This window comes from Enhydra lutris, unplaced genomic scaffold, assembly GCF_002288905.1.
Source record: "Enhydra lutris kenyoni isolate GAN:26980312 unplaced genomic scaffold, ASM228890v2 scaffoldscaffold69, whole genome shotgun sequence".
NCBI classification, from domain to species: domain Eukaryota; kingdom Metazoa; phylum Chordata; class Mammalia; order Carnivora; family Mustelidae; genus Enhydra; species Enhydra lutris.
The window spans coordinates 1,846,101-1,918,189 of NW_019154153.1; the positions used below are offsets into that span (position 1 = coordinate 1,846,101).

At 41.9% G+C, this 72,089-nt stretch overlaps 1 protein-coding gene across 1 annotated transcript; it reads left to right on the top strand.

Annotated features, from left to right (window-relative positions):
* The first annotated feature begins 1,154 nt into the window (after positions 1-1,154).
* On the top strand, positions 1,155-54,851 carry LOC111159677 (decapping mRNA 1B). The gene is made up of 9 exons (XM_022522249.1): positions 1,155-1,318; positions 7,687-7,727; positions 11,674-11,801; positions 36,450-36,516; positions 39,241-39,376; positions 47,027-47,155; positions 48,661-49,521; positions 51,843-52,091; positions 54,668-54,851. The coding sequence occupies exons 1-9, from the start codon at positions 1,169-1,171 to the stop codon at positions 54,746-54,748; spliced, it is 1,842 nt and encodes a 613-aa protein (XP_022377957.1). The 5' UTR covers positions 1,155-1,168; the 3' UTR covers positions 54,749-54,851.
* Positions 54,852-72,089: the final 17,238 nt, after the last annotated feature.

A 72,089-nucleotide genomic window follows, 5' to 3' on the forward strand; every position in this document is an offset into this window, starting at 1 on the left:
CAGAGGCACAAGATTTATTTTCGAAAAAATGCCTATCGAATACCTGTCTGAATAACCATAGTTAGTCTATCTTTCTTTCAAGTAAAAATAGTGTCCCGTGAAAATAAAAATATTAGTTCAGCTTGCAACTCAAGCACAGAAGTGGTTTCCTAGGGACGAGTATGTGGTACTCTTGTGTTCAGCACAGGTGCTTTGCACATACTTCTTATTTTTTGACACAGAATTTTAAAAGTGTGGAGCGCCTGGGTAGCTCAGTTGGTTGAGCCGGGGGCTCTTGGTTTTTTTAGCTGAGGTCCTGATCTCACGGTGGGGAGACGAAGGGGATGTTTCTTTCGGGGATCAGGGCTCAGCGGGGAATCATGCTTCAGATTCTCACCCTCTGCCCCTCCTCCACTCGCACACCCGTTCGCTCTCTCGCTCTCAAAAAATAAATCTTTAAAAAGTGAAGCAAAAAGCTGAACTCTAATAAAATTAATAATTTTTACTGCTTTATGAGGAACACCCTCAAGCGACACTGACTTTTGCCGCGGTGCCCCGCCTTGAATCACTCTAAGACGCCTGACTTTTTACTCCCCATTGTTTTTGCACCACTGGTGCAAATGTCAACACAGTGAAAGAGGCAAAGAAATCTTAGTATTGTCATGAAAATAGTTTTCACATGGCAGACCCCTGGAAGGGTCTGTGGAATTCCCGGGGGGAATTCCGTACTTTGAGAACCACTGGGTGTTTGTACATACAGAAATCACAGTTCCCTTTCTCTTTAGTTACTAGCTTTTGACGTTTATTTATTATTACAGGTTTGATCACTGCACGCCAAAGACACTCCAAGGCGTCGAACACAACCAAGCGATACACCCAACCGCGCGTGCAGCTCCAAGGCTCATGTAAGAAGAAAACAGCGCTTGGGGAAGGGGACCCCTGGTTCAGACCTCTAGCCGGGGCTTGCGGTTGCCCCTGGCAACGATCGTCGGGGGCGGGAGCGCGGCCATCGATTAGTAATGTCTTGCGTCCGTCACCGGAGGTGGGGGCGGGGGCACGGCTGGAGAAGGAAGGCCTCCCCGGCCTTGCGGTCGCCGCGTGTTTTCGGTTGCGAGGCGGCTCGCTCGTTCTGCGATCTATTGAGAGTGGCTTCCGACAACCCTGGGTTGATGTCTGGGAGGGAGGGAAGATGGCGGCGGTGGCGGCGGGCGGCCTGGTGGGAAAGGGGCGCGACATCAGCTTGGCGGCCCTGCAGCGCCACGACCCCTATATCAACCGCATCGTGGACGTGGCCAGCCAGGTGGCTCTGTACACTTTCGGCCATCGGGCCAACGAGTGGGTGCGTGCGACGCGACGGGGCCGTGCAGGCAGGGCGAGGGTGGGGACGGGGTCGTCAGACTCGGGGCTCCAGAACCCAGTGAGGGGGAGGAGACGCTGACGTTCTGGAGGTGGATGGAGGTGGATGGTGGTGATCGCGGCCTGAGGCCTAAGTTGTGGCAGCTAGACCCCTAGGCCGGGGGTTTTGGGGGAGAGGGAGGCCGCTCTGAGAAGCCACCTGAAGTTGGGGAAAACACTTAAATATCTACGACACCCCACGTGGGGAGACCAGACGGATCAGGGACGGGACCCGGAGCTGAAGGAAGGAGGGGGACCTAATGCCTTGAGGGCGGAAGACTGCTGTAGTCTGAGAAAGTGAAGCAGGATTCTGTCACAGTGAAACGTGGCTGTAGGGGAGGCAGGGGTAGGGGACGAAGGAAAAAGCCGAGTTCTGGTTCTGGAACATCAGTCTTAGATGGGACGAAGAGGAGTCAGATCTTGGCAGAGGGGAGAAATTGAACTTGTGAACTCAGGAAATACACCGAGAAAAGAGCAAACATCGGCAAATAGAGGACAAAATGGGGGCTGGGTCTAACACTTCGAAGGAGGCTGCCCCTCTTGGAGATACCGTTACACCACAGCCTACCAAGACCAGAATGAGTTTGAAATTTGAGTCCTTTTGGGAGCCGAATTATTTAGTGCACTTCTCAAAGCAGAAACCCAATAAATAGCAATGGGATGAAATTTAATTTTCTTCACAATTACAATGGGGTAGGAGCATAAGACACTTGACTCCTTTGCAGGAATTACTGCTTGTGATTTTGGAACAACCCACTTGAATAGAGGGAAATGTAATTTTTCTTTTCCTCATAATTTTGTCCCAAATAATAATCCATCCATTACATAACCATCCATCATTTTAAAATAAGTTGGAAAACAGTATAAAAAACTGGACCAGGATGAATGAGTTTCAGGTGATTTTTAAATGTATTCTCTAAGACATCAAAATTCAATCAAGGAAAACATGCATATTGAACAAATTAATATTTTTTTTAACATTTGCATTCATTTACATAGCCCACTTCTCTCTAGTGTGGACCTTGACCACTCTGTAATTAAAAAACTCATCTGAAAATAATTAAGAGAAGTAAAAAGATTTTAACAAGAGGCCCTAGAATGGGAGAGATGAAAACAGTTTTACCCTAAGTTCTTTTTTTTTTTTTTAAGATGTTATTTATTTATTTGACAGAGACACAGCTAGCGAGGGAACACAAGTAGGGGGAGTAGGAGAGGGAGAAGCAGGCTCCCTGCTGAGCAGGGAACCTGGTGCAGGCCTGGATTCCAGGACCCTGGGATCATGACCTGAGCCAAAGGTAGACGCTTAAGGGCTGAGCCACCCAGGCGACCTATTACCCCAAGTTCTTAAGTTAGGAATTTTGCTGGAACAGAGCAAGGAATTTAGGTCTGTACTCCTAGTTGTCAAGCAGAAAAGGAAAATGGGGAGACGTCTTTAATATTCACCAGTCTGTAACACTTGGTCAGCAGAGAGCTTACTTATTTCCTCCTCATTTTCGGGGGAACTTGTCACCTGGGTCTTTATGTAAGGAACATAGAGCAATGTACTGGGTGATTTCATCAATGGCAATTTAGAAAAAATACAAAGATATTTTACATACTGCATTGCTATTACACTACTGTATAAGAAGATGCCAAAGGCATACTGTGTTAATTCTGTCAAGGTAATTTTGTGGGAGATAAAGAGTCGGATGTACAGTAATGTGAGCCTACCTGACAGTGGGATTAGAGTCTGAGGAATCTTGAGAAATTGTTAACATGTAGGGGACAGCATTCCTCTTGGAAAACAATTGTCTCCTATAGGCTTTTGACAGGATCTCTGTGATAGATACCTGTTCAGATAGTTAGAGGTTTATTAGATAGCCAGTAAAGTCCTTCTAAAGCCTCATCAAAAGGTAGAAGTGTCACAATGCATTATTTACAGGAGTTATGTTTTCCTGCTTCCTGGACTTGTTGCCTTCAGACAGGGCATAATTCATTCAGTAAAAGGTCATTCTTTCAAAGTACTAATCTTCAAGGCTGTGGTAGCCAGAAAAAAGAGACCTCGTTCAGATGCAGAGCAGTTGCTGAGGGTGAACAGTTTGTCACCCCTGACTCCATACGCCATCACTCAGGGCCTCTGGATGAGAGCCTTTTGAACATAAACCTACTGAAAGCAGAAAGAACATTCTTGAGGTTGGAAGTGAAAGTATATGCAAGAAAGCAGATGGGAGGTAAAGAAGGGGAGTTCTTACTACACTGAAATAGATGAAGAATGACTTCAGGCGTTCAGAGCAGGAGGTATTAGGAATGAAGGGTAGACAGAAAATGAGGTGTTTGAAGGAAGGATTAAGAAAGATTATGTCATGCCTGGAATAGGAATTTAACAGAACTACTTCCCATTCATAATCTGGAAAGATTGCTCCCCGCAAGTACCTACATGTCATTTGAAGAATGGATTTTCACCTCTCAGTCCTTAGAGCAGTGGTTTGTAGCTAGTTTTGCTTTCGTCTCCAGGGAACATTTGGCACAGTGACCAGAATTTTTGGTTGTCACACTAAGAGGGAACATACTACTGGCATCCAAAGGATGGAGGTCGGGGATGCTGCTAAATATCCTTTACACAGGCCGAGCCGCCATGACAAAGGTTTATCTGGCCCCAAATGTCAGAAGTGCTGAGCTTGAGCAACTGCCTTAGTGTGACTGTTGTCCTGTTTCTAGCTAGTGTTTTTAAGTTTCCCTGTGTATCAAAATCACTTGGGGGTTTAAAAAGTGTAACTTGCCAGATGAGTATCTCAGGATGTGAAGTCCAGGCATTGCTCTGTTAAAGACTTCATAGGTGACTTACATGCTATGTGCATGATTGAGAGAGGTTTATGGGGATAAATGGAGGCCTACTTTTTGATTGTGTTAACATAGATAATTAGTAATATAGAGATTGCTTTGGGTGGTTTCAAAAGTGTCAAATGCTGTACCGAGTCCCAATAATTTGCCACCTAACACAATTTTATATTCCATCTTACTATTTTAAATTTTGATCTGCTTAATTTTTTAATACATGTTAGATTTTATAATAGAGCGTAATATTAAATCATTAAATTGTACTTTTAAAATTCTAGCTAAAATTCCCCAGGACTATAAACTAGTAATTTAACATAGAAGTCCTCCTTGCCTGGAGGATCTAATAAAATCTTGTTCTAACTATACTCCAAATCCCCAAACCTAAGCTTTGCCCTGAAAGGGGAAAAAAAAAAAATCTGGTTACCTTGGATAACACTGGAGTGGCCAGGAAAATGCATCAGTTTGAGCTGTTTCAACCTTGATAGATCATAATTTATATTTCCAAAGCCCCTTTTATCCAGGTATAATAGAGCACTTAAAATACGTTTTTTAATCAAAAGATCTGAGTGGTACAGGCTAGTTATCTCTTTTCAATGAAGAAACAGAGACATGGAATAATAAACTGGTTAGCCCCATGTGACCTGGCAAGAATCCCACTCCAGGTATTCATAATCAAGTTTTAAGAAATCCCCTGTACACGTTAGTGCTGCCGACAGTGCTCCTGGTGGGCAAAGTACACAGTGGATTTTGTTTGGTGCAGACTTTCCTAGTTATGCGTCTGGATCCCAAGGAAAACTCTGGAAAGCTGTTGCTTGATGTTTATTCTACAGGGAGACCAGGCCTGTGGTATTGGGCTGTGGGAGTCTGCCCTGAGGCAGTCGGGGAATTTCAAACTTTTTAAGAACCTGTTGCAGTTGAAGGAGGCCACAAATTCGTTAACACTTTCAATCAAGAGGTGGGGTCCATTACCTTGAGGGCACTATGCTAAGTGAAATAAGTCAGAGAAAGGTACTGATATTGTTTGATTTCACTAATATGTGGAATCAAAATAAATTGCATGTTGCAAGTTGGGAAGACAATTTTAGGACATGCCTTTTACATTTCTGATTCTGATTTTTCAAAACTGAAACTGGGCATTAAGTCTTTTTTTCTTTTTTAAGAAAAGGTAGTTTCCGTTGCTACTTCAGGAGGAAGGGAAGCAAGTCAAAAGCTATTAGCTTTATGTGTTTGGATCGCTAAGATGAAAAAGTCTGAGGTCAAATACTGGAAGAACAGAAGTGTTTGGCCTTGCAGCGAGTGGTCCTCGCAATTCGTGTTCCTTAACCTGTATCTCTGTTTCAACTTCTTATCAATGTAGCAAATAATACTGGATATTTAACTTTTACACATTTATTCTTGAAGGTTCTGTGGACTGTAAATACTTGCCAACTGTAGTGGTTGAACTTCAGGAATGCCTACAAATTTTAGACTGTTTGGGTAGTATTTATTGTTCTATAGAGGCCATTTTCTCAGTGATTAATATTGTGGCAGTTTAGGTAATTCTTACCACTTAAAGTGCACCCAGCATATAGATTTCTCAACAGATAAGAATTAACCATGTTTGTGTACACGAGGAAAGGTAAGTCAAAATGTTTCTGTATCTTTTTTTTTTTTTTTTTCATTTCGACTCTGTATTTTTCAAAGCATAGTGGAAAAGGGCCACACTTGAGAAGTAAGGATATTTTTCACAGGACGCTGAAGTGATTTATACAAACTTTATAATAAATCCATTTTAAGGATGAACTGTAATTTTCTTACCAATGTGTATGTATTAGAGAAAAGATTGACTAAAATTGTTCTGTTATAAATTCTTTATTTCTAATTACATATTCTATTATGAGGAGTAAAATTCTTGTTGCTGAGTAATTTAATATCCATTTGCTCTTAAACAACAGTGTTTGGTGGGGCTCCTGGGTGGCTCAGTGGGTTAAGCCTCTGCCTTTGGCTCAGGTCATGATCTCAGGGTCCTGGGATGGAGGCCCCCATTGGGCTCTCTGCTCAGCAGGATGCCTGCTTCCCCCTCTCTCTTTGCCTGCCTCTCTGCTGCTTGTGATCTCTCTCTGTCAAATAAATAAATAAAATCTTTAAAAAAATTGATTAAAAAAAAAACAGTGTTTGGTGATGTTTGACATAATTTGGGACATCATGGATTTTGATTTCAGGACTCCTAGTACAGTTCTTTGGGCAGAGAATGTTACTTAACTGAGGCAGCCGTTTTCACATAGCGTACATCACAATCACCTGACAGCTTAATGAACATGAGGTTGCTGGGCATCACCCCTGTAGTCTGAGTCTGTAGGTCTGGGGAGTAGCCCAATAATTTGCATTTCCATCAAGTTCCCAAGTGATGCTGATACTGCTGATGTGGGGTCTATACCTTAAGATCCACTGGAGTAAGGTGACCAAGAGAATTGCCGAAATTACTTGAGCATGTGAGGGGATCATGCTTCCAATGTTTTATGTGCCTTTAAAAAGTTATCATTTAATATTATATATACCCTTGTTCTTAAAGAGTGCATTTTCCCCCAAAACTACAGAGTACTTAAATTTTGAATAATTTTCATAATAGAGATTAATATTTAAATATTAGGAGGTTAGCTAGAATGGGGAAACTAAACCATGTAAGTAGCAAATGTACCTTTTAAATTCTGCATTATAATAATCTAATGACTAGCTAAAACAAAACTTTTTTTTAAGTACATATTGTACTAATGAACATTTTCACCAGGGCCTGGGCTCCTGTCTTCGGAGAGATGGAAGAGAGCCTTTCCAAATGAACTGAAATGATAGTTCATCACTTTCGCTTTACCACTTAACCAGTTTCTCTCAGGCAGATTTCTTGAGTCCGAGCTTAGCAATGTTTCTAACTTGATTTCAAAGATCCGGTAGAGACTCTAAATATTCCACACCACGTTGGTGATTAATTTGTCTGAAAACTACAGCATCGTTGCTCTCTTCTGTGCTGTAGTCGAAGTCGGGTCATTGACAGAAGATCTGCTCTCCTTGGTGACAGGATATGGCAATAGAAGATGAACCGAGAAAATAAAGAGGGGGATAATGAAATGCAGACACTAGTGACTTCTGTAGCCACGTACCCAGGTCACAGGGTAGAGGACAAGGCAGCACACTTATCTCCTCTTTCAAAGGAAATCCGTGGAGTGTATTTATTTTTGTATTGCTTTAGCCAGAGGTGTATTGCTGTCCCTGTCTTTGGTAAAGAGAGAGAATGATGGTTTATTTCGTGAATGACAAAAGTAGAAGGACTGCTTCCTGCTGCCTAATGAGCAGAGCCACAACCTGGCTGAAAACCTGCCTTTCTCCTTTCCCTAAGAATAAACCCTCCTGTTCAATGGATTTGGCCTTACTTAAAACTGACTATTCTCTAACTTCTGTGAAAGTGCCTATTAATGAAGAGAATATACACATTTTGCTGTTTTGTTTTGTTTTGTTTTTTAGGAAAAGACTGATGTGGAAGGAACCTTATTTGTTTACACAAGGTAAGAGCATTTTACTTTTATGAAGAAACTGACAGTCTTTGGAAGAATATTTTAATTCAGTTGTGTTGCTCTTCAAATGTAGTTTTATTTCACAGAGAAGTGAAAAAACCTGAATCTTGGTTTGAAGTTATTAGTGATACAAGGAAGGGAATCCTGAGTAATGTCACCTGGTATAGTATGAGGAATACTAATTTCAGAACGTAATTTAAACTCCAGTATTGAAGAACTTAAATCTGTGTTCTTTTTAAAACAGTATTAAATATTTATCCTTTAATTCAAATGAGTAGTACAGAGTCCTTGAATGTAATGCATTGGCAAGAAGCTAGAAGTACACTATTAAGAATATTAGATATTTTAATTACTATTTGGAAAAAGGTTTTATTGGTCACTCCCCCCACCCCCTGTCATTGATTCTTTAAAGAAGTGTGCTCCAAAATTAAAGATGTCTTTGAGTCCTCTATTATATAGTTAATAGAGTATATTTCAGGATAAATTTGATAAATTCATGTTTTTTGTCATTTGTATCAGAAATTGTTAATATCACATAGTATGCATATTGTCTTAATAGTTCAATGTTTTATTCATAAAACATTCACGTAAACTGTCCATCATTTTCAGTGGGAGGACGAAGATAAACTACAAAGGGCTAATACAAACCCTTCTAGAGCTAACAGCTTCATTGGGGAGACAGAAAATGCATGTGTGTGCATGTACACACACACATTTTTTTTTACACTTTCACATTTAAAGGTAAACCACCCCCCCAAGAATAAATAAAAATAACCAAAAAATAAAGATAAGTCCCAACAGATAGCCTATTCTTAGCTCCAGTTGATAGGTTATATGGAATGAATGGGCTGCTGTGATTATGGAAGGCTTTATCGAATTGGTGCGTCTCAAGTAGGCATCAGGGATAAGGTAGCACTTGCACAGAAGAGAGGGAAGGGCTGTCTCAGCAGGAAGGATGGAGAAAGCTGAGGCATAGGACCTAGTGTGGTGAAGGGACAGTAAGGAAAATGACTTTTGGCTGCAGAGAATTTATCCTGGTTTATATCAGTTAGAAGACAGTAAAGGTAAAGAGATTTTGCTGGCTTGGAATGTCAGACCAGGGATTTTACAATTTATTTTCTTAGCAGTAGGGAGTCACTGAAGGTTTATGAACAGGGAAGTAACAGAGTTATGGCAAAGTGTATGGGAACAGTCAGTGTATTAGCATTATGAGGATGCACTGGTTCTAGAAGAAGTTGGACTTAGAACAATGAGAAGATTGTTGCAGTGGAGTAGATATGAGATGATGAGAGTATGAACTAGAATGGTAGAAGCTGAGACTGAACAAATTTCTTGAAAGATTGCACATATAGAAGGAATGATGAAATTAAAAAAACCAACTAAGATTTTGAAATAGAAGACAAAGAATGACAGAACCATAAGCAGAATAGAAAGATAGGAGGTGGAGAATCTGGTTTGAAGATAATTTTATTTTGAAATAATGATTTTGGTGTAATAGCAGGCATTTGAATGAGCTGCCAGGTTCCATAGGCCGGGTTAGGGATGGGGATACAGAGCTTCAAGTCATCTGCCTTAAACAGGTCATTGAAGCCATGAGAGTACAAGTATTCTCTGAAGGAGAAGAAAGTGATGAGGGCTAGTGGTTGAGTTTTCAGGACCAGAGATACAGAGAAGAGTCAGCCTTATGGACACAAGCAAAATGAGAATGTTGCAGAGAGGCAGGTTGCAGGCCCAGCGCAAGGATGGCAGAAGAGTGTGTCAGTGGAGGCGGAAGCCACAGCGGGAGTGGAAAGAAAGGAACGGATGGGCAAGACCATTGGAGTAGGTAGAGGAGGTTGGTTTATTAGAAAAGTGGTGGGAGTGCCTAAGAGCCATTGGCTGCTTTGGTTTACATTATGTTCTGAAATATTCTGAAACACCAGAGCATAACACTGAGTATAGACTACTCTTGAGAATTCTCAAGTGTGAAAAGAAAACCAAATGGATAAACTCTGATTTATACCAAGCACACACACACACACAGTGCATTTCTCATTCATTTCATACAAGTATTACTCTTTTGAGAAGTGAAAGAAAAGGTGTATTAATATATGCTAATGATTGGTTTTAGGGATTTTTAGTAGGTGCTCTCTCTCTCTTTCTCTCTCTCTCTCTCTGTTTTTGACTGCAAAAGATTAACAGATTATACAAGTATTTTCTCTTTTGTACCCAAACCAAATGAAGGTTTGCATTTTCAAGTATTTCTTAATATACTCTGAGTTCCAAATGGAACTGTCAGTTCAACCATTAGGTAGAGAAACAACTCTTTCCCTATTCCTTAAACTCTTCCCCAAATCTAACTCCTCAAGAATAGGAGCTTTCCCCATCTCCCCTCTTGCCCGGGGGTGGGCCATCAGATAGATGCCAGATTCTAACATGTTGAGGTCTTTCCTCAGTAGAGAATGACAGAAAGCTCATAAAAGTCAGAGGGGAGTTTTTAGTACAGGTAATGGAGTTGCTGGTGATAATATTTTGACTTCTGTTATGGATATTGCTTTGGAGGAACTGGCACATTCATCCCCCGAGTCTATTTTATAAATTATGAGATGGTATAGTAACCATACCATTAGAGAGGTGAGGTCCTGTTGTGATAATGAACTACCCGAAGAATCAAATTCTGATTCGTATAGAAGTACCTAATCCCATTAAAATTTTTTTTTCTTTATTTCCTCCCATGGCTTGCTTTCTGTAATAGAGAGTTCATAGAGACACCCACTGGTGATTTTTGAACTTGACACTTCCAGAGGACCCTCTCTGTGAGAGATCTTGGGAACTCTTTCCTTCTTCCTTGGAATTTAGGTTGAAATGATTATTGTGATTCTTTCTAATATTGATCATATGCCCACCACTGCTTTACCTTTTTGTAAAATAAGTTAGGCAAGGATTGGCTTCCATCAAGTTTAAATTTGGAGGTCTCAAAATTCTGTAGTACTGTAGCTGTATTTTACTTCGTTAGTAGCATCAAATGGCTAATTTGAAATAAAACTGAAACATAAACACCTTTTCTTCCTATCGCTCAGAACATTTCTGTGGGTTGGTTACCCTGCTGCCCTAGTTTAAAGTAAATAAATGAATTCTGCTCGCTTCAGTTTCAGCGTAGAAGCATTTGGTGTTTCATTTGTCACCAGAAGTTGCACAGTTGGATTACTATATGGCTGTCACCCAAGAGTAGACAAATGCACATGTAGTTGTTAGAGTTACACTCTGTGTAATTTGGGTTCTGCCTGACAGAGAGTAGGCACTGAAGGTTTATTCACTGAAACGAAAAATAAGTCACTAAATGACACACTGTTAAGGAGGAAAAACTTTTATAGTAGTTTATCTATGAAGTTGTTTCCTTTATGAGGAAGACAAAATGGCTGCTTCTTGAATTAAATTCTATGATCTTTTAATTGTACTGTATCTCATCACGGGTTCGTTGACCCAGAGGGGCATCATTTCTTTAAGAGATTTTACAGCTTCAATTTCAAACCAACACTAACATTTTCTATGAAAAATTTTTTCGTATGATTGTGATGTGCACTCAAGATTCTTTAAAAGTATCTGTTCGTAATTTTTTTTAAGTGGTTAATATTTCTGCCTAGGAATTTACAACCTAGAGAGGGAGGCAAGATACCTATACACACATGGCTAAATAAGTAGGACTTGCTTTTGCCAAAGGGACAGACAGCAAGGGCAGTCACACTGGTTATATTACATATGAAGTAGTACATGAATTAGTACATTAGTACTGTTAACCAATAGTAAAGAATCATTGGTTTTTATGTGTACAGTCTGCACAAAGCTGTATATACATACAAAAAGATTGAGAGGCATATTCAAATAGTAGTTCTACTGAAGTGTACTTCTGTGGAATAATTTGTCTTTTGATATCATCCCCACCCCTTGCGATTTTTAGGTCTGCTTCTCCAAAGCATGGGTTCACCATTATGAATAGGTTGAGCATGGAAAACAGGACAGAACCCATTACTAAAGACCTGGATTTCCAGCTCCAGGATCCCTTCCTTCTCTACAGAAATGCCAGATGTGAGTCTTTCTTAATGCATTGGGTGGTTTTATTTCTGCAGTTTGGCCAAGTGTTTAAAATTGTACAGTAGATGTCTTTGTGTTTGTGTCAGCATCAGTTAACTTAGGAAATACGCAAGTCCAGTTAAGGGGATTGCTCCTACCTCACGAAAGTTTCAGTGAAAACAATGTGAATAGGAAGATGTAAGTATTTGAACCCTGTCTTCTGCAGCTAGACTTGTTTGTAGTGTGAACCCATCAGAGATCTTAAACCTGAGTATGGCTGAATGAGACAAATTCTTGGTCAGGATACCGCAGAGGGACAGACACATAGGCAGTGCTGCAGGCACAGAATTGATGATTTAGCTAGTGGCACTATTTCCTTGTGTATCACTTCTGACTTAGCATCCTGCTAGGTTATTGGAGAAAGAGGGCCATATTCTAGATTGCCATCTTTTGAACACCTAGTAGACGAAAAACCAAAGTCCAAAGAGTTTTGGTCATTACGAATTTTGTAAACTTTGAAATGTTGAAGTTATACTAGGTAACTAAATGGTCCTTGTCTGATTTGATACAAGGTGTAGCAATCGCCTGTTCAGTAGTCTCTCTCCATTTTACTCTTGTGATTGTCTGACCACTTGTGTTGGACTATTGGGCAACCCAGAGAAAATTTGATGAAAAATACATGAACTGCAGGAGCATCTCCATACACAGAAAATGAGAGCATACTTAAAAATAAATCATATGTGCCTGCGCGTGATCTGTGCTTTGTGCATAACTTACAGAAAGACCTGGCAGTTAAGAAGTGTTTTCCATACATTTTCCACCGTGCTTGTGAGATCAAGATACAAGAATTTGGCAACTGTATACTATTCAGTATAATTTTAATAATCAATGTAATCCAAATAATATTTAATGCTTTAATTCCAGTGAATTGTTTTGTTTTGAAATAAATATAGCATTTTAACTTATGATTATATTCATATATAATCAAGTTGTCATGATAAGTGGTCATCTGTTATTTAGAGAATTACAGTTAAGTTTTTATGAGAAAAAAAGCCATTAAAACCGTAACATGACTTAACCAATGGTAAGTCCTGTGAAATGAAAAATTTAGTAATATAGGAAAATATTTTGTTGTTTACTCCTATTTCTTTGCTAGGAGTGAAGTTAAATCAATTGTAGTTTATAGTTATTTGAATTATTTGTATGTTTATAGTTATGTCAGGTTTATTTATTTTTTTAGATTATTAGAACGTGTCAAATAATCACAAAAGTAAATATAAAATAAATGAATATCAGTGACTTATAATAATCATTTTTGGTTGTTCTTATTTTGGATAAATACATGGTCTAGTCAGTATAGATAGTATTTTATTTTAAATTCTTATCACCATATTACAGATAATATATCATATTACATACTGTATCAAAAATATAAAAATACAAACTTTCTTTAATGTGATTGATTTTTAAAAATACCTTTCCTAAGTCCCACATGGTTTATCTGGTAGGAAATAGAGTTTGGGTGTAATAAACATATAAAGCCTCACCTTGGCTCCAGGCCTCTGCTATCTAATATGGTAGCCCCCAGGTGCGAGTGGCTACGGAGCGCTGGACGTGTGGCCAGTCTGAATTGAGCTGTGCTATGAGTGTACAATACACACTGATTTGCAAAGACTTAGTACCAAAAAAGAATGTTAAAAAAAGTCTCATTAATAATTTTATATTGATTTATCTGTTGAAATGATAATATTTTGAATCTATTGAGTTAAATAAAATATATTATTAAAATTAATTTCACCTGCTTCTTTTAATTTTTTTATTTAAAATTACTTGTGTGGCTCACATTTGTGGTTCACCTTATATTTCTGTTGAACAGCACTGTTCTAGGCATTTTCATTTATTGTACCATATTTCATAATCACAACTTTGTAGGGCAGACATTTTCACTGTCATTTTGCATATGACAAAAGTGAGGCTCAATGAGATGACAGACCTGACAGAAACCTGTAAATTCTGTGCTTTTTTTTCTACATCATCTGTATTGTTCTCTGCACTATTAAACATGAATGCAAATTGAAAGCAGCCTTCTGGATGCATAACAAAATATTTCTAATGAATTTCCATAAGAAAGGAATGAAATCAGTTGAAGAGCAAAGAATGGAAGGGAATGGATCTATTTGCCTTTCTGGGTTTATTTGCTTTTTATTTTCTCCTTAATATCTGGTACTAATTGCCTTTGCAGCCATAGTCTTTAGTTTTAGTTACTTGTAAAAGCCTTTTCAGTCTCTGCCATCAAAGGTTCACAGGAGTGTTTACCCCAGGTTGCTTTCAAAGTCTCAGGTACCTCTCAAATGTTTCTAAAGAATTCAAATACTTAATGTTAAAATCCTATATTCTTTAATAACATATAGATCATCCTTTGAACAATGAAGCCAGCTTCACTCAAGAATGGTTTTTAAGGGGTACCTGTGTGACTCAGTTGTTAAGCATCTGCCTTTGGCTCAGGTCATGATCCCAGGGTCCTAGGATCTAGCCCCACATCGGGCTCCCTGCTCTGCAGGAAGCCTTATTCTCCCTCTCCCTCCACCCCTGCTTGTGTTCCGTCTCTTGCTGTCTCTCTCTCTCTGCGTCAAATAAATAAATAAAATCTAAAAAAAAAAAAAAAAAAAATGGTTTTTAACACTCTGTACCCCTCAAGACCTATATAATCAAGAACTTCTCTGTCTAGTGTTGGCATTTCACCTTGGCCTAGGTATGTCATAGGCCATATGTTAACAGGTAGAGTTGATTTAGGTTTGTGGTGAGTTTTCTCATAGACTGTTTTAGATTCACTAAGTTAAAAAAAAAAAATTAATACCTAGGGAGACAATTATCCCTGTCTTGGATTAGATGAACTTAGAAGATCAAAATCAAGGAGTAAAAATCTTAAAATTTCTTCATTTAATTAAAAAAAAGGATGTTTAATAAATAACTAACTTTGAATTTGACCAAACACAAAATACATGGTTTTATTACATTAAAGGATTTATGGTTTTTAAGCTTGGTTGTAATTGGGTTTGATTTATATAAACTTATATGTAAGGTAGATGTTAATTAAGGACAGAAATTCATTTATTCAACAAATATTTATTAAGCATTTACAGTCCACCAGCCACTACGTCAAGGCTTTATATGGGTTATTTAACTCTTGTAACTTTTTCTTGGAAATGCTGTTATTCTTGTTTTATAAAGGAGGAAACTGAGATTAAAGAGATTTAAGTCATTTATTAGGGTCCATGACAATTTTGAGATGAAAATAGCATTTGAACTGGGAAAGCCTACTTTATTTTTTATTTTATTTTCTTTAAGATTTTATTTATTTATTTGAGAGAGAGAGACAGAGAACATGCATGACGGGGTGGGGGGGAGGGTCAAGGAGAGAGGAAGAAGGTGACTCCCCACTGAGCAGCGCAGGGGGAGAGGGGGCATGCTGGGCTCCATCCCGGGACCCTGAGATCAATGACCTGAGCCGAAGGCAGATGCTTAATTTACTGAGCCACGCAGGCACCCCAAGAAAGTCTTACTTTAAAAGCCCAGGCCCAGGGGCTCCTGGGTGGCTCAGTGGGTTGAAGCCTCTGCCTTCGGCTCAGGTCATGATCCCAGGGTCCTGGGATCGAGCCCCGCATCGGGCTCTCTGCTCAGCAGGAAGCCTGCTTCTCCCTCTCTCTCTCTCTGCCTGCCTCTCTGCCTACTTGTGATCTCTGTCTGTCAAATAAATAAATAAAATCTTTAAAAAAAAAAAAAAAAAAGCCCAGGCCCAACCAGTGAAAGTACTAATACATATGAATGACACATTTGAGCAAGATTTAACTTTTAAGAAATACTTAATCTTTTTATTGCACACTCCAAAGTTTAAAAAACAAGTTTGTTTTTCTTTAAGTTGAGAATCTCTTATATTTTAGTTATTAGAGAGGAGAATATCAAATAAAAACTAATGTAATGAAAAGCTGAATTTGACCATTTCTTTTCTGTTATAGCCCTTTAGCAACCATTTCCTGTATTTTCCATTTCATAGCTAAATAAGCTTGTATTTTCCCAAATATATCATAAGATTTAAGATAGTACAGACAGCAGAGGCAGGTAGATTTCAGAGTTAGACCAACATGTTGAATATACCATTGTCTGTGGCTACAGGAGTCGAATGAAATTCTTTTAAGCTGCTTGATTTCATTGCAGACATAAACCTGCAGCTTGGAGAAAATGATAAAAGGCAAAATCAAGATATTTAAGATCAAACTTGTTTTAGAAACTCTGCCTCAGTTTTAAAGTGAATTTACCATATTGGGTACTTTTGTATTCAGAAAGAAATACAATTTAAATCCTTTACTGACATTTGTAGACTCTGGGAAAAACTGTTATAAACAATGGAATATGGTATGCTAAATGAAAATGGTAATTATCTTCAGTCCTCTTTCAAACAGGCCATGTCCTAGCAGTTCCCTTTTAAAGTAATTGCTGGACTTTGGTAAAACATGGCATATTGAATACATTCCTGTGGTTCTCCTAAAACTGTTGAAATGACAATAAAGGAATAAAAAGAGACATAAACCTACAAGGGTGGAGGATGCATTTCATGAAAAAGATGGAAGAAACAAGAAAGAGGAAGGCATGCTGTGATAGTTTTATTATTCATAATGTATTAACTTTGCCTCCCTGCAGAAGATTATAAATCTCTGTTCTGTTGTGTCAGACTTGAATACAAGATTTTCCCCCCAGCCCCCGCCACTGATCCACCCTCCAGGAGGGTTGAACTCAAGTATGGCTATGTGAATTGCTTTGGCCAGTAAAATGTGGGTAGAAGTAGTTTGTATCATTCTGATTAGTTACTTGAACTAGTTCATGATTCACCATGTCTCTTTTCTTTCTGCTATGAAGACCAGCAATGTTCTAGGCAGAGGCTGCTCTGTCAGCCTGGGTCCTAGAATGAAGATAACATGGCACAGAGGTAAAGTGAGCCATGATGGACATGTAATGTGTACAAAAAATAAATCTTTATCACTGAAAGTCATTGAGATTTTGGGGGTCATCTGTTACTGAAGCATAATTGGGCCTGTTATGATGGATACATAAGCCATCCAGGAAACAGGGGATCCAAACACTGAATAGAGGTAAAAGAATTCTGAGAACAATGATCAAGAGGAATCCCATAATGACCCCTGTGCAACAGAAGATCAGTCAGTCTAAATTAAAGTATAAGGATAAAGGGCTTCAGGAAGGGTGTCCAAGAAAAACTTTACAACTAATACTTTGAGTCTGTTGGGACATTTATAGTTTCTTGTTAAGAAAGTTTGGTGATGCTATAGAAACATTAGAAACATTGGAGAGAGGGAGGGAAAAATACAACAAAAGGAGTCAATTCTTAATTCCTAGGAACACAAAATATTGTAGAAGAAAGAAAAAATTATAGTATACTATATGGCTCTGCAGATTAAAATAATTATATAAATATTATATGACTTTAAATTATGTACATGTATTATTTTGATAATTATCAATTTTTAAAAATTGGATAGCAGAATAACATTCATAGAAACAATATTTTAATTGGTGGTTAGATTTCTAAGTCAACTAACAAGTGTTTTCTTAGCCCATTGTGCACATACTGAAGAGTTGCACAGTAACATTATAATGATGCACATATGAAATATAGCACTAGTATGTATAGCATTATTTCTGTAGAAAAATTAACTCAAGAGTAAAACTTAGGCATATCCCCAAAAGTGTAACTTCCTTAGCTGCAGGGCTGAAGTCCTGTAGTGCTCATTTGTAGTAACAGATTATTTGTAAGGCTAAATATTCATATGAATTATATTTTAGCATGTTTGGTAATAGTAAAGTTAACTGAAGCTTTCTCAGACAATTGTAGTGGTTCTGCTGCTTTCTCCTCCTTTCCCTTCCCACATTCATTCCAGTTCAGGCTTTTCATTACCTGTTACTTGGAGGTATTTCATAACACCTTATAACAAAAAGGGATTAAGCTTCCAGCACCAGCCAAAATATAGTAAGTTCACTATCAGACATCTCTCTCACTGTTTAGAACTAAGAGTTCTAAATACAAAAAGCAACTAAGTGAAGATTCTGAAAGTAAACAACAGTCCTGTTGGGAAGGGAAATCAAAATCTGAAGAACAATCAGTATGGTGATAAATTTCTGCATTTTATTCTTTTCTTATCTCAAGATGGTGACTCAAGAGTGTGCCAAGTTGCAGAACTATGGACAAGAACAACAAAAACTAAGAGAAACCCCTCTTTTTATTTTGGGAATTGGAGAAATGGACTCCTGTAAGCTACAAAGTATGAAAAGAGTCTCCTTCTTTCCTCCTTTTTTCTCTCCTAGCCCTACCCTGAAGCCAGTTGCAGTGCAAAGCTGAACTGCCACTGTGGCAATGATGGTTGTGGCAAAGTCACCTAAAGATCCCAAGAAATGTCCTGTCTCTGCCACAGTAATTGGAAACCACTGCCCCTGTGGTCTAAAGACTTGTAGGGGTAGCGGGGGGTGGGGGGGTTCCCATTATATATTTTTATCTTTCTTTTGCTTCACCCTGTGAGCATCCCAAACTATGCAGACTGCCTGACTCTGATAAGCCAAAACTCAGAGACGTCTTAACTTTATAGCCAGAAGTCTGGGGAAAGGGGCCCCTAAGAGCTGGAGAGTTGGGCAGATTCTAGAGGAGAAAGCTGAATAAGATTTCCTAATTCTGATTATGAACTGACACAAGTCCTGATCTCACCTGTGAGGTTCACATACATGTAACAAAGACAGACATAGCAAAGTCTTTGAGAACGCACCTAAATATATATATGGCAGACACAGCTTTGAAATGGAACTGACATGGGAACCATTTCCCATAAAGGGCAAGAGAGAACTTCCTATCTAAACCTAAATGAATTGGACACCTTCTCAAACAAAACAAACAATTTTTGGAGAGTTTTAAGAGTACCTGGAATCTCAAAATGTAACCAAAATGTTGGACATTTGGAACAGTCCAAAATTGCTAATCTTGCAAAGAACCAGGAAAATCTGATCAACTCTCAAGGAAAACCCAGCCAGTATTTACTACCCTGAGATGATCTAGGTATTGGAACTATAAGACAGTGGCTTCAAGACAGTTATTATAACTATGCTCCATAAGGTAAAACTGAATACTCTTAAAATGAATGTAAAGAGAAATTCTCAGCAGAGAAATAGGTATGAAAAGAACCAAATGGATAATTTGGAACTGAATAGTACAGTATTCACTGGACCCTTAATAGCAGAATAGAGATGATAGAGGAATGAAAAGTCAGCAAATTCAAAGACAGATCAGTAGAAATTATCCAGCCTGCAGAATATAGAGGAAACCGATCAAAACAAAACAGAACAAACAAAAACAGGGCCTCAGAAACCTGTAGGACAATATCAAAAGGTCTGAGTTTGTGTCACTGGAGTACAACAAAAGGAGAAAAAGTTTTGGTTAGAAAATTTTTGAAGAAATAATAACTGAAAACTTTCCAATCTTGGTGAGACACAAATATATGGAATTAAGAAACTCTATGAACCCCAAACAGGATAAATGCAAAGAAAACCATGCCTCTTAAACATCATAAACTGCCAAAAAATAAATAAAAAAAAAAAAATCAGAAAGCAATCAGAGAAAAATGATACATATGGAGGAAGAACGTTTTGAATGACCACAGATTTCTCTTCAGAAACCATAAAGCCTGGAAGACAGTGGGACAACATTTCAAAGTGCTGAAATAAAAGAACTGCCAACTAGAATTCTATTTCCAGTGAAAATATTCCTCAAGAATGAAGGTGAGGGGCGCCTGGGTGGCTCAGTGGGTTAAAGCCTCTACCTTTGGCCCAGGTCATGATCCCAGAGTCCTGGGATCGAGCCCCACATCGGGTTCTCTGCTCTGTGGGGAGCCTGCTTCCTCCTCTCTCTCTGCCTGCCTCTCTGCCTACTTGTGATCTCTGTCTGTCAAATAAATAAATAAAATCTTAAAAAAAAAAAGAATGAAGGTGAAATTAAATACATCCTCAGAGAAGGAAAAGTTCAAAGAATTCTTAATCAGCTAAACTGCTCTAAAGTAAATGCTAAAAGAAGTTCTTCAGACTGAAGGGAAGTGATACCAAAGGGGGACGCTGGAACTGCAGGATGCCTTAGGAAGAGCCACATAAACAGTAAAAATATAGGTAAATAAAATAGTTGTTATCCCTCCTTTCAATATGTTTAAAATGCACAGTATTACTGAAAGCAAAAGTTGTAATGTTGTCAAGGTGAGTTAATGTATATAGATGTGATATCTGTGACAACTGTAATAAAAGAGGGAAGGTAAGGGGACCTGTATAGGTGTAAAGCCTTTATATTTACTTGAAGTAGTAAAATGAAAACTGTAGTAGATTGTGAAAAGTTAGGTATTGTGATTCCTAGAGCAACTACTAAAGAACGAAAATACAAAGAGATTACAGAAACCAATAGATAAATTAGAATATTAAAAACATTTCAAAAATACATAAGTAGGCAAGAAATGAGAGAACAGCAGAGCCAAACATAGGAAAGACAAACAAAACAGTAGATCTAAATCTAACAATATTAGATACATTAAATGTAAATGGTCTAAACATACCAATTAAAAGACAGAGATTGTCAGATTGGATTAAAAAAAATCATGACCCACTTTAAATGTAATGATATAGATAGGTTAAAGGTAAAAGGATGGAGAAATATATACCATGAAAATACTAATTAACCAACTGAGCCATCCAGGCATCCCTGAAAATACTAATTAAAAGAAAGCTGAAGTGACTTTATTAATATCAGACAAAGTAAACATTAGAGCAAAGAAAACTGCCAGCAATAAAGAGGGACATGACATAATGATAAAAAGGTTAGTTTATCCAAAATACATAACAATCATTAGTATGCACTTAATAACAGAGATTCCAAAAATGTGAAACAAAAAGTAATAGAAATAAAAGAAGTAAAACCTGAAATTATACTTGGAAACTTCAGTACTCTACTTTCTATACTTGATAAAACAAATGGACAGAAAACAGCAAGAATATAGAAACCCAAACAACACTGTCAACTCACTTGATGTAATTGACATTTATATAACATTCCATCCAACAAGAGCAGAATGTACATTCTTCTCAAGTGCACATGGAACATACCCCAAGATAAACTTCATCATGTGTCATAAAGCAAACTTTAAAATTTTTGAAGAAATTGAAATCATACAAAGTATACTCTCTGACAACAAAGCATTTGAACTCAGAAATCAGTAATAGAAAGATACGTGAACATCCCCAAATGATTGGAAACTAAACAACACACTTCTAAACAACTCATGTGTCAAGGAGGGAGACAAATTAGAAAATAAATGAGCTGAATAAAAATGAAAATATATCAGATGTATCTGAGGTTGGGCTTAGAGGGAAATTTATGGCATCAAATACCTAGGTTAAAAAAGAAGAAAGCTCTCAGATGAATACTTCATGCTTTCACTTTAAGAAATTTGAAGAGAGAAGCAAACTAAACCCAAAGGAAGCAGAAGAAAGGAACAAATAAAAACCCAGGAATCAATGAAACAAAAGAACAAAAACAATAGAAAAAAATCAGTGAAATAAAAAACTGGTTCTTTGGGGCGCCTGGGTGGCTCAGTGGGTTAAAGCCTCTGCCTTCGGCTCGGGTCGTGATCCCAGGGTCCTGGGATAGAGCCCCGCATCGGGCTCTCTGCTCCATGGAGAGCCTGCTTCCTCCTTTCTCTCTGCCTGCCTCTCTGCCTACTTGTGATCTCTCTCTGTCAAATAAATAAATAAAATGTTAAAAAAAAAAACTGGTTCTTTGAAAAGAGTCAGTAAAACTGGTAAAACCACAGCCAGACTCAACAGGGGGGTGGAAAAAAGAAAGGAGATACAAATGAGCAGTATCAAGAATGGAAGAGTGGGGGTCTCCACAGATATTGAAGAAATAGTAAGGGAAATACTGTGATCTACTCCATGTCTATCGATTTGACAAGTTAATGAATGGACTAATTCCTAGAAAAACACAAAGCACCAAAATGTACTAAAGAAGAAAATAACAAAAATAATCCCATATCTATTAAATAAATTAACTTTGCAGTTTAAAACCTTCTAACAAAGAAGACTGCAGGTGCAGATGGTTTCACTGGTAAATACTACCAAAAATTCAAAAAAGAAATAATACTAATTTTAAACAATCTCTTCCAGAACATAGAAGAAATACTTCCCAGCTTGTTTTATGAGCAACATTATCCTGATACCAAAACAAGACAAAAACATTACAAGAAAAGAAAATTATAGACTGATATCTCACATTAACATAAATAAAAGAAATCATCAACAAAATAATGTTTATAGCAACATTTTTCACAATAACCAAAATGTGGAAACAACCCAAATATTCAGTGGTGTGTGAATGGATAAACAGTATGTGGTATATACGTACACTGGAATATTACTCAACCAGAATGAAGTTCTGATAGATGCTCTAACATGGATGAACTTTGAAGACTTTATGCTAAGTGAAATGAACCAGACACAAAAGGACAAATATTGTATTTTTCTTCTCACATGAAGGACCTAGAATTGTTGAATTCATAGTGACAGAAAGTAGAATAGTGGCTACCAGCGGCTGGAGAGAGGAGGGAATGGAGAGTTAGTTTTTAATGGGTATAGAGGTTTAGTTCGGGATGATGAAAAAGTTCTGGAGATGGATGGTACTGATAGGTGCACATCATGAATGTACTTAATACACTGAACTGTACACTTAAATGTGGTTAAAATAGTAACTTCCATGTTATTTGTGTTTTACCACACACAGAATACTAACAAATTGAGCTCAGAACCCTATAAAAAAGATGATATAGCATTAGCTTTACAATTTGTAATGGGCTTGTCCCCTCCATCCAAAACCACTATTAGATTTATCTTGTTAGAGTGTTAAATCTGATCAGGTTACTTTCCTGCTCAAAATCTTAAATGCCTACCAGGTAACCATTTTTACCATGTGTTTCAGCTTGCTATAGTTAGGTCCCAATTTACCTGTCTGGCCACGTCCACTATTACTTTTACACACTTGTCTTCTAACCAAACACAACTAAATGCTTTCCCAGAATACTCTTTTCTTATCTCCATGCTTTTAAACATGCTCACCCTCACTAGTCTCTCACCCTGACTAGTCTCTGCCATATAAATTTTCATATTTCAAAACCCAACTGAAACTGGACCTCTCCCTAATGTTTTTATAATTCCTCTATCTAGCTGTGATTTCTTGCTGCAACGTATACTCTTACGTTGACTTTTGTGAGTGTTTATTGAACATTTGTCTCTTGATACTGATTCATACTCTAATGGGTTTTTGAGAATTCAAAAATGGATAAGACACATTCTTTCCCTCCTAGAGTAAACTACACTAACAAACAAGACAGATATATAAACATAAATGTTCAAAATAATCTAAATGCTGAGCTGGAAATATACAACAGGCACTTACTAGTTCTTATATTTTACCTTATATTTATATGTCTTGGTTTCTCTATTAAAGTGCAAACTCCTACAAGCCAAGTGTTCTACTCCCCGGCAACACTTAATTCCTTGCATTAAGTGTGTACCATTAAATATTTGCAAGGAGACCAAACTGATTTTATTAGATTGCTTTATTCAAGGCAACCTATAAAGCCTAACCAACAATTTCACAACTATTCATCAGTCTTTTTTCTTTTAGGGCATTATCAAACAGACAGTAAACCTAACTTAAAGCTCTGGGTGGTTCCTGGATAGAAACTCGAAATACTTAACAATTTCAGCAGCTTACATAAGCATTCCTCTGTTCCTCAAGGTTGATTTAATATAGATAGTAGTAGCATTTACCTAAAAGTTCCTAGAAAGTGCAGTTTGTGAGAATTCAGGTATCCTCCTCTTGAGGAATGTAATAATTCTAGGAAGAGATACATAATGTGGGAAAATGTTAATTTAATCTTACATGAAAGTTCTTTACAAAAATTTAAGTTTTAAAACATTTTATGGAATATTTCCTTCAAATTGTTTTACTTTTATTGAAACATTCTAATTTGATATTTAAATTTATTCACTATGCCAAAGTTGGTATTTTAATTATGATACATGAAACCAGGTTATGTTCCTAATTTCTAGTGGCCCTGTTAAACAAGACCAGTGCTTTAACCCCTGAGCTATAGGGCCTTATGGCCCTGTTAAACCACAATCATGTGCTTGAACAGTAAGGTTTATGCTATAGATATTTTATTGAGAGTTAAATAAGAAATTTTTTTCATGTTTATGGAAGCAACCAAATCAATAACACTCTATCAAAAAATGGTTAAAAACAAGTATTACCAAACACTAGATTTAAATTGACTCTTATAAGCATTTACCATAAAAGAAAAAAATGATAAGTTGTACCCCATCCAAAGGGAAAAATTTCATCAAATCAAAAACTTCTCTTCTTCTAAAGATACCTTTTAGAAAATGAAAAGGCAAGCCACAGATGGGGAAAAAATATTCACACTTCATATATCTGACATAGTACTTATATCCAGAATGTATAAGTAACTCTTAAAACTCAATAATAGGAGACAAACAACCCAATTTAAAAATTGGTAAAATATTTGGGGCCCTGGATCAGTCAGTTAAGTGTCCAACTCTTGACGTCAGCTCAGGTCATGATCTCAAGGTCCTTAGACCAAGCCTCACATCGGACTCTGTGCTCAGTGGAGTCTGTTTCTCTCCCTCTCCCTCTGCCCTCCCCTTGCGTTCTCTGTCTCTCTTTCTCAAATAAATAAATAAATCTTTTTAAAAATTTGGCTAAATATTTAACACTTTACAAAAGAAGGTATATAAATAGCCAATAAAAAGATGCTCAATAATAATCATCAGGAACTTCTAAGTTACTGTTTGTATCAATTGCTTATTCCTTTTTGTTGCTGTGTAGCAACAGAATAGGGCAATCTATTATCTTATTCTCCTGTTGGTGGGTATCTGAATTATTTCTAGTTGTGAACTAGTGTGAATAAAGTTACCATGAGGACTCTGGCCCGTTGTTTTTAGGTAGATATATGCACTTATTTGTTTTGCGTTTTTACCAACCACTTTATATATAGTATAAAGATGTTTAGCTTAATACACTGAACTATACACTTAAATGTGGTTAAAATAGTAACCACATTAAGAGATACTGCTGAACAGTTTTCTAAAGTTGTGTGCCTATTTATTCTCTTTCCAATAACATATAAGAGTTCAAATTGCTTCATATCTTTGTCAACACTTAACACTGTTCCTTTTAACTTGAGCTATTCTAGGTGTTCTGAAGTGATATCTCACTGTGGTTTTAATCTGCATTTTGTCATAACTAATTGTTGAGCACTTTTTTGTATGCTTATCACATATTGGATGGATATGCAAATTATGAGGATACCACATAACTTCGTAGAGTGGCCAAAATTTTTAAAGCTGACATTATTTTATATATATATATATATATATATATATATATATATGAATGAACTACCAATCGTTCAACACGTGGATGAATTTCAAAAACAACTTGAGCAAAAAAAGCCATCTACTGTATGATCCCATTTATATGAAGTCTAAGAACAGGCAAAACCGATCTATGGTGATAGAAGGTAGAAAATGATTGTGTCTGCTGGGTTGGTGGTGGAAGTGCTGTAGTTTTTGCCTGGTAAGGAGGATGACAATGTTTTAGGCATTGTTTTGGGTGGTTGATTACCTTAGAGTATATTATTGCCAAAGTTCATCAAACAAAACATTTTAAGTTCTGTGCCTTTTATCGTATATAAAATATTGTTCAATTTTTAAAAGTAGAAATAATTGAACCTTATCAAAGAAGACCTTAAATAAATGAATACTTAAATTTCATGGGTGACCTTTCTGTTTTATCCTAGCATTTATTAACCACGGTACATCTTATTTTGATCTCTTCTTCTAAGTTGATTAGAATGCTATACTAACTCTTCTCAAGTTTGTATCTTGGCTTCCTCAACCTGGTTGTAGAACTGTCCTTATTCTAAAACACATCTTCAGGATATTAAACAAATAATACCAAAACCTTTCATGTAATTTGACCTCAACTGAAAGTTTTAAGTACTTTGAGGTGATGGAAATAGTTTAATTTGAGTTTCTAGTTTTCAGATTGTTGGGAATTTCAGATTGTTGGGAAGACCCCTTTCCTCTGGCTTGGGCCATCCACTTTCTCCACATGACCAAAGAAGAAAGGTTTCTTTTTGCCAAATATGTGAAAACCTGTACAACGTAATCTTTTTTTTCCTGAGTGAAAGGAATTAACTTTCCATTTCCCTTTTAAGAATCATTTTTTTGAAGTCAATTTTCTGGCAGAGGAAAGCCCTAGCATTTCTCCTGCAGTCCTTTTCCTAGAACAAAATATATAGTAAACAAGTAACATATGGTAAGCAATTAATAAGATTTTTCTTGATGGCTTCTAGAAAGGATATTGCGAGGTATAGGCTTTAATTTTTTCCAAAGCTCCAGTTGAAATGTACCTGGGCATAGTCATGATAAATAATAGCAGTAAGAAAGCCAAATTTGCAAACAAAGGTAGGTCATAATTTGGAAACAAGATTGCTCACTATACAATGAATGTTATGAAATATTTTCTCTTTCACTATACTGCCACTAATTGGTTGATTATTGATTATCTAGGCTATTGAGAAAGCAGTGGCATGAGTAATAAATTATAGAGGGAAGGGACTACATCTTAATATTCTGTGGCACCAAATAACCACCAAAATGAACAGATCTAGATAAGAAATAGACACATACAATGTACTTAAAGTAATTCCCAAATCATTTATATTAATCCTAGAATTGTCCTCTATGGACATATGACTGATGTTTTTGTCCAGCTTTGAAGATGTTATGCTTGGGATAATTGAGAAAGAGCCAAAAAGTAGCTCAGGTTTCTGAAATTCCTCCCTGTTGGCCATTTCATGGTAGAGATTGAAAATCCCACCTCTCAGAGTGTCTGGGTGGCTCGGTAGGTTAAGTGTCCAGCTCTTGATCTCAGTTCAGGTCTTGACCTCAGGGTTCAAGCCCCAGTTTGGGCTCCACACTGGGCATGAAGCCTACTTGAAAGGAAGGAAGGGAGGGAGGGAGGGAGGGAGGGATTGCCACCTCTCAAGCTAATGACACAAAGCAGTAACAGAAGTGGAACTGTGTTATTCATCCTTACTGTGGCTGAGGATATGAAGTTTCTTTTTTAAGCCCTCTCCTAGACTTCGGGCCATGTGAAGGAATAAAAGGTCTTACAACTTAACGAATTCTAAGACATTGAGACTTTATCATCTGTTTTCTTAACCTTGGAATCAGTTCAGGCAATTATTACAAAAGCAATTTGAAAGGTTAAAAGTGAACTCTGTGTAAATTTTTTACTAAGAAAATGAAAGTCACATTCTCTGCCCATAGATAATTGAGAGTTTATTTTTCCATTCAAAGGTGTTTAGTGGTGTATTGATCCTCGAATAGTAGTTCTTAACCTTCTTTGGGTCACAGATCCCTTTGAGAATCTGATTAATTTCCTTCCCGCCTGCCCCTGCAAAATTTTTAATTGCCTGTTATGTGACAGGCATTGTCCTTGGGGGAGGGGGTCTATGCTTTGTACTTCCCTACCTCCAAACATGTCTATTTTTGTATATGTACATCATTTTGTATGCATACAACTTTAGGGATTTTATTGAACTCCTGAAGCCCTCTAGAGTCAAGAAACATCTTTAAAGTAATTATATGGCTAAAAATACTTGACATTCGTGCTAGGCAGAGTCTTAGTATTTGCGGGAATAAGAAGAAATGTTCTATTAAGGATCTGTCCAGTGATACAAGATCCTTAAAGTAAACTCATTCAAATTATGTGCAGTATGGAATGGGAGACAAGGAATTTGACTTTTCATATGCAATTAGAATAGGTAACCTGTACAGTCTTGCTCTTAAGCTATACCTGGGGGCATCATTGGTTGCATTAGAGAACCAAGGATTCTTTCTACCAGCTAGAAGTCTGTGCTTTTTAGTGAGAAAGAAAGACCACCAAAATTTAAAAATTATAATGTGGTCCCTGAATCTGACTCTGTAAGTCTCCTTTGCCATTCGAACTGAAAAATTGATCTATTTATTATGCATCATTGCTCAGAAAGCTAATGTGTTTTAATATATGACTAAGGGTTATACATCTGCTGTGACTTGAGTGATGAAACTTGTCACTCTGACCTTAACCCAGAATTACTCTTTTGTTCTGTCAATGCTCAATTCATGCTGAAAGGAAAAGATCTAAACTCTAACGGACACTATTAGTCTAAATAACTGGCATCCTATCAATTAAAGATGGCTCTGAAAAGCTTCAAGTAAAGTAAAACTTCACTCCTTAGCCACGTGGTACATCTAGGTTTCACGCTCTTGTTTTTTACTGTGTGCTGTTGTGGTACCTGGTAGCTCCTAGAAACACACACACGAGGTAGATGAACAATACTTCTCTTCACCCTGACCACCCAATTTACGCAGCCTTCAGACTTTCATCATTGATTATTCAGGCACTCACTGGATATAGGACCATCACATGAATTTAATGGGAAACTGTATAAGCATTTCGAAACTTATTTGATTTAGAAGTCAGGCATGCTTAGATGAAGTACCCGTGTGGCAAAGGTGATACACAGATACCCTGTGAGCGTGAAATTAAAGCGAAGTCACTTTTATTTTATCCTGAACCATAAACACTTTAAAGATTCTTGACTTCTACCAAAGAAACATCTGCATAGTGATGCTATTTGGATTCATACACTACATTTGTGCTTGGAGAGAGACTGTATTTTCTATTTTGTTTCTGAGCACCCAGTTTGGCATGATAGAAGTCTAAATCTTGGCAGAGCAAAAACTGGATTCCAAAACACATTCTGAAATGCTTACTGTGTGAAGTGTCTTTCCATTTTCCTATGCTAACACAGTGCTTTGCATATAGTAAGTGCTCATTATGGCTACACTGAGTGTTCCTATCTGCTCTTTCAGAGTCTGTCTTTTATATTACTGATTTTTGTCCAAAAATCATTTAGAAAATTGTTTCAAATAATCAATTTGAAACTATTGGATTAAATTTCTTCTTAACCTACAGAAGGAAAAATTGCAAGTCTTCATGTACCTATGGGTTTTGAAGAAAGAAAACAATTCTGGCCAAGAATTTATGTCAGAATTATCCTATGTACAGCCTTAGAGTTCTAATTTAATTCAAGTGGGACCAAAACATGCTTCAGCTGTGTATAACATAGAGGGCTTTGGAGAAAGTAGTATTGCCTATATCCATAATTATAGATTAAGGTCAAATTGGAAAAAGTACAGAAACTCTGGCTCACTTTCCTTCAATCAAGATGTAGTATTTGGCTCTTCTCGGTAGGCCACAGCTATATAAAATCTTGGAAATTTTTCATTCATCATATACTTTATAGGTAGGGTATTTTCTGCAAAGCTATTCCTATAATTATTAAACACTTGGTTAAATAATCTGATTCAAGTATGAGGAAGTCTCCTTTTCATTGGAACAGGTTTTAGCCTGTAGAAATACTCTTTTATGTTTAAGTTAAACATGTATTTTTGCAAACTACAGTTGTGTGAGATAAGACTACACTGAGAGGGGCGCCTGGGTGGCTCAGTGGGTTAAAGCCTCTGCCTTCAGCTCAGGTCATGATCCCAGGGTCCTGGGATCGAGCCCCGCATCGGGCTCTCTGCTCAGCAGGGAGCCTGCTTCCTCCTCTCTCTCTCTCTGCCTGCCTCTCTGCCTACTTATGATGTCTGTCTGTCAAATAAATAAAAAATTAAAAATTAAAAAAAAAAAAAGACTACACTGAGACTACATGATGCTACACTGAGATTCACTTAAGATAGTATGTTTTCAGTGTGTTGCTGGAATAATTGACATTGCATATAAATCTTATGTTTTTAAGATAATTTAGGTACTTGTATATCTAAGCTTCAGATTACTATTATCACACATGACTGGAATTTGAATTCTTTTTTTCTGTTAGATCGAAGTACTATTAGTTATACTTTGAAGATAAATGCAAGTGATTTTGCAGATTAATTGCATTCTTTGAGCTGTTAGTTGCCAGGGCCTGACAGGTATTCAATCAGGAAGACTGGTATAAGGTAGAATTGTTGTAATAATAAATACACATAAAATGAGTACATTAGTGCTCACATAGTGCTGGATCAATATAAATATACAATCCTAGGGAGCTCATCTCCTAATGAGAAAATCCCATCAACATTACTAATGCCTAAGGTTACCAAATGTTTAAAGCTAAATAAACTTCAGTTAGAAGGAGAAATAAAGGAGCACTGTGAGGAGACTCCCTATGCTGTAATCCCTGGTAGAGATTGTGTTCATTGAATACAGAGGATCTAGGACATCTGGTCTGTGATGTGTAATTAGCCCAGAATAGTGATAACTGTTAATACTAGTATTACAAGGAGTATTGATAGTATAAGCTCTTGAAGTCTGATTTCAGTTCAACTCAGCAAATATTTGTTGAATATTTACCACATTCTACTCATTATGCTATAGCTCAGAGTCTAGTGGAGGAAACAGTTGTGTAAATACTTAATTACGATGTGCTCAGATTTTGGGGGGGGGGGTGCGGAGGGATCCAAGGATATACCAAAAAACTAAAGGAATAACAGAAAAGTTGAGGCTGTTTATCTCTAGAGGAATGGGAAAACGTGAGTCTTCTGGAGGACTATTAGCTCAGAAAGGGGGAAAGACATTTTGGGGAACCCATGTTTGTTATTTGTGGTCTAGGAGATTTTGAAGTTAATCAGCAGGGTTATGAACAAAAAGAAAATATAAATTTAAAGATTTTTATTTATTTATTTGACAGAGAGAGATCACAAGTAGGCAGAGAGGCAGGCAGAGAGAGAGGGGAAGCAGGCTCCCCGCTGAGCAGAGACCCCGATATGGGGCTCGATCCCAGAACCCTGGGATCATGAGCCAAAGGCAGAGTCTTTAACCCACTGAGCCACCCAGGTGCCCCAAGAAAATATAAATTTAAATGACCAACAAAACAGAGTAAGTTGTTCCTATTTATATTTATTATTACCTATGACTTTTTCTGCTTCCTAATTTTTTAAATGGTTATTTACTCTGTTAAATCTCTTAGATTAAAGGAACTGTCCCCTGAAATAAATAAAATCAAAAAGTTAGTGTATCATGAAAAAGATTCCATCTGGCCTTTCATGAACTTGAGGCTAGCAGCAGACCTCTGGAGTCTCATTTTGGGAGGATAATGACCTCTGTGGAGATTAGGAAGGCCTAATGACATAACATGCATTTGTTATAAATAAAAACGTCTTAAAAGATAAATCCATCCTTTTTTTTCAAAATACTAAATGCTAGTTTATAGCTGGAGATACATGTTAATTTAATCCAAATTCATATAACGCTTCAGTTGAGAGATTGTTTTGTCATTGCTGTTTATGGCATTAACTTTCTAATGAACTTAAGTTCTTTAGAAAGAAGGTTGTTATACTTCACAGAATTTTAGATTTTCCGCTGTTTCTCCCAAAATGTTTGTGAGGATTAGTCACCCATAAAATAGAAACTGCTTCTCATCTACTGCGAACTCTCCAATATTTTGAGATCATGGGATCACTGATTTGTGAGGTGCCGTAAAACTATGTCATATGAAAAGAACCAGACCAGGGGCCAAAGATAACAATGCTATGTAGACTCTCTGTGGCCAGTGAAGATTCCGTTTTACAAGATTGTGTCCGTGTTTGGTCAGTAGAGCTAAGGCAGAAGGTGAATGAAAGAACATTACTTTAAAGGCATTAAAGAACATGAGGAAGAAAATAATTTTTAGGGCAAAGCATTCCAAATGGGCTAGAAGTACAGAGTTAACATGGAGCCACCAAACATAGCTTGTGTTTCCCATCTGTGGCTGCCAGGACTTGGGCAGTGTGATTGCTGTCCTCGCACTCACTGCCCCGAAGTCTGGCCGATACTAGAAGTCTCCGATTCCTCTTTCTTCCCTCTCCTTTCCTTCCTTCCATACTCCTTTCCTCCCTCCCTTCCATCTTGCCTTTTTCCTCTTGAGATGCCATATGAAGCTGGTTTTAGAAAAGCCTCATTCCTGTCTCTTACAACCAAGTCTCCAACTCAGTCAAATATAAATCTTGTTTCTGTTCTTTCTTACTTCATTTGTAAGGCTGGGGGAGGAGCGTATTTCAGAGAAACAGATGGAACCAGTCAAGATGTCTTTGGCTAAGTCATTTCACCTTGTGAGACCACACATTCCTCGTTAGTGAAATAGACAGTTGAACTACACACGTCTCAGCTGCCTTCCAGCTCTGAAACTTCACGGTTCTAACTTTCTAATTTCTTAACCACCGTGTGGTCTTTCAGGGGGGGTCATAGCCGTGTGTGTGTGCTTACTACCAAATACCAGTAACCAGTCATCATCAGTGTGGTCAGTCTTACAGAAACTGGAACTAGATAAATGGTACCATAAATCAAGAAAGAGGATATTTGAGCAAAGTCTCAAAAACAAGTGTTTACATCAAATGTCTGATTAGATGTTCTTGGTTCTTACATTGGGATTATTATTCCACTTGTTTGGGAAAGACTTGATGAGACAAACGGGGTTTGAAGGAATTTTAAAATTTTGGTTTACCCTGAAGTGCACAGAAGAGATGTGTGTAATTTACGCTGCCACATTTCCATAGTTTTCCTAGTGAAAAAAGAGAATATAAGCGCCTTCCTTGCTGCATCCCGACTAAGAAATATATATCCCTAGGCTTTTGAGTGAAATTATTATTAAAGAAAGAGAGAAAGGAGAGCATTAGCAAATCAGATATCCTTCTCATGCCTATTTAAACTTTACCTATGTAATTATGTATTATCTACTTCCTAACTGCATGGGAATATGCCTTATATTTTAAAGTTGCACAAATATTATCATGAATCCTTGTTAAAAGATTGCAAGCTACCATTCATGATTTGGTGTTGAAAGATATTTTGGGTAAAATATGAAACAAATGATAAATGCCTTCAAAGAACAGATTGTATAGAAATATTTGTTAGGAACATAAACTAGATAAGGTTAATTCCCAAAGAACAGCCAGAATGAACTCACGCTCCATGCTAAAAAGAATCCAAGAATTCTAAATGAATGTGCATTTAAGGACATTTTGATACTGCCTCTGACGACCTCTTAACTAGCCTCTTAACATTTTATCAGCTTTAGATTTTTCTGCTGAAGAAATAAAAAAAAGAAGAAAATACCATTATCAGATACAGTCAGTTTGTTCTGCCTTCTGTGTCTACCTATGATATTCAGACATGAAATCTAATAGAGAGATTTGGCTGTCCTTAATCATCCACGCAGAATTAAAAGGAAGGGGGAAAACTGATGCTTCAGGAGCTATGTAAAGGCAATATTACCTTGCCTGTTGCCCCAAACACCGGATTTGTTTCTGACTGAGAATTTCCAAAGCATGAGACAGACCACGACAGTGCAATTTCACAACCGTGTTGTTGAAAAGTCTTGGATTAAATACGAAGAGGACCACCAAAAAGATGAGTCCTTAGGTCACACATTCTAGAAGTCATTAGAATATTTTGGAGTACATTTCAACCTGTTCTTCCTATTCTTTATCCCACTTTTGGGTTTCTTACCTCCAGGTGGGATGTAGAAGCAATTGAGTTGAGCTTCATGCACCAAAGTGCCCTTAAATTTCACCTCTGCTTCAGTGGTGGGGTGGCTGGGAAGCGGCTGGTACGCGGGCGCAGTGGGCTGGCCGAAGGCTCGAAGCATGCTGAACTGCCAGATGTGTACTAATAGGTCACTGTTTTCAAGTAAATAAATATCCTCCTACGAGCTTCTCTCCTTGTAATTTCTTAAAGCCCAGAGGTCACTCCCAGAGGAACATTTCAGCGTTCCACAGGTCCACACGGCAGGTCCCCATCGCTGCAAATTCAGGTCACGGTGATTACTTTTTCAGACTCAGAATTCGAAAAACCACACCTTCTTTTTGGGTTCTTTTCAACCAAGTTTCTTCTTCCTTGCTTGCCGTACTCACTGCCTCCTGAAGGATGGGCCTCTCACCCAGTGGCTTTTACAGGAAAACTGGGATTGAAATGTGAAGTTAATGGTTTCTGTCAGCCTGTCAGCTCATCACCTCCCTGAGGCATGATGATCTCTGGTTTTTATATATCACCACGAGCTGCTTTGATATACCCTCTTGTGCAAGAAGACTGATAGGTTTGTCCAGGGGTTGGGAAGCCTTGGGCCTAAGAGGCAGAAAACTTCGGCTGGAATGTGCACAGATGGAACTGTGGCCGGCTCCTGCTGGAATGCAGCGCAAGTCGCAAAACTATTTTAAGGAGAAAAAACTTGGGCCCAGTTCGACAGTAGCCAGGACTGTTAGTAAATCTGGTTTTTTCTCCACGGACTGGTTACATTTTACATTCAAAACAAGTATGAACTGGGATGAAAAATGCCATTTCAAAATGAGCCCATTTTACTCTTGAAGTCATGTTGTTTTAGAGATAAATGGTCAGGCCCTGAGGAAATCGCCACAATATCTTAAATAGTCATTACAAACCTGGTCTTCCTTTCATTCTGCGCTGACATCTGAAAGATGTTTTCATAGCATTTTTCCTTCCTAAATCTACATTTCAGTTATTTCATGGTAATGACATTGTCAGACTCTTTTCTGCTTGTATCAACAGTTGCCTTGGCATCCTGCTCTTATGAAAACTGGATTCCGTATGTCAAATGCCACAAATGTGTAACATCAAACAAACAAACAAATGACACTCCGAGCATTTCTACGAATACATCCTACAGATTAGGCACAAATGGCTGGTTCCACGCTGCCACTGGGCCCGGAGGTTCCTAGTCATGCTGTGGTTTTCTCCCCTGCTACCTACCACCTTTCTTTTCTGATAGTTTTGGAAAGCCCAGTCTCCCAGAAAAGGAAGTTATCACCAGAACCAAAAAAGCAGACGTGGCTGTTAGTTTTATCACTAAGATTAAAACCACCATAAGACACAAACGTATTCAGATTTATTGTCTTGGAATGTTAGTGATCAGTGTACTTGTGCTGCCAGAGATACAAGCCATGGCAGGTTAGTGTGTCACAGTGTCTGTGGGCAGACAGAGTAGGACGCTGGTGGGGATGGGCTGCTAACAATCTTGAATGAAAAGTTTTAGATACACATTTAATGATCTTGAAACGAAGAATTACTTTTTGATAGTAAGGCCCATAGGCTTCAGAGCTCAGATGTTCTTTTTTCCAAAAGATTATCAATGTATTAAAGAGGAATATGTGTATGTATTTCTAAGATAATAAAATGGTCCTATTCTAGAAATGCTGGAGGGTTCTTTCCATTGTTTTTTTCCTCTTCACATGGGGATTGCTAAGAAATCCTGGCACGCTAATCATACAAAAAGTTTAAAACCCCGTTGCCACCTTTTGGCAAGTCAGTAATTCAGATTTATGGGGTTCCTTTTAAACATACCTGCCTAAAATAGCACTAGGAAGACATTTCCTGAAGCTTTCGTTATCTGAATCATTACTGACAAGAAGCAGAAATCCCACACTGAGGCATTGGTCAGGTGGGGGGAAGAAGTTGTCAAAGCATCACAGCTGTTTTAATGACCAAATAACATTCGGAAAATTAAATATTTTGAATGTTTAAATTTTAATGGTTTTTCCTTCAAAAAAATGTATTTTGTTGGTTTTTGTTTCCCTATCATAACACTGCTGCTGTTTTCAATGAAGCATTTGAAAATGTATCTGTAGCTAATGCAACATTTATATGATTAATACCACCAGATCCTCAATTAGATCTTTATAAATGTATTTTGGAACTGTTTAGCCTTTGCTATAAAAATGATGTAGATAGGCACATATTAAAGTATACAATTTATCTGAAAATTGTTATATGAATCTGTAGCTCCATTATACCACATTTTTCTTTCATTGCTAAATGATTAAGTTATGGTTACATCTCATCTTTCAACAGTTGTAAATTTTCCATACAGGCATTTTGAAGTCAGAGATTTGTTATTGAATTTTATTTTTTCCTGCACTGTGTCCTAACTCAGAGCTTACAGAGCCAGTTTCTTGGTGAACATATTCCTGGGAGGAAGAGGAGGAGGAGGAGGAGGGAGAGAGGTTTGTAGGCCTAATTTCGTGCATCAGGTTTCTGGATACTTCACAATAAAGATGGAATATGTGTGCAAATGGAGTCTGGACCCAGTGATGTTTCAAAGCCAGGACGTCAGAAATTCTGACTTCATCCTCAATCTGTATTCATTCATTTAAGAAGCATTTGCCAAATGCCTATTATGTTCAGGTGCTATATTGTTGAGGACGGCACACTTTATGGGGGAGGGGGTGTCCCTGCATATGTGTAAGACCACACTTCAGAGTTCTCTGGGGGCTTAGACAATTCCAACACTAGGTTTTCCAGCTTAAACTCCGGTGGTGGGTTTCATTTATCCATGAGTACTTTTTTCCTTCAAGTTCCATTTTGTAGTTTTGAAGGTGCTCATAATTTGTTTGATGTGTTTTTTGCAGTGTCCATTTATGGGATTTGGTTTTATGATAAGGAAGAATGCCAAAGAATTGCAGAGCTAATGAAAAAGTAGGTGCTGAAAGGCTAAGTATTTTCTGGACCTGATGCTTTTGTCTGTGCTTCTCAGTGTAACTCCACTATACTCTAAGCAGAATGGACCTCTTACAGCAGTCCTTTCCACTGTGGCTAGGAAAACGTTTACTATTACTTAAAGGAAAAATAAACATAAGTCACACGTTTCATATTTTTTAAATTTTTTAAAATTTATTTTTAATTAATTTATTTCTTATTGTTATTGTTAGTCATCATACAGAACATCATTAGTTTTTGATATAGTGTTCCAAGATTCATTGTTTACATATAACACCCAGGGCTTCATGCAATCCATGCCCTCCTTGATACCCGTCATGGGGCTCACCCATCCCTCCCACCCCCTGCCCCTCTAAGACCCTCAGTTTGTTTCTCGGAGTCCACAGTCTCTCATGGTACGTCTACCCTTCTGATTCCCCCCGCTTCACTTTTCTTTTCCTACTCCTAATGTCCTCCATATTTTCACTAGGTAAGATTTCTCATGTAGAATAGTTCACCTCATTTTTGTTCTGCTTGTGGGAAATACCTATAATATGAATTATTCCAGATGGCAGTTTTCTTCAGTATTTTCCTCATTTGTAAATTAGCAGGTTTTTTTTTTCTCTGAAAAGTTATCAGTATAGCTGACAGTAAAAAGAACATTCAGAACATTTTAAAGGCTGCTACACTTTCTCTAAGATCTTTCCTTCCGGCCCTAAATGCCTTCCTATAACTGCATATCCAGGGTTGTGGGAGCTCAGAGTTTCCTCATGTCTCAAATGCTGTGAGTACTCAGGATAGACTTTATTTTCAGTCTTGTTGGAAATATCGGAGTCAGTATTGGTTTAGTGATCAGTAGGCAGTCCCTTTTTTTGTTGCTGGTCTCTTTCTTTTAATCTCCTGATGCCTTGTGGTTTGTCTTGCCCGCGTTTTGGGAAAGTTAAATCAGGGTCTGACTGTCCTACTCGTGGCTCCCTGACTGCACTGAAAGGGAGGCCCAGGTAAGCATGCTGTCTTCTCTGTGACTGGTCAACTCTTTGATCAGTCCTTCAGCCCTGAGGCTGCTCCCTGAGAGGCAATTAATTCCCTGCTTTAAGGTGATGGTTTAGAGCCTTGGAACAAAATCGGTTTCCTACCCAGGCCGTATCTCAGCCGGTGACCCGGCTCCACCAAACACACAATATGGCAGCTGTCCACGCAGATTGGACAAAACATCTCCATCTGTGAAGGCACCCATCTTCCAATTTTAAATCCCGGGGCAATGAAATGACTAAAAAGTGACCCCCAAAAATGAATGTGGGGAACACTTTTTTATAAATAGGCTTCTGAAAATCTAGCCTGTGATGATAGCTAATTGTAGGTAACCAGCTCACGTTACAGGTGGTGATTAAGTGGGTTCAAACTGGTATTTACCCCCATCACCACTAGTTCCTAACACATTCATGTTATTTTAAACCATACAACGGATCATAATAGCAGGATTTCATATAGATGAAAAAATACCCCACGGCTCAGCTGAGAGACCATGTTCAAATTGTTAGCATTCGGCAGTAGTTACTTAACAGCTGGGGCAGGAAATTGATTGTCGACTAGCAATAAGCAGCTGATAAGTGTAGATTCCGAGCCCTTCCTCAGTTAGAATTAAATCTTCCCATAAGTTCTCAGGTGTCTTTTACCATAAATGACATGGCCGTTATAAAAATTTGAGCTGAAAGTCAAAGTACACAGAAGGAAAAAGTATTTTTCTCAATGTCACCTGGCACCATCGAGGAGCGATCTGGTCTCCCTCCTGTATTGTTTTCAGGAAAACAGAAGACACTCTTCATTGCTCTGGTTTTTTTTTGGGGGGGGGGGGATGTTTGTTTGTTTGTTTGTTTAACGCCCCCTCTTCTAGAATGAAATCTTCACAGTTTATAATTTGCCAGAGGATTATAGGATTTGAGTTGCGGAGGTCAATTTTGCTTTGAGTACAAGGCACATTGAAACAAAAAAGGGGAGTGGATCTCGATTTGCCCTGGGGTTTGCTCAGTGTTTGAGAACTCTAAATTGGGTTTCCTCAGCAATTAATGAGTCCTTTCAAGTGCTCCAAATGAGGAGGTGGCAATCTTTTTCTGAAAAAACAAACAAACAAACAAACAAAAAAACAGATCGTGAGTGTTTCAGGCCTTGCAAGGCCATAGGTCTCTGTCACTATTCAGCTTAGCAATCATGGTGTGAAAGCCACCAGTAGATGTAAATGAGACATAAACCGGTGAGTGTGGCTATTGGTAACTTACTTTACAAAAACACTTGGTGTGCTGGATTTGGCCTGCAGGACATAGTTTGGCCACCCCTCCCCTGGGTTCATATGCGTAGTCACTATACTCGGGACCTCAACTCTTGTTTTTCTTCTTTCACTTCCTGAGCAGTCTTACTTCTACTATGACTATAACAAGATAAAAATAAGTGGGGACGCCTGGGTGGCTTAGTCAGTTAAGCCTCTGCCTTTGGCTCAGGTCATGATCCCAAGGTTCTGGAATTGAACCCCGCCTCAGGCTCCTTGCTCAGCCAGGAGCCTTCTTCTCTCTCTCCCATTCTCCCTGCTTGTGCGCGCTCTGTGTCTGTGTGTGTGTGTGTGTGTGACAAATAAATAAAATCTTAAAAAAAACAAAGATAAAAACCATCTATAAGCCATTTGTGTTGAGTTTGTTTTTCTTGTGTGGATTTTCCCCTCTATTTTTCTAGCCTAACTCAATATGAACAGTTGAAAGCCCATCAGGGAGGTGGAACAGGAAACTCCCCAATGATCCTCAATTCAGGAGAGGGCAAGGAAGTAGATATCTTAAGAATGCTCACCAAGGCCAAAGATGAATACACCAAGGTGAGTTTTTGTCTTCTTTTGTGAAACATACTTAAATCCTACAGTGGTAACATGCTTTTGGGAGAAGGGTTAGTGCTATTCCTTCCACCAAACAAAATCGAATGAAAAATTAAATCTCTATTTGTTTTTAGCAAGCTAAAGAATACTGTTTGTTTTAAGTGGATTAAAAGGTAGACTAAAAAATCAGCAGCCTTCCTATATACAAACAGTATCCAATCAGAAGGTTTACTCGAAGACCCCATTTACCATAGCAGCTATTAATATAACATTCTTCAGAATAAAATTAGCAAGAAATGAGCAAAACCTGTATGAAGAAAACTTTTAAACACTCCTGACAGGCGTAAAAATAGACTTGAACAAATGGGAAGGTTATGTCCTGATCTTAGATAAGAAGATAAAACTTAAGGCACTCACTTCTGTTTAATCTGCAAATTTAAGATGATTCCTAAACAAACACAGACGGTTTCTTCTTTCCTGGAGCCAGACAAGTTGACTAGCAGGTTCATATGGAGAAATATGTAAGAAAGAGTAGTGGGAAAAATCTTGACAAACAAGAGCAATATTGGATGGGAGAGAAGGGGGAACAAGCTCTACCTGTCTGATATTAAGGCATTAAACCGTAAGCACTTAAAACTGTATGGTCTTGATGTTACTGATGCATAAACAGCCAGATAGACCAATAGGACAGGTGGGAAAGTCCAAATGACACCCCAGTGTATATGAAATTTAGGACATGATAAAGATGAAAATTTCAAATTAGCTGTTTGAGTGGATATTTAAATAAATGATATTGGGACAAGTGGCAGCCATTTGGAAAAATACAAAATTGGATTTATACCAGGATAAATCCCAAATGTATTAGAAATATAAATGTTAAAAATAAAACCATTCAAACACCAGAAGAAAATGTGTATGGATTTCTTTGTAATCTAGAAAGGGGAAGTCTTCCTAATAAACTCTGCCTTAAAACCCAAAGGCAATTAACTCAACTACATAAAAATAAAAAAATAAATGTTTTGCCTGGTTTTAAAAAAACACAAGCAAAGTGAAAAGAAATGTTTATACTTAAGTAAATAGGAGGGTTAATTTCTCAATTTTATAAACTGCTATTATAAAAATTGAGAATTAAAAGATTATCACGCTCTAGAAACATGGGAAAAAAGAAAATTAAGAGAACAAAAGACAGTTAAAACCTTGAATTTAGAAACCAGCTGAAATAAGCATTACATAACTGAATATCATACTATGACATAATTACTTAGAAAAGAAATTGGGGAGTGACTTCAGAACCCCATAGTTGGACTGAATACCCTTAGACAAAAAGAACTGCAAAGAAATTGTAAACTTCATTCAGTGGTTTCATTGTTAATGGTAATATTGGCATTGTAATTTTTTAGCTGTCGTGGATATAATAAATGAGTATGTTTATGCGGTCAGAACAAAACCTTCAGTGTAAAAAGATATTAAGTTAAAACCATCTAACATTAAATTTTAAGTTGGAATATAAGAGTTAGTTCATATTTTGTTTCTTAAATATGTAGTTACTCACTTTTTTCCCTGAAGAGACCTAGAAATAAGTGACAACTCAGGAGCAGCAAGCACCTCTGGCCCCCAGATTATTGTTTCTAAATACTATTCTCCCCCTCATGCCAAAAGGTAGCAGAGCTCTTTAAAGAAATTCCCAATTCCATGTCTGGGTTTAGGAAAATCAAGTAAACAAGAGTGATATGAAAGGGGCATAGCAGTCAAGTTGAAGCGGCCACTGAGTAATGGCATCAACAAGAAAGACTACAGTAGATTGAAACACACTGAGCACATATAAGCTCTGAGTTCATGGTGATGAGTGAGCAAGCAGGCCAAAAATATAAAATAGAACAAAAAGTAATTACTGGCTGTTCTTGGAGGTACTAAGATACCAGCTCTTTCCTCTGAAAATTGGTAGTTAATGGGAAGGAATTAAACATTTATCCTGTCTGACCAGGAGATACAAATTTTCAGAGGAGCCACATGATCCCAGTTGATGAGGTAAAGTCTTCTCTACCAAAGAATTCCAGCTATTGAGTGTAGATGAAATGATAGAACTTAAAACCATGCTAGTAAAATAAGCGATTCAAGCAATGAACGTTAGTAATGTAAATATTAGAAAGGTTGATGGAAACTTGACCATGAAAATCAGTCTACCACCACGTGAGCCCACTGACCAGTGCCATTAAAGGTTGAATAATCAGATATCATGTGTCTTCTAATGTGATATAATGTGGATTTTGTAGCCCCACCTTGAAATATATATTGTTGATCCTGAATCTTTTAATTTTTTATTTAAATTCAATTTAGTTAAGTGCTCATACATCAAGTGCCCTCCTTAGTACCCATCACCCAATTACCTCATCCCACCTTCCAGTAAACCTCAGTTTGCTTCCTAGAGTTAAGAGTCTTAACAGTTTGCCTCCCTCTCTGTTTTCATCTTATTTTATTTTTCCTTCCCTTCTCCTATGTTCATCTGTTTTGTTTCTTAAATTCCACGTGAGATCATAATGGTATTTGTCTTTCTCTGACTGACGTATTTTGCTTAGCATAATACCCTCTAGTTCCATCCCTGTTGTGAGCTTTCTTAAACTTAACTAATTTACTAAAAATGAAAGGGAAGAGGGGCAGGCAGAAAACAAATTAAACGGCATGACAAAGAAGCAATCAGAAAAGTCCTGAATGAAGCGGGACATGCTAAAGGACAACTGGTCAGTTTTCTCCAGCATGGCTTTGATTTGATGGTTGGCTTGCCCTTGACGGGTAGACTGTGAGCTCCTTGAGCACAGAGAACGAACACCCTGTATTCATCTTCATAAGCCTAATCTCCTTCAATGTTCCAGGCACATATGTGCTAAATAAATGGTTGTTGATTGACTCAATGTCTATGAATATGAATTAATCACAGTTTCATTGTCCTTCAATCAGAGGGCCTGGACAGAAGTGCTTCAATCCCAGATGCGGTCAGTAACAACGATTTTTGTATTAGTTTTCCATTTTGCTTAATTCTTCAGCAGCTGTTAAAAGACATCTAATAACCTGGCAACTATGAGTTAATTATACTTTACCTAACTGTACTATGTTAGGCACCCTAAAGATCAGTCTCAAATGGTGACATTTTTGCCCTCCAGGAACTTGGGTTCTGTGAGGACAGCACAACAATAGCCAATAAATAAAAAAGGCATATACTGAACAAAAATTATTTTATTTCTCCTCCTTCCCTCCTCCCAGCACACACACACACACACACACACACACACACACACACACACACACATTGTATTATTTTTATTTTATGATGTTTGACATCTTAAAAGTCATCGGGTTGGGGCCAGAATCCTCCTCCCTGGGCTAGACAATTTTTTTCTTTTTTAAATAAGTAGGCTCCATGCCCAGCGTGGAGCCCAGCACAGGGCCTGAACTCAGAACCCTGAGATCAAGACCTAAGCTGAGATCAAGAGCTCACTGCTTACCCAACGGAGTCATCCAGGTTCCCCTGGACGAATTAATTCTTAGAGCTAGCAAAGGGCCCAGTCAGAGGCTGCCTTTGCCAGGCAGACTAGCCATCCAGAGCCATCCCTTCTTCATCTGGCCCCCAGCACCCCAGGAGACAATATTCCTCAGCCTTAATTATCTCAGGTCACAGGACTAGGGATCACCCTATAGTTTAAAGCCTACTGAAAAGTATCCAGACTAGCCAATCCTAAAGTGCAGAAACCCCAGTAGAGGCTCTAGTCTTGGCTCCCCCCAGCCCCTGCTTTCTGTCTCCTGCCCATCCTGAGGCTTTCCCATGTGGCCTCTTGTTGCTAAGACCTATAAGTATATTTGTTCCCTGAGCCTCTCCAGTGTCTCCCCTCTAGCTGCACCTGACTGTCTCACAAAAGAGCACAGAACACACACACACACACACACACACATGCACGCACACGCGCACACACACACACACACACACACACACAGAAACACTCATACGTGTGGTTTCGGAGACTTAAACCATCACTTTAAACTGTACCTGCAACTTGCCGTGTTTCCCCCTCACTTTCTTTGCCCTTCAGAATCTCCATATTCTTCAAGGCCCAGTTAAAATTCCACCTTTTACACGGAGTTTTCCCAGATCTCTTCATTCAGGTTAATTATTCTTTCCACTGAACTCACCAGTCTGTTACTATTTAGAATTTATTTTGCTCTTCCTCATTTATTACAGTTAAGTCAGTTTCTCCCACCATAAGCTTACTGAGGTCGAAGCAATGTTCTATTCATCATTATGCTTCCCCAGATTGATTGTTAAAATGTTGACATAAAGTGCAGATGTTTAATCGGTATATAGACTTGCTTTTCTATAAAATCAAATACATGTTATATACATAACATTAATTGCTCCAACTGTGTGATAAACAACAGAAGAAATTATCCCTTCTGCCATTAACAGCCAGAGGATGTAACCTTCCAGGAGCACCTGTTACTTCTCTGGTCTAAATTCCTCTTGGTTTCTCATGGCCTAGCATATGGACCTTCAGACTCCTCAAGGATTGCATAACGTAGCCCCAGGTTATTCTCCTAACCTCTCTACCTTCTCCCCACACTCCCTACAAATATTTGAAACTCCTGCTGAGCGGAGTAACAGTGCTGCCTCCTCTAAGGGCCTCATGGCTTTCTTCCCATGCTGTCCCCTCTCCTTCTTTACCTGTCAATGTATGATCAGTCTTTCAGGCCCCATTTCAAATGGGCTTTGCCCATCCTGTTATTTCTGATCTGCACAACCTGATGTATATGATTCCCCGTGAACTTCCACTGCATTGTGCAGACCTGCTTTATATTTGCCTGTGTTCGTGTAACCTCTTCTCCCACACACAGACATTTCAGAAAATGTGGAGTTCATGAGTAAAATGGCTCTGAGGTATGGGAGAGGGGGAACACAGAGGCAAAAGAGAAGAAGACAGGATTTACCTGGGATTTCTCGTGTAAGGAAATGGCTCTCCCATCACCGGGAGTATTCAGGAAGAGACTGCATGGGGACATACTGGGGTATTAGGAAAAAATATGTCACTTTTCTGAGTATAGATTAAACTCAGTGACTTCTGAGCTCTTCCCAACTTTAAAATACTTTCAGTTTATGAAAACCCCAAAAACTAAGAGGAGGAAAAATTTCAGCTAGAGGTATATGTTGTTGGTAAAGTAAAGCCTAGTGACATCAGATGCAACTGTTAGATGAAGTTAATAAAATAATTTAAAAACCTTATTTTGGCCAATATTTTATGTTTTTCCCCCAAGAAACAATTTTCTGTGAATCTGCTATAAGGCAGCATGATGTTAATTTGAACTTCACGTCCTTTTACCTCCTCCCTATTAGACTCGTGGTTGAGATGCAAATGAACAGTAAAACCACCAACTCACAGTAAGAGGAAGAACCAGGGCCAGAAAGGATCTTTGGCCGTGTAGTTAAGTTCTGAGTATGCAGAAAAAAAAGTGGACTATTTTGTGTTTTGTGGCTTAAGGCAAGAGTTAATAGTTCTCTTTCAATATACTGTGACTTATTTATAAAATTAAAGAAATTACTGAGTGTCTTTTGATGCTCAGTGAGAAAATTCAAAAAAGTAGAAAAGTGAAATAAAAAATATCCATAATCCTGTAACCCAAAGATCTCTACTTTTAATGCTTTCAGTGTATTTTCTTCCAGACTTTTCTCTTGGCATGAGTACATATGTTTGTGTTTGTGTGTGAGAAAATGGGATCATGTGACACAGTTTTTAAGACTTTAAAGAAGTGCCTCAGGATCTCTATGGAGAATCTATTATACACTTTTTCCAGCTCTGTTTTTTTTTTTTTCCAAGTATCTTAAAGTTATTTGGGTCAGGAGAAGCATAGAAAATTAAACAGCTGGAAAATGAGCTACGAACTATTGAGGTAGATGATGTTTAATTCTGAGCAATTTGATAGCAATTTTTACATGAAAGCAAGGCTTCAGTGATAGAAAACAGCTTCTAGCAATTTTACTTAGAAAGGATATCTAGGGCTTATGCATAGCAGGAGACAGGGCAGACTTTCAGCCTGTGTGGGTATATGTATAGGGAAGGTGGGGAAAAATCTGTTTTTCTTTGTTTGAAATTCAAGGTCTCTTAACACAGAGAGGTTGTGATCTCGGGGTTGGGATCTCAGGGTCGTGAGATCCAGCCCCACATCGGGCTCCACACTCAACACAGAGTCTGTCCCTCTCCCTCTGCTCCTCTCCCCTGCCCTTTGCACTCTCTCTCTCTCATAAGTGAGTAAATAAAATAAATAAATAAAATCTTAAAAAAAACAAAAAGAAAACATACAGACAGGGTCATTCAGTGAATGTAATCTGAGCATCCACTTGCTTTTCTATAGCAAGCAGAAATTAAAGGCTTTCATGCTAAAATTTTGTACGTGTCTTGTGTTGGTTATTGCCTTGGAAAGCCAGGCCAGTTAGTTCATGCAGCCATACCATTAACCACCAGCATTCATCTAAGAATTAGAAATAACATTTTATGACTCACAGTGGGATTTCACATCCCACTTCATCTAGTGCCAAATATCTAAATTACTGATAGAATTCTTGGAAGAAAATGATTAGTCTTTTGTACAATTAACTTTACAAGCCCAAGTGAACTTGGTGGTGATTGACCCATGCTCCTACATCCTTGAATTAGAAAATACAACCCAGTAATTGTAAAACACACTGGAAGCCCTGGGTTCCTGGGGGTTGAGATTATGTTTATGTCTCATTCCATGTGAGGAACAGTGTGAAATATTTTCTTACCTGAGACCTTGACGGTTGAAACTAGCAATGCTATGGAGAGTATATAATAGGAGGTAATGATTTTATATTCAGTTTTAGTTGGTGTTTTAACCAGATAGATACCGCCGTCATCGCTGTGTTCTTTGTGTCATGAATCCTACTGTGTTAGCGATTGTATGGTTGGTTAGATTAATGTATGATAATGATTCAGTATTTGAAATGATGGGTCTTGTCTCTCATCTCTTTCTTTGTGAAGTTCTAATTTGCAGTGAGTGGCTCAGAATGCTCATAGTTATTTTATTCAGATTATTATGAATTATTCTGTTTATGTTAAAAGCCATCTATTAAATAAAGAGGATGTTAGTAATTTTTAAGGCAGTGGTGTAAGTCAGCTTTACTTTTTGGTTTATAGAACAAAACGGGTCAGTTGCTTTGGTGATAACAACCCTCAAATTTTAAATCAACTGCTGATGGGTGAATAAAACCATACTGTAATCCAGACATGGCATTTAAAGAGTTGTTTCTATCACTGTTTGTCATTGAAAAGCATTAGACTAGATATTTTTAAACTATTGCTTCTGAAGCATATCTTTAGCCTTTCAAATATCCAAATATCTCTGAGCCTCTCAGTCTTAGGGCTAATGCCATCGGTAGTATTTTAGGGCGCCGAAATTGTGCAACTAAGAAAAATTAAACTGCAATTTGATTTATATCCCTCATATCAGAGGAGATTGTCATTTCCCTTTTCGCATGAATGTCTATCAAAAAATAGCTACCAATTAGATAAAATAAAGAGCGAGAAGTTATGTTCTTTTAAAAAGATGAGAGCTTCTTTTATACCCAAAATGAGGTGCTTTTTTCCATTTCAGTGTAAAACCTGTTCTGAGCCAAAACAGATAACCAGTTCATCCGCCATCTATGATAACCCCAATCTCATCAAACCAATTCCAGTGAAGCCCAGTGAAAACCAGCAACAGCGCATACCTTGGCCCAGCCAGGTAAGAAGTCCTCTGCTTTCCATTTGCAGTTTCCCTACTGGATTGTGAAAGAACTTTTCCCCAGAGCATAGTCAAGGGAGAGCCCGGTGCTGTCCAGAGGTGCTTCAGGGTAAATCCAAGAAAGAGAGATTTCAACATGGAGATTGTTTTCATTTTAATAATGTATTCTTCCTAGAAGAGGATTGATATTTTTAATGTTGGCATCTGCTATATTCCGTGCTCATCTCTTGTGGACTTGAGCTCCTTAGAGGAAATGTATTTTTTAAAAACAGTGAACTCATAACACTGTCAGAGCTGACAGGAGTATTACCTGCCAGGCCTGCGTTCTTCCTAGGTAGGTGGTTGGTTTCCCAAGGCCACCGAGAGGAGGACAACCAAAGCAACAACTGTCAGTTACACGTTTCTGAGCACTTCCTCTGTCCCGGCTACAGTGCTGGGCACTGTGTGTATAGAGTGGGATTCCGGTTCTAAGGAGTGATATAAAATTCCCCTGTAGACTTGCTGAGTTATCATTGTATTAGCATCTCAATATATGAAAATGATAGCATTTTTTGGTAGGAGTCTATGATAGTTTGCAGAATAGTGCAGCATTAACAAAATTGTTAATCTGCAAGTCCTATTATTGATTGTCAATGTAGTACAGCTATTTCCACTTCCCATAGTTATTCCTCATTAAGGGTTTGGGTTTTTTTTTAAAGGAATTCGTTTAAATCAATTTTGAAAATGAGCATAGAGCCAAAAGACATAAAGACTGGCTAATGAAAGTCTTGTATTGAATTTTTGAAAAGATAAGTCTTTTCTAATTATCTTTTAGCTTGCTTTTATTGTTTGCCTTCCATGGGAGTTTTTTATTTTAATAAAGAAACTGGAATATGTTGATGTTAGAAGGAAGCTCATGTTTTCTTAGCCCAACAACATGGAGAGCAGCAGAAGGAGCAGGAAGGGCTATAGGGCAGGAAGGAGGTAGCTTTGTGACTGACTCAGACCAGGGACGGTTGTATGTATGCATGAGATGATTTTTTAAAGCTACTGGTGTATGGCTGAAAGGATCAAGTTAGTTTAAACAACTTATCCTTAATTTCTCTAATTCTGCGAAAGGCTACTGACATCCCCATATTCCTGTATGTTCTCAACATCTTCTTATACTCTGCAGGGTTAGGCAGACTTCCTGTTGAAGAGATTATTTCCATTTTAGTATCTAGAACTTTGCACCACCGTGGTTCCCTGTCTGTGAACCCCAGGCCCATCAAGGGCTATTTCATCCATGAGCAGGTGCTAAAAACAATTGCTCTCTGGGGGATGGGAGCGAAGAAGGCTGTGAAAATTTTTTTACCTGGAAAGGAGGTCTTACGTTTGTAAAATTGATTAGAATTATAAAGTTTTTCATTCTCCGTAACTGATCCTATGTAAATAAAGATACGCTCAGTCAGGTTGGTAATGTTTCCTAGCCCACCATATAACAAATTGTATGTAGACCCATTTTCAGACATTTTTATTTTTTCCAGACCTTAGACCCCGAGCCCCAACACTTGTCCTTGACAGCTCTCTTTGGGAAGCAGGACAAATCCACCTGTCAGGAAACCGTGGGGTCCCCACTGACCATCCACAAGCAGCAGCAGCAACAGGAGCCACTTCCCGTTAGGCAGGGGGTCGTACGCTCCCTCTCCTACGAGGAACCCAGAAGACATTCGCCCACCCTCGAGAAGCAGCTGTGTCCCGCCATTCAGAAACTCATGGTCCGGAGTGCAGACCTCCACCCATTGTCAGAGCTGCCTGAGAACCGGCCCTGTAGAAATGGCAATACCCGTTCCACTGGGGAAGTTTTTCTGGGACCTGTGCAGCCAGGGTCTCCACATAGTGTTGGAACTTCTCAGCGGGTACAAAGTGCTTCCGGAACTCAGAGCCTGTTGGAGAAGCTTCAGAGTGGCCCAAGGCCAGCAACCAAGTATGAGCCTAGCACAGCGACCCCTGCCAGCTCAGCTGTCCCAAACCTCAGCACCACCCTCCCCACTGCCACCCCTGGTGCCCCAATAAAGGGGCAGGCTCAGGCACAGGCAGGGTATTTCAATGGCTCCCTTCCAGCTCAGCCACTAAGACACCAGGTTCATGGCAAAGAGCCGTCCACACACCCAAGACCCATGCTTCCCCACTCTGGCAATCAGACTAGCAGTTCTGGAGTGATCTCCCCTCAGGAGTTACTGAAGAAGCTTCAGATTGTCCAGCAGGAGCAGCAGCTGCACACGTCTAACCGACCAGCCTTGGCAGCCAAATTTCCTGTGGTAACTCAGGGCTCCAGGACACGGAAAGCTTTGGAGTCCTGGATGGACAAGACAGCTGGCGCAGAAAAGCAGACTCCTCTTTTTCAGGTAGATATCTTCAGGAGGGTGCAGGGGGAGGAGCAGGGGGTTGTACTGCTCTAGTGCTTCGTAAATACTTGATGAGACTTAGAATGAGCCTCAGCGCTCTGGGGATGCTTCCGTGTAGGACAGGGCACCACAAGCCACATCTGGCACCTTGTTATCCCCATAACGTTCCTCGTGGAGAGACAGTCCTTTCTTTGCTTAGCCATCTGGGGGCTCCCCTCCCTTAGGAGGTACTTTCTTTGTCAAGTTAAATCTTCACAGTGTTACAAGGTCTGAGACAAACACATAGACACGGAAAACAACAGAGACGTATAGAAAACGCCCGAATCTTTGTGAACATTTCCCGTCCGCGTTGAAATCATTTGAGATGCCAGATATCTGACCTCTTCTTCTTATTTTAAAATCATTACTATTTATTTATTTAGTCAGTAAATATTTCTGAGCACTTACTACATGCCGGGCATTGTGCTACCTGAGGGCATGTACCTCATCGTTTGTGATGAGGCTTACGTACTCACCCCCTCTGCAGGCACATGGTCCTGGGTGGGGGTGCTTGAAGTCAACAGGAAAAACGTATCACCTCCTCAAAGGTACAGGCTATTTTTATTTCTATCACCACTGTAGCTTAATGAAGATCAAGAGAGGAGTAAGTAAGTATGCCATCTAACTCACCCTCCACCCCCTCCCACCACCACCACCACACACACACAGAGTGCCAGTCGGGGAAATACGTTGAGTTCTAGAAACACCCTGTCCTTCAAGGAAGGTGGCTCTCTATGTATCAGTAACTTGAAACAGCGATGAAACCACAGCTATCTGATGGCCTGTGAGGAACATTTGGAGATCTGATTTTTTTTTTCCCCCATTTGGATTGGTACAAATTCCTTGAAAAGGCCTTGGGTTTAATAATTAAGACATTCTCCTTTCTTATTACAGATGTCATCCTTGGTCCTTTTGTCATGTTTTGGCAAGTAGCTTACCAACAGTTCCTCAACAAGCCTTCACTTTTTTGAAAACAAAGATGATGGGCACGTAGCACAAGTCTATGTGTATGTGAGAGCCCGAGTCAAAGTGGTTTTGTTCTTTATTTATTACAGTCACAAAGGAACGGTTGTTAGCTGCCCACATCCTCGTTTCACTGCATGGTGTCCCCTCTCTTTCATACCTGCTTTTTTTCTCTTGGCAGGATGGGACACTAGGAAAACTAGGACACTAGTTGGGACACTGGGAAGCTGGGGTTAGTACTTTGACATCGGCTTCTGCAAACACAATTCTTCTCATTTCTCTTGAGCACCCAGGTGTGGACCATGCGCTCTTCCTCGGGGCGGGTGCTGGGACCCTGCTGGGGCGGCATCCGTTCTAGCTCCCTGGCTCCCTATGGCAGATAGGGACAGTTAAAGGAAACAAGCAACCTACCTTCCTCCAAGCTTCTTTCTGCCCACAAACATACCGAGGAGGTGAAATCACAGCAGCTTCTAGACTGCGGGCCTTTATGGCCCCCTTCTCATGAGTTCTTTTGGGGGCATTAGAAGGCTGATAAGTAACATTCTTTTTTCTCACCTGCATTAGAAGCAAATGAGAGCTAGCGGTAGGAGTCAGACGAAGAGCAAAATGTCACTTGCATCACGGGAAAAGCTACTGGAAAACTTGGTTTTAGATTTTTAGCCAAGTGAGGTAGACATGCTCTCGGGGACAGACAAGTCACTGGCAGTGCCGAGCACAACCAGCCCGCCCGGACCCCAAAACTTGAGCTGGAGACACCAGTAGTGTATGCTCTCCGCAAGCGGGGACGTCCTCTCAGGAAGGGACGCAGGAGTGGTGAACACTGGTCAGCGTTCCTGCCTCCCAGGGAGAAGTGAGCCAGCAGGCGGAGAGGCTGGGAAGCATCCTCCACGTGGAGGAAGTGTGTGTGTGCCCCCAGCAAGTGCAGCAACTCCCGGGGGTCTGCTGGAGCTTGAGGTCAGACTAGGGACAACCAGGGAAAAGGCCAGCAGACTTAAATGCAGGCTGCCAAGCGATGGTAAGAAACCAGAAAGATAAAAATCTCACTCAGGGGGCGAGCTTCCTGGGCTAGGGGGGCGACAGTCACAGCACAGACCACCTGAGCTGCTTTGTAATGATGATGAAGGAGCCTGTGTGGAGATCCGACCAGGAATCAGGCTCCTGCAGGCTTTGCGCACCCCCCACCCCGTGGAGTGGCAACAATTACTCTTGAGACCCACTTATCTCCACGCTTGCCAGCCAGGGACCTCACTCTCCCTCTCCCTTTGATCTTGATGAGCCACTGCTTACCGCTGCCCTCTGTGTGTATTTGCCGTGAGCAGGCCGCCTCGCCTCCGCGTGTCCCCGCCACACGGGCTCCTTCTCTGCTCATGTCCCCCATGGTGTTCACACAACCCACCTGCGCCCCACCGAAGGAGAGAGACGCCGGGCTCTTGCCCCTGGGAAGCCAAGAAACTGCTGGCACTTCCACCAGCCTCCTCCTGCCTCTGCCGGCCCCGGAGCCCCCCATGGTTACCAGCAGCCCACTCACCAAGCTCCAGCTCCAGGAAGCCCTGCTGTACCTCGTTCAGGTAGGAGGGCCACGTTCTCTCCCTTCTTTCCTTTACCAGCACTGCCCACTGGGGGGCTGCCACGGGGAGAGAAAGTGTCAGTTAGCCAATGCCTGCTTAGTCCTCCCTGAGAATAAAGAGACCGCGTGACAGTTCAACCTAAACCGCATGGCTTCTGTGCCCGGTTAACTGGCCGTGGCTTTGGGCATCTCCCAACATCAAGGATTTCATAGGATGGAGGATTGACTGAATCCTCCAAACTGTCACCTGCCAGAAAAGAAAGAAGTTCGTGCTGTGTCATGAGCAGGTGCCCCACAACGCGCAGACAGCTCGCCGGCAGGCAGACAGTAGAGATCAAATTCATGTGGGGCAAGCAGTGGGCATTTCAGGGCGCGGGGCAGGCTCCCACGGACTGCTGCAGGAGAAGGGTGCGGGGGGCAGCGGGTTGTGGCTGGGATTCCAAAGGGCATATTATACAAACAATTCTGAAACCTACTAATGAGGACAGGATGGAGGGCCGGGACTTCTCTGTGAGCCATGTGCCTGGCTCGGCCCTGTGAGGTCTTCACCATGTAATCGCTGACACTTTTGGAGAGCTCTGTGCCAGGCTTCACCTACATTAATGCATTTAATCCTTATACAACAACCCTATTTTTTTTTTTTTTTTCTGTTTTAGAGACAAGGAAACTGAGGCTAAAGGACGGGCCTGAGGTCACAGCTAGTAAACAGCAGAGCTAGGATTCAACCCCAGTCTGGCTGCAGAATATTCCTTCCCTGGCACAGAACTGGGGGCCGTGGTAGTGACGGGGGTGGGAGGGGCGGGCCCCCAGGAGGAGGCTGGTCAGCCGTCCACCTAGTGAAGCATGCCCGGAAAATATACGCGAGGGCTTGAAAAGTGGGGCACCTTCACCCAGACAGACTTCAGGCCCCTCGGTGAACAGTTAGGTGTCTTTTTGATACAGTCTTTAAGAAACCTTTTGTGGTACTTTGCTTACGCTTTAGCAGACTTCTGGAGGGCTGCCTAGCACTTCGCAGTTGTTTCATTCTAGTTGAAAAGACTGGTCTCTGTTATTAAAAAACTATTTAAAGGTCATGTATTTTAGAGAGAAGGGAAGGCGCGGGGGCTAGAAATGAGTGTCTGAGTGTGAAAGCAGACTAGCAGTCCGATAAAGATCAACCACACATGGGTGGCCATACCGATCCACGAACAAATATTGGGATAAAAGTATTTCCCGCCTAGTCAGCCCACTCCTGGTAAGTTTGTAAGAACTTAGAACATTAAGCTTCTTCTTCTTCTTCTTCTTCTTCTTCTTCTTTTCTCATGAGCAATAAAGAAAAAAACCTTAAATTTGAATTGAAAAGTTTCACATTTTTCTGGTTCATTCCATTTAAAAAACATGGTTCCATAGATCTTTGTACAGGAGCCAAGACTCTGAAAGTCTAGAGCAGGCCCTGTCTATTGCTTGGTGGAAAATTACATTTATGTTCCCTCCGCTCTCTGCATACACTTTACTTTTCCCCGTGTTGTAGACATCGTCTTCCTGATGAACTCTTGGAAGTCACTCACGCAGTCTGTTTTTAGCTTTCGCCTGTCGATAGGACACAATCTCACGCACAGGGACTTGGTAGGATGAGGAAAAACTGGGATAACATTGCTCTGTTTCATTGCATGAGAATAATGCTAGCTCTGTGCGTGGGGTGCTAAGAGGGAATGAAGGGGGAATGTGAAATGTGGGTGAATTGCTAAAGCTTTAAAGGATTTAAGTGGGAGGGAGAAGTCTCTAGAATTAAAAACCAAGAGCCCCACTGTTTAGACCCATGATTCTCCGTCAGCCCTTAACCAGACAGAGGAACCCAGAGCCTACCAGTCTCACGGCTGCCCACTTGCCAACACCAAAAACTTTCTGTAACTGATGGGAGAATTATGCAGGTTTTGATGAGATAAATGTGGCATATTGCAAGTAAATCTTAACTAATGCCAAGAGCAAAGTATACACTTTGTGGGAGACTTCGGAGGACCTTTAAGAAGCATCAGCAATCTCCTAACCAAACTTGGAGAACCCTTGATCTGGATCATTGCCTCCCAATCCAGCCTCCTTTTCACACAACAGACCCAGGCTTTTCTTGAGTGAACCTCATTCCATTCTGCCATGTGGCTGGGCCGCCCATCTGGACTGTATGTAATGAGCCCTTGCTTCTTCCCAGATTGATCGTTGGAAACCAGCGGCTGACTCCGGCCCTTGCCTCCATTTGCACTTAACACTCACATATGCAGGGCGCCTCGGTGGCTCAGATGGTTAAGCATCTGCCTTCAGCTCATGATCTCATGGGATCGAGCCCCAGGTCACGCTCCTGGCTCAGCAGGGAGTCTGCTTCTCCATCTCCCTCTGCTGCTCTTCTCCACTCATTCTCTCTTCATTCAAATGAAAAGATAAAATCTTAAAAAAAAAAAAAGATTCCCATATGCAGTGAAGAACGACCAGCTGTTGGAGCAGACTGGTAGAGATGAGCATCCTAGTGTCAGCACAGCGGTTCAGCTCCTTTGGTTTCTGCCAAGCAAATCACATTCCCTTGGGTTTTTTGATTTTGTTTTCCAGAACGATGACAACTTCTTAAATATCATCTATGAAGCTTATCTCTTCAGCATGACTCAAGCAGCCATGAAAAAGACGATGTAAAGCAAAACATTTTAAGACTGATTTTCAAGGTCCTGTGGCTCAAGGTTTTTTCGCATCAATGGTGTTACCCTAAATGTTTCTGCCTTTTTAAAAAAAAAAAAAAGTATATATAATATGAAGTAAAATGTTTCAGAATTTTCTTCAGTCGAAATGTGTTTGTTTGTTTGTTTGTTTGTTTTTAATCACATCTTTCAGTATAGTTGGTACTAAGAATCCAGTGGAGAGACAAAGTCTTTTGCTCATATCACACAGTAAATTCCAAGCTTAAATTATTTTTTCCTTGCATGTATGGGGCCACTTTTACAAGAATTAGCCTCTTAGTAGGAAGGGCTGTTCTGGAAACTCGGTTTCTTTTTTATTAATAGCCCTGGTTATTCTTTGAACAGTGGTTTCTCGGTTGCTGAGCGCCTCGTGCCATCGTGGATGCCAGCCACCAGGTGGCAGTGTCACCCCACAGACTAACCTACCCAGCCCTGCCTCGGCCTTTCAGCCTTTGGAAGTAAAGGTTTTTTTTACCAGACAAAGTAAACCTTTCATTTGTAAAAATCTAGTTGGCATGTTTTCCCCGGGCCTTTGAAGGGAAATTATTTCTAAAGGTATTTATAGCTACTTTCTAGAGGATAGTTGTTCTAGGAGTCCACAAGTGGCCCAGATTTCCTGTAACACTTCATTTATCCCAGCTCCTGTTTTTTCTTTTGGACCCAACCAGCAGAATATATGCCTGCCTGTGCTTCCCAATGAACATTTTGTGATTTTCAGCGAAACATGACGAGAGGAAGGTCACAGAAGATTTTAAAGCTTTTTCTTTGCCTCTGAAGAGAGATAGTAGATTGTTTAGGGCCTGATGGATAAGGATTCTTCAAGCTACCATAGCAGATTGATTTTGATGTTCCCAGAGATGAGGAGCTTAATCTTGGAGGGAGGCAGAAGAGCCCTTGCCAAGTTGTTCAGGCCCTAAAATGTCCATATGGGAATTAGTCCCTGCTGAGTATTAGTAATAAATAAAGCTTTGCATTTCTATAGCTCTTTTTATTCTTAGAGCATAAAAAGTCTCTAGCTTACTGCACAGAAGACAGGTTTTATTCTCATTTTATGGGTCACCCAGGAGGCATGGAAAAAAGTAGGTTTCCTCACAGCTTCTGACTGGGGCTTTAAGCTTTGGCCCTTCTGCGGGCACACCATCAGCTGTGTTCCTCAGAATACCACCTCCCACACCTCCCTCGGGAGCATGCTTTCTCTTCTAAGGAGAAAAGGTGGGCGGGAAAGGATTGGACTCTCACTAACCCTTCATGATGTGCCGTCCACTAGGCCGAGGAGTCTACTGTTACCCTCCTACGTTTAGGAAGGGACAGTTTTTTCCTTTTTTTTTTTTTTTTTTTTTTTTGACCTCTCCTACATCATCTCACACAGACATAAACCCATGTGATGCTCTAACCAAACACTTGAAATTAATAATTGCAAGTAATATCTCCATGTTCTTAAAAGGAGAATGGGGCAAAGAGAGACACACACATGGATCTGTTATCCCGAAATCGGTGATGCTGCTCGCTTCTGCAACACACATACTAAAATTGGAACAAAATCAATGATACACTTAACTGCTTGCCAACCTTTTCTTTAAAAAAAATTTCTTTGATCGTAATTACATGTTGAGAGTTGCTTCTCGAACTAGGGAGAAACGAATTCCATTTTAAATGTTGCTAAGCTATCTGGGGGTAGAAAGTGTCTGCTTTCTGAAAAATTTTTTTTTTTAACCTCAGCCTCAAATAAATAGAATAGAGACCTCAGCTGCGGTACCTCCTGTGAAAAGGCACACCGTGCTGTGTGACAGAAGGAAGAGCCTGGGCCCGGCATGGTCAGACCCACACTGCAGGCTTCACTCGCACCTTTTTAGGTCAACACCACAGTGATCTGTTTTGAAAAGTAATAAATTCTCCATCCTCTACTGGAATGAATCACTTTAAAAGTGACAGGCCCAATTCATTTTGACCAAAGACTAAGTCACCCTTTGAAATGATGCTTGGTGATTGAGTGCTTGTTCCTTCTCTGTGGCAAAGCAGAAGAGAACTCCTTTGTACAAAGAGCTTTCTCTAGAGAGTCCAAGAAAGAGATAAAAAGGATTATCGACCGAATTTGGGCACCTCCAATAGATTTCATAGATAACTTTTCTTTTCCCCACTCTACACCCCAAATTCTGAGACCACCACGGATGCCTCTCCGGGGGTCACTGGCTCCCTGGCAACAGTTTTAATCAAATTTCAGATGGAACCCTGAGATAATTTTCCTAAAGCCAGTGTCATCCAATGCAGTGGATTTGAACCTTGTAGAAGTTCTGGAAGCCAGTTCTGCCTGGTATAGGGGACAGAACACACAGCCTTTGTCAGACAGACTTGCCCTCGGTTCCCGCACCAGTGACCATCTCTGAGATGTTATGTTTTCATGGGAGCAGTTTATGGAAAACAGTTCCTCTGTGCCACAAACTCTAGAAGTAATGAATTCCCTCCTGCCCCCTCTGTGTCATTTGCCGGGTCCCAGTCCCCGGGCCAACAGGATGAGGCCTGCAGCTGCTGGAGGGAAGTTGATCTGTCATCATTTGTCATCCACTGTGAACTTAGTATTAAGTCTTATATTGCCACTTATTTATCTGTGGTCACTTTACTCTCTTCTCCCCTTCATCTTTATCAATAACATGAAAACAGTAACACCTGCCCCTTCCTCCCAAGGGAAACGTCATGAGCTAAGACAAAGATGTCAGTGTAACCCACGATAGTATTGTTCATGCCCCTGCATTCATGGGTAGAGAGCCATTTTAACTGTAAAGCCAGAGAAGGTGGTGCTGTTAATAGAATTTATAGCCCGTGAACTTCTGAAAGGACACCCATCTCTCACTTTCCCCATTTAGAAGGCCAGGCACGGAGGTAATTGCAGAGTGAGGGAAAACTTTGTCAGCACCTTTAAGAATTTCCTAGTCTCCGTAGGCAATCCAGCTGATACCCACATCTGGCTTCTTCCAGCCCTTTCAGAAGGTAGGCCCAAGGCAAAAAAATTCCCAGGCGGAAGGGTCTCCCATAAGGCCCACCTTGTTTGCCTCTGGTAAGTTCATCCTTCCCTCAAACACTCTTAGCCCACACATTATTCTCATGCCCCAGCAGACAGGACTCTAACTGCTTTCTTTTGCGGAAGTGTGCTAATCAGAGAAGAAGGCGCCTGTCCTCCTAAAGACACCCCAACTATTGGAGAGCATTAGCCCTCTTCAGTTCTCTCGGGTGTTAAAACCAACAGTCGACACAGGTTAGAGCCTACGTCCCTGGGTGTGTAATATACATATGGGAGGTGTCACATTAAAGAACTCTACCTACCAGGTTGTGCTTGGGTTCAATGTCACTACAAACGCAGGCAGGGAGAGGAGCTCAGATTGAACTGTGAAGACAGTTCTTTGTTCTGCCGGGCATTGGTGGGCAGGGCTGGGGCGGGGCGGGGCAGGGCTGGGGCAGGGTAGAGGCAGAGGGTACAGTGTTAGGACCCCCGTCTCCAGACCTTGGACAGAATGGCAGCTCGCTCCTCCCAGCTCTGGCTCTGTCCAGCTCCTGCTCTGTTCAGACACGTGCCTCCTTCTCCCTTTGCAAAGCAATCAGCTTGCTTCCTAGGCTTTGGAACGTTGAGCCATCTTTCAGGCTAAATTTATCATTTGCAGCCAGCAGGTTGTAGCAACACTTCAACATGTAAAGTTGCCGGGATGCACAGATGGGTGGGTCTCCCCAGCATTTTGCTGAATCCTTGGTTTCAGGTTTCAAAGGCTTGGCATCCCCCTCCCTCTTATAATTAGGATAGTGAGAGAGGCAGTTACAAATACTTGGTATATTTAACTCAACCTTGAGTATCTAGATAGATATTCACCAAATTGAGTTATGAGTAATGCCTTCCAACAACTTAGAGCCTTGAGAAAAGTACACAAATAAAAACTGCGTGTGCAGACTGTGGTCTTAAAACACTAGCAGGGAGGTGGCAAAGCAGAGCGCTGCTAGTGCCGGGCAGTGCAGAAAGGCACCGGGGCTCTGAGCCAGCTCGTACTGCCTAAACTGTGCAGCCAGGCAACTTAACTAAGGGCACATCAGGAAGGACGTAAAGAGTGTTCTAAACAGGCAAGAGAAAGGGGGGAGACCCCACAGTTATAAGCCAAATGTGAGAACTTCCCTACAGGTCTACGGACCAAGACAGAAGGCACTAACTACCCAAGTGAAACTCAAGGTAGAAAGGACATCCCACGGAGGTTGGCAGGAGCTGAAACAGATGCTCAAGAGAGGTGGTGGGTGTTCCCAGCTTAGCGATGCTGAGCAACAATACGGCCACTGGTCTAGAAGACTGCGTATTGTCTGTGTCCCTAAGATGGAAGCTGGGGGTCCCATCCAGTTGGGTCCACACATGGCTCTGTGGAAGACGCACTTAGCTCCTCCAAGAGACTGGTTCTCCCTTCCTGCCGCCAGGCCGATAGGGAAAGCCAACCATGTCTTTTCTCAGCACAGCTTGAGCCTGCACAAGCAACTTAAGGGCTCAAAAGGCCGACATGGCTCCCAACGTTTAGGCTGCCATGAGCAGCTTATCCCATATGGCAAAGTATGAAGAACATAGAGTTGGAACCAAATAGTTCTGGATTCAAATCCCACTACCTCCCGTCTCCTTCCTCAACCAAGAGAGTAAGGGCGGAGGGGGCATTCATGTTCTGTGTGTTTGTCATGGGAACACAGAAGGTGTCGCTTTGGGCCCAAGCCATCCATGCTCCACAGTGTCGTCTTATGTGGGACGGCAGCCCCAGGGAACGTGCCAAGGGAGATGCTTGCTCTTCACTCCAGCAGCCTCAAAGATCAGGTGTATCCCAGCTTCTCTTGGTGGCCATTTACAGCTCCATCACAGGTCTGTCCAGAATTCTTTTTGCTGCTTTCGTAATTCCTGCCCATAGCACTTCCCCAGGATTATGAGTTCCTTAAGTTTTATTCTCTGCTGTGTGCATAGTAGCTCACCCAGTGTGCCCAAAGGCTGAGAAACTGTGACTTGACAGAAAATCCATAAATATCAGACCCTGATAGAATGGGGAGGGGGCTCTGTTCCGTGGGGAAGTGCCCAGCCTACATGTGAATGCCCGTCACCTGTCAGATACCTCCGTCGTTCCCAGGTCAAACACAGTAACGGCAGCTAAAAAGACAACTACTCCTAATTTTGGATGCCTGGAAAACATTCATCCTCCCCAGTGCTTTCCCTTCCCTCTTAGACTTCTTTCCCTGGAAGGTGTCTGAGGAACATGCCTCATTCTGGTTCATATATCCAGAAAGCAAGCCCATCCACCCTATCCTTTGGAGATGAGCTCCTCTTCCCCAAACTCTTTTCCACCTGCCAACTTTGGGGCCATCTCATTCATGCACACTTGCATTCATTCACTCAGTAAACATGGACTGAGCTCTCTGTGTGGGGAGACCAAAGGTGAATAAAATCCAAGATCCCTGCCACCAGGGACCTCACAGTCCATGTAGGGGGAGACGAGTTACAAGCTGTGGTCAGGGTAGTCGCTGACAGCACGGGCTTTTCCAGCCTGCCTAAAGCACATGAGAGAAGGCGTCCAGCAGGAGCCAGTTCACAAAGGACAGGTGAGGGCTGACAAAGTGGGAGGTGTTCAGGGCAAAAAGAGAGGGTGTAAGGTATAAAGGCAAGAAGACACAATGGTGCATAACTGGATGGGACGGAAGGAGGGAGACTACCACTTGGTGTTGCTGGAATTTCCGTGAAGAGCTGGAGAGATGTGGCTGGAGAGAGCCCAGGCCAGGCTGTGGACACTAGGGCGTCTCAGCGATTTGGGCAGGAAGGGCTATGGTCAGATCTTCATTTTCCATGCATCCCTGGCAGATAAGGAGAGGGGCTGGGGGTGCAGGAAAGACAGGCTGAGCAATGGAGATGCTGTTGGGAGCCGTGACCGTGGCCCAGGCGGGGGGAGTTGAGATTATTTTAAAAAGTAGGGACAGTTATAAGAAATATTTAGGAAACAAAATCAGTAAGACTTAGTCATAACTAAGATGATTAATAACTCATCTGTAGAGAGTAGAAGAGAAGAAACCAGTTGTCCAGCTTGCTCAACTGGTTGGAATAGAGATTGAATGAGGAAATGCTGGCTGGAGTTAATAATAATAGTAGTCATAATAATAACACTAATACTAGCAGATAGCACCTGTTAAGTTCTTCCTCTGTGCCAGACAATTTTCTTGGCACTTAGTACATTATTTCATTCGTCCCCCACTGACATCCTGCAAAGTATCCCCGGTTTTAATGGTGGAGGAAACTGAAATTCAAAAAAGTTCGTTTCTTCTTACTTGGGCTGTTTTACAGAATCCATTCAGAGGCAGAACCATGCTTTCCCATTGGCCCAAACTGAATACAGCCATGGGAGGCAGGGGGCAGGACGGTCCTGTGGACAGGCTAGCCTGAGCTCAGGGAAAGGAGAAGATACAGCACGTCTGTCCCCAGATCAAGATTCCCTCCTGGAGCTGATGACTGCAGAGCAGGGCCAGTCACAAGAATGAGGGCATCTGGGCATCTCCTGGGCCCAGACTAACCATCTCTCAGGGGCTGACTGTGAATTCTGTCCCAGGGCATGAGCAAAGCACCCCACAGCCTTCCTATGGTCTGTGGGTCTTGGCAAAGACTCTCTCAAAAACTTCCCACCACCACACCCCCGCCCAGGGCAGAGGAGGTGTGTCTGCCAATGTTTCCCAGATGGGCCTCTCAGGAGCCCAGGGAGGCTCTCCACCTGCTCCAGCCCTCACTCCCTCCTGGAGAGCCTGAGGGAGGCAGCAGCGGCTTCGCACTGGGACCTGAAGCTATTCACCTGGTTTAATGGACTGAACTGGCTGCTGAGGGGACTGCTCCCCACTTCCCCCCACTGCCCAGGCCTGGATGCCCTGCATGAATGCCAACAGCCAGGGCATGCAGAAGAGAGAACGAGGCCTGGGAGACCTGGGCTCTATCACGCTTTGCTATGAACCTGCTCCAAGGCTCTTTCCCCTCTCTGGATGTCAGTTTCTCTTATTTATAAAGTAAGATGATTAGACCTGATAAAAAAGAATGCCTCACATTTGAGGAGCTCTTTGCAGTTCCTGAGGCAGCGACCCCGTATTTCTGCGGCCATTCCACGCTTGAGGACCTAAGGCAACTGGTAAGCCAGCAGGGACTGCCTCTGATTGGGGGGGTTACTCAGATGGGGGGGGTAACTTCCTTTATCCCATCACATTCCGCTCCAGGGGGAGAAAAGTAAAGAATGGGATCTCCACGATAACCCCACTTCTGCTCAAGCCCACAGAACCTCTTGGAAGGATTTTGTGGTGAGCAGAGGTCTTTTCCGGCCTAAAGGCCACGGATTCCACAGATCCAAGTCCCCTCTCCTCTTCAGTGTCACCCCATGGTCAGTGAACTATGAAAAACATAGGCAAGACCTTGTACCATCCTGGGGACAAATGATCACCACATGTATCCCCAGAGATCCCCTGGTTCAGCCATGCCGCCAGCTCCTGGTTCAGCCATGCCGCCAGCTCCAGCCTGAGACAACCTCAAAGAAACCAGACTGCAGACAAGCAGCCCTAAGGCCAGGAGGCCGTGTTCTGGGCCTGGTACTGTCATTAACTTGCTGTGTATCACTAAAGCCAGGTCCCATCAGTCACCTCTGTCAAATGAAGGATTTGAACTAAATGTGGTTCCCTCCAACCTCGGCATCCAGCTCCCTTGCTCCTTTTGGGTCTTTTATTTTCGGTTAAGATGGAAATTCAGGGGAGGTCACTGGCAAAAATGGCCAGTGGTCCTGGGTGTAGAAAGGCCACCACTTCCCTCCTTCACTACCACCTGGAGACAGGTCCCTCCATGCCCAGGATAAGGATGCCCTGCGTTGTGGATGGATGGATTTGCCATCCCATTTTTGGCTCTGCCATTGACTAGCTCTGAGGCACTGGGCAGGTTATGTACCTTTTCTGAGTGTCCCTTTGAGAACCCTGGGGGTGGTCCTACTTGTTTCTCTCAAATGCACTCTGTGACTTTGGCCAAGGGCACTCATTGGCTACAAATATGAGCACGAGAAAGGATCTTGTGAGATCATAGTCAAGCTCTCATATTACTGCTGAAGACAGTAGTACCAGAAGACAGTAGTCTCTGGGACCAGAGACAAGTTTCCCCCTGCCCAAGGATGGCCAGTTCATGGCCAAACCAGGACCACAACCTTGGCTCCCCTGTTGGAGCTGCTTCCTTCTGACTTCACTTGCTTCTGCCCCCAACACAGCGCAGCTCTCTCCTCCCCCGAAGGGACTCAGGCACTCGTCAACCTTTAGAAGTCTGTGTTTATTTATAAAGCTGCTGCTTTCCTTCCAGCATCTGAGAGCATTTTACAGGCATTAATTAAGGAAGGTTCACAGCAAGCCCAGGAGGGAAGGAAGGGTTTGGGGGGGAATTCTTTAAAGAACCAGTTTCTCTAGCTGGGTGCCTCTCTCCTTTTTTTTTCTTTACTTTTCTCTCTCCTCAGTACACACACACACACACACACACACACACACGTACACATAGGTATGCCCACATGCATACAGGCATATATACATATGTGTGCACCTGTGTGAACATACATGTACACACGTGCAGGCACACACATACTCACACATACACACACCCCAACCAATTGCCAGCAGCGTTTAGCACCTTCCACCGCAAGCCTCGGCTAACTCTGTCCCTGACTGCATCTCTGATGCCTCCCTGAGCCTCCTCCCCTGTGGGTGCTTCAGGGTCAGAGTCCCTTACACCGCACAGGACCCTCACCCCACACCTTCCTGTTCCCCAAATCCACTCCCGAATGTTCCACACACTTCAGTTCCTCTCCCACGCTGTGCAGAAATAAACCTTCCCCACTCCCATTAAGGTGGGAGGGGTTCGGAGGGGAAGGCCAAGACCCAGAAGGAAGGCCCTCCAGTATGGGAGATAGGCTGCTGTGTCAGCTTCCGAAGCACCACAGCCTGAGGTCAGTCCCAACAGAAAGGTATCCTTCATGAGCTGGAAGAGAGAGGGCTGAGATCCAAGTGTCAGCAGGGTTGGTTCCTTCCAGCATGAGGGCCTTGAAGGAGGATGCTTTCCAGGCCCCCAGCATCTCTTCTGGTGGTTGGCCAGCGAGCTTTGTCATTCTTTGGCGCCCCGAGCTGTCTTCATCTTCCCATCATGTTCTCCTCCCAGTGTGCAAGAGAGACAAGTAAAGTCTGTAGAATATTTGAGAGAGCGAAACACCAAGGAAGAAAACTAATCAGAGAAGGAGAATAGCAGGTTCTGAACAAGGATCACTGTCTGTGACAGGTTTACTGGAGGGTTTTAGTGAGAACGAAGCAATGGACAAGGACCTGAAAAAGCTTCAGGAGTGAGCCACGGGGGAGTCTGGGGGAAGAGCAGCCAGGCGAAGACACAGCTGCTGCTCCTTTACTTGCTAAGTCTTCGCTGCCTCTCACCTGTTGGCTCCACCTGGGGCACCCCTTGCCAGATGAAATTGCCCCGAAGCCTGTGAAGAGACTCCTGCCAGCTGGAGGCAGGCCCCGTAGCCCACTCTCCAGCACCCACACCTCACTTGCTGATCATGCAATACCTGTCCACCACTCCTTTCCCTCATTCTATCAGACCTCAGTGTTTTGGGTATCCTTTGGGTGGCCCCATTCTTTTGGGGAGGTGGGTCCAAGCCCCAGCCAGGAAGGGAACCATGATTGCTTTAAGCTAGTTGTGGCAGTCCCTGTTGCCTCGCCCCTTACTCCTTCAGGAGGCGAGCCTGGAATGCAGTCTGGATGTTGAAAAAGAAAAGTCTGCTGGATAATTTCTGAGGCAAATGTTCCTCACAGATAAGAGATGCCAGGTGAAACCAGTCCTTCATCTTCAAGATATTATCATGTCTGAGTGTCACGCCTTCAATAATGGCCGCCATCTTGTGCTAGATTGAGCTAGACTGAGGACATTGCAAAAACCTGAGGATGACAGGGTAGAAATTTGGAAAGAACTTGGGTCTTTGGTGACATCATTGAGCCACTGCATTAACCAACTCTGGAACCATTTGAGTTCTTTTAGAAGTTCTTTTAGAAGATAGCTCCCTGAAGATAGGAGCTAGGCAGAGTCTACTCTCTACCCTTAGGGCCTAGTAGACCACCAGTGTTTGGGATATTCATGGCTTCCTCTTAGACTTCATCTGCCATCACAGCAGTATAAAGAGGATGGTATGGAGCAAAGATCCAGGGAGAGCCAGCTGCTCCAGCTCTGGATCCCCACACTCCCCTACTGGGTTGGAATTTTTTGGGTCTGCCTCCTTGACAGCCGGTGAGCTTCCTCCAAAGCAAGAAATTACCATCATCTGCATGGCTCTGAGTCCTCAAGGCCTTGCAGAGCACCAGGTGCCTACTAGGTGCTCAGCAAAGGTTTGCTGAGTGTTGGCAAGACATGAAGAGCCATTGAGAAACTGGAGAAGAGGAGAAACGGAATGGGGAGGCCAAGAGGAGAAAGCAAAGAGGGCTAGGGAAGTGGGAAAAAGTGAGGAGTGGGGTCCAGAGGACCGTTTGCGGAGAAAAGCATGTGTAGTGCGGCTTCTTTGTGGTGACCATGAAGGGAGAAAGTAAGACTCTGAGACCCAGGGGACACAGAGGCCAGTGGTCATGGACAAGTGAGCCCGAGCATACACCTAATTATCAGCAAGCCCATCTGGTCCCCCTCCTCCCTCCCTCCCTGCCATCTGCCTCCCTTCCCACCACTGCACCTCCTCTCTCTCTCTCTCTCAGAAATGAGAACATGCCTGATGTTTATAGGGATGAACCTCTAGCTATGTGTAGCTCTAGCTAAGGTTCCCCAAAATGCTTTGGGGATTCACCAGAACCAATAACCGCTTTCTGTTTCCTCCCCTGCAGCGCTCATCCTGCCGCTCCAGAATCATTGCTGATGCAAGCCGAGGAAAGGCTGCACAGATGTCCCCCACCCCCACCTCCAAGGATGTGCTTCAGGCCTCCAGTGACACCGCCTACCTGCGTGGTGGGTGACTGAGCCGCGGGCGGTGGCCAGGGGTGCGGGCATTGTGACAATGATGAGGAGCACCGTGATGACCACCTAGCAGGCAGCATGGAGGAATGTGGCGCACATCATCTCACATCCTCCCAGCGCCCACAGGGGATCTCTTCCTTTCATTCTACAGAGGAGGAAATTCAGAGTCTCTCTGCTCCCCCGAATGAGAGCAGTTCCAACTCTCGTTTGCCACTTGACCTTCGGTGACTTTGTTTCCCCAGTGACGGGGCTGCAGCCCCTTCCCTGAGCCTGTGAGGTATTCCCAAGAGTGCTGTGAACTGGAACGTTAGCTCCACCACAGCAAGACACGGGACTGTCCCGCCGGAGCATGGCTGGCCAATGGACGGGAGACCAGTAACGAGGGCAAGCGACTCTTCACCGAGCGCTGGGGCCTCAACCAGGTTCTTGACCAGAGTAAACTGACAGAGCTTCGCCTGACTCGTGTGTTCTCCCCACTCAGAACGAAGTAAACGAGAACTTCCGAAGGTCAGTGGCGTTCACTTCAGTCACATGGCAGGGCCATTGCCGAGGCAGTATTTCCCTTGCGCATGGCTTCAGGAAGGCCCTGGACAGCAGGCCCGGCTCCTGCAGGGTGTCCTCGCTCTGCTTTGCCGTGGAGAGCACCGACCCTAGGTGCTGGCTGCCAGCGGGCCCTGAACAGGCACTGCCTGGCGTTTCTGGAATGCCGTTCCCGGGGAGCTCCAAGCTGCAATTTCTGGGTGAACTTCCAGCATGGACCAGGTAACTGTCAAAGTACCCAGTCTGGCTCTCTCAGGAGACACCACGCTCCCTGCCAGGACTCACCGCCCACCCTCACGGCTTTCCCCCCGCACCACCGAGTCTACGGCGGCCCTAGGACTTAGCATTGGTACTCCTAGCTGAACACTGCTGCACTTTGGCATCTGCTTCCAGAACCTTGCTCTAGCTGGCGCGGGCCCCAGTATTTTTAAGGACAGGGCCAGGTTCTGAGACTCACGTTGCCAGAATATAGCCGAACAATCTAAGTTTAAGCTCCTGTGATTTTTCACACCCAGGCGGTGGTGTGGCCTGTGGACCTATTTCCACTCCAATCTTGGCTGCCAGGCCGGGTGCTCATTCTGACATTGCTGAGGTGGACTTAACCCAGGCAGGTTGCGGACTGCCCACACCCCTGCAGGCGAGGTATACGGTGGATTCTTAAGGGACTGTCCCAGGATTCCTGCCCCCTCCACAAGGAGGCGCCCGGAGGTCTCTTGAGCCTGGTGTCACTGCTCGGGGCCAACCTTCTGTCGCAGGGAGGGGGTCTCGGCAGTTCTCTTCATGTCAGGCCAACAGGAAATGTCCAGGAATCTCTCCATCGGAGAAAGCGGAAACCATGTGGTTTCCCTTGGAAACTATCCCACTGTCCTCTGGAGGAGGAGACTCTCCCAGTAGGATCGTGTCACTTAGGAAAACCTCTGAGTCACTTCTGTTTGTAGTGTTTTTACTTCTTCCAGGACAGGCTGAGGTCACCTCAGCCTTAACCTGCTCTCCCTCCTTACCCCTGCTTTGACGAGCCCTTTACAGTGCTTATCCCCTTGCCCATCTTCCTCTTCTTTTTTAATATAGTTGACATATAAATTGCATTAGTTTCAGGGGTACAACATAATGATTTGACAGTTGTCTCTACTGCGAAATGATCTCCAGAATCAGTCTAGTGGACATTTTGTGTGTGTGATGAAAACTCTTTTTTAAAGATTTATTTATTTGGGCGGGGGGGGCGAGGGGCAGTTGCAGAGGGAGAGCTAGAGAGAGTCTCTCCAACAGACTCCCCGATGAGCACGGAGCCCGGTGTGGGGCTCAATCTCCCGACCCTGAGAGCATGACCTGAGCTGAAACCAAGAGTCAAATGCTCAACCGACTGTGTCACCCAGACTCCCCTGCGTTGAACACTTCTAAAGTCTACTCCCTTAGCAACTCTCAAATATACAATACAGTATTATTAACTGCAGCGTCCAAGCTGTACGTGACATCCCAGGGCTCTACTTATTTTCTAGCTGCACATGTGTACCTTTTGATCCCTTTATCTGGTTCACCCACCCCCGACCTCCAACCCCCTGCCTCCGGCAGCCACCAATCCATTTTCTGTATCTGTGAGCTCAGCCTTTTACATTCCTCCTATAAGTGAGATCATATAGTGTTTGTCTTTCTCTGACTTACTTCACTCAGCCTAATGCCCTCCGGGTCCATCTGTGTCATCACAAATGGCAGACTTTCCTTCTTTTTTATGGCTGAGTAATAGTCCATCATATACATAAACTATTCCGTTGGCCCTTGAGCGACATGCGTTCAAACTGTGCAAGACCACTTACCTGTGGATGTTTTTAAAGGACCGACAGCAAAAGCCACAAGGCGTTGATGCATGACCGCCCACCCCATTCTCCACAGAACCAAATCGAAGGTGACTGGCACAGAGGTTGTGCCTGCTGCCCTCTGAGGGGCCAGGGAGATCCACAGAGGCCCCAGCAGCCCCTGGGCAGGACTGGGCAGGGCTGCAGGTTACCTCATGTGCCCACTGGCTGGTCAAGTCGGGTGCCTAGGGCTGGCAGGCAGAAGGCTGAGCTGACACGGAGGAGGGCGCCCAGAGAGCAGGGATATTGTGGTATAGATGACTCCCAGCATCTTCCTCCCCGGAGTCCTCCCCATGCCAGCCTCTGGGGCTGCTCAGGGCCACTCCCAGGCTCTGTGGGAAGCCCTGCCCACAGTGGTGCCCAAGCGCTGTGACTTCCCAAGGCTGATGCCTCCCTGTGTGGCACAGCTGCCTACAGCCAGCTATAACTTCGGCCCCTGTGGCTGCCCATGTCCTGCCCAGTGGCTGCCACTGCAGAGCCCAGACCACAAGGCCACACACAGCGCCATCCTGGGACCCTGCTTGACTACATGCAGATTTTTTTCAATGAATACATGTACAGTACTATAAATATATCTTCTCTCCCATATGATTCTCTTAATGTCATTTTTTTCTCTAGCCTTTTTTTTGTAAGAAGACAGTATATAATACATATAACATGCAAAATACGTGTCAATGGATTATGCAGGTTATTGGCTAGACTTCTGGTCAACAGTAGGCTATTAGCAGTTAAGTTGCCGGGGATCCAAAAGTGAAGCGATAACTCCCACTTTGTTCAATGAACTACAGCACACACCACGTTTCCTTTACCCATTCATCCATCGAAGGACACTTCGGTTGCTTTTACGTCTTGGCTATGGTAACTATGTCTTGGCTGCAATGCACATGGGGTGCACCTACCTTTTCGAGATAGTGAGGAACCTCCTCACTGTTGCCCAGAGTGGCTGCACCAATTTACCTTCCCCTCATCCATTTACCAACACTGGATGAGGGCTCCCCCTTCTTCTCGTCATCGATAACAGCCATACTAACAGGTGTGACGTGCTGCTGTGGTTTTGATTTGACTTGCATTTTGCTGATGGTGAGTGACGCCGAGCATCTTTTCACATACCTGTTGGCCATCTGGATGTTGTCTGTGGAAACACGTCTCTTCAGATTCCCTGCACGTTTTTCAATAGAACTATGGTGTGCTTTGGGAGGGGGTGTTTTGGTTTTTGGTTTTGGGGGGAGTGTTTATCTTATTGCTATTGAGTCGCATGAGTTCTTTATGTGTTTTGGATAATAACCCTTTATAAGATACAGGATTTACAAACATTTTCTCCCATTCCATGGGCTGATTTTTCATTTTGTTTATGCTTCCCTTTGCTGCATGGAAGCTCTTTCATTTGATGAAGTCCCACTTGTTAGATTTCACTACCTAGGCTCATCTGACAGATACTTTACCTATGTTTTTTTTTTTAACATGTTTTAATGTGTATGAAGTTTTCTTTCATCTGTATGTGCTGCACACGTGTGCTTGAATGTGTGCACACAGCATGTGTGTGTGAGTGTGCGTGCACACGTGTGTGTTTACTAGCCTCCCAAACCACTGAGGCCCTGAGGTACTCCCTGAGCTTGGCCCATTGCTTCTTCCCCCAAGGATTCAATGCCTCATACTTGCATAGAACATCATATTCTTGCAACAAAATCTTCTCCTACAAGAATCATCGACATCATTGTATATAGATGACAAAATTAGGAGGTTTAAGTTCTAAGTCATGCAGGTGACTAGCAGCAGGGCAGGAACTAGAAACCAGGTCTCCTGATCCCAAGAGGGATGCAGGCCTTCCAGGGACTCCAAACTACGAAGGCTGAGGAAGGACTCCCAGACACCATGGACCCTCCCGCCCTACAGCTGAGTCCTCCCCATCTCTCCCCTCCATGCATAACTTGTCTTCTCCCCTGAAAAAGAGGAGGCGTACCCCTTGCCAGCTCCCCTTAAAGTGTCCAGGGAGGTAAGGTGTGCCTGTCAATCCTTGTACAGGAAGAGAATTCATATGCAAATGATAATAGAGAATATTTTTGAGGGCCAGATGCTAATTCTGCTTCACGAGCAGAATCTCCTTTACTACTTGGGGATTGAGGGAAACCTGTTCCCCACATCATACCCATTCTCCTGTTCTTCCCTGGTAACAATGCCCAGCCCCAGGTAGGACATCACGATTTGTTAAATCAGGTGGGACAATCTTGTTCCCATATTTCCAAGCCACCTTGCAGTTTACTGTGACTATTTGACCCACTTCTGGCCATTGCATCAGAAACCTAAGTCTGCTGGCAGAGGAATTGAGTGAGATTCTGGAGAAATTTTTTGCCTTGTGTTAACAAATGAACAGAAGCGTCTGGCACAATGCTTCACCTTCACCCTACCTTGAACTCAGACGTGATGTTTGGAATGGCGGCAGTCCTCTTGCGACAATAACAAACATACGGATGAAGGCAGCAAGCAAAGGAGGGAAGGCAGAAAGAAAAAGCATAGGGAGCTCTGGGGGCATCACGAAGCAGTAACCCAAGACCAGCAACTGTGACTCTGAGCCCACTCAGTCAGTGGGTAGACCAGATTTGAGGACAGAGATCTTGCTTCTCAGCCAGTGTCTCCACGATGAGGTGGCCATCCCCATGGACAACATCACACTTCCACACTATATCTGCACACATCACACTTCCACACTATATCTGCACGTGGGGGTCCTGAGTCCCCCAGAACCAGAACTGGGCGTGCACACTCCCGGCTCATTGCAAGCCGTCTCTTATTGGTAAAACGAGGGAATGACCAGCTTGTGGCTGGTACCTCTCAGCAAGTCCTTCCTCTCCTAGCCTGTTCCCTGAAGGCTGAATTGCCTCTGGAGACATCCCATGCTCCCCCTGGGGCTGTGAGCAGGAGGGAGATGCAGAGACCTGTGGACTTTCACCAGATCCTTACCCACCAAGTCCTACCCACCCCCTCACCGGCCCTGCCACCGCTCCTTCCCTCAGGGCCCTCCTCCTGGGGTTGCTTTCTGCCTCAGTCTCCCATCCCTCTTTCCTGCCCCTCCCAAACACAGACCCACACACGCGTACGCGCACACATGCGCAAGTGTGCATGTCCTCTAACAAGCCACCTGGCTGGGTATTTATAGACATTGCAGGTCCCCCAGTGACCTTGTCCAGCTGCCTACCTGGCCAGCCTCTAATTACCCTCATGCCCTCTGCCCTGCTGCTTTGTTGTGCCTTAGACTCTCCAGGCAGAAGTGATGAGCCAGAGGCCTGATGTCCCACAGGCAACTGCACCAGCAAATCCAGGCTGTGCTGATGGCCGCGTGTCACCTGCATTCACGCAGGGCTTCTCAGTGGTCGGGGGAGGGGGCAGGTTGTGTGTGTGGCCCGCCTGGCGCGTTTGAGGGAGACGGTGGCACTTCGCTCAGTGGCCATGCTCCTCCCTCGCTTTGCGTTGGGAGTGAGAATTGGCCGAGCCGTGATTAAAGGACTTGAGAATCTGAATATTTATTTTCTGTTTCAAAGCTCTAGACTCCAACCAGAACTAGTATTTTTAGCAATGGAAGTTTTAGAAATGGGAAGCAGCCTCAGGGGGACAGAGCAGGGTGTCCAAATTCCTGGCTCCGTTCAGGGCAGCTGTGGATATTTCCCTCCTTTTTTCCCCACTTAAAAAAAATGTGGCTAAAAAAACCCCACAAAATTTACCATCTTAACTGTTTCTGAGTGTACAGTGTGGTAGAGTGAAGTATGTTCACATCGTTGTGGGACCAAGCCCAGTTGCCAGAATCTTTTTCCTTCTTGCAAACCTGAACCTCTAGACCCATTAAACACTAACTCCGCAGTCTCCTCTCCCGACTCCTGGCAGCCACC

Bases quoted from the DNA above. Each gene is read 5' to 3' on its own strand.
- LOC111159677 (XM_022522249.1), top strand. From the start codon at position 1,169: ATGGCGGCGGTGGCGGCGGGCGGCCTGGTGGGAAAGGGGCGCGACATC. The intron at 7,728-11,673 runs GTAAGAGCATTT...TGCGATTTTTAG, and splicing joins ACCTTATTTGTTTACACAAG to GTCTGCTTCTCCAAAGCATG. The intron at 52,092-54,667 runs GTAGGAGGGCCA...TTTGTTTTCCAG, and splicing joins CCCTGCTGTACCTCGTTCAG to AACGATGACAACTTCTTAAA.